The following is a 70930-nucleotide window of genomic DNA, read 5'->3' on the forward strand; positions in this document are numbered from 1 at the left end:
TAGAAATTATGTTAAACAACTTTTGTTAGCCGATTTTAAGCAAAAACGAGTAAAACGACATAATCCAGAAAATACCTAATGTTCATAAGTACATGTTAGAGTGGGAATTTGATGTTGCCATAGAAGGAAAAATGTTCAGAATGTTATAAAACATAATAATAAGAGATGAAGTTTAATTTCCGAGCCTTGGGGCAAAAATGTAATTATGTAAAAGTTTAGGGCAAAATTGTAATTTTGAAAAGTTAGAGTCGAGGGCTGTTTTGATGAATGTGATTATTAAATAAGTTAAATTTACTATTTTAGATCAAGAAGTACGAAACTCGAGGTTAGACAAAGGGAAGAATAAAGTTGAAGACTAAGTTGGTGAATTTGGCTATAATTGGTACCGAGGTAAGTTTACGGTAAATAAATGCAATATTTCAATATTTATTATCAATGCTGTTATTTTCCAGCAACTATGAATTTATTTTATGAATTTATTTGATGATGATCTAAGCATGAAATGATAGAGAATTAAAATTAAAAAGTCCCGTTGATACATAAGGATGGTACTGGATACGAATGTCATGACATTTGGGTAAAGAGGTCCCATGTAAGACCATGTCTGGGACATGGTATTGGCACCGAGACGAGCATTGGCACCGAGACGAGAGGTCCCATGTAAGACCATGTCTGGGACATGGCGTTGGCACCGAGATGAGATGTCCCCTATAAGACCGTGTCTGGGACATGGCATGGGCACCAACATGAGAACATCCCATGTAAGACCATGTCTGGGACATGGCTTTGGCATGTTATTATCAGAAGAGACCCGAGTATCCTTATTATTCCAATGTAGCTCAACGGGCTTGTAAACGAATCATGTTCATGAAAGTTCAGTTTAAAGCATAAATGGCAAGCTCAGGTAAGTTGTAAGACTTAAGAACTTATTATACTATCAATTGATGTTCAACGATGCAGCAAGAGTTGAGTAAGTTATGCACACAAGTATTCTAAGTAAACAAGCAAGAGAACTAGTATGAGATTAACTAAAGAGTAAACTAGAGATATAGACATTTGAGTTTAATTATTTAAGTTAAATATTGTTATTTATTTGCTAGTAAACTTACTAAGCTTTATGCTTACTTCTTTTATTTCTCTTTCTCTTATGGTATTGCAAAGCTACTTCAAGGATCCTAAAGAAGTCGGAGATCGTCCACACTATCAACCACAACTGCTCGGTATTTTATATCGAAACACGTTTGAGTTATGGCATGTATAGGGATTTAGTTATTTTGTATGTTTGTGATTATGATTTTGCTAAAGAATGGTGTGTAAGTATTTGATGATGTATGGTTATTAAAATGGTTAAGTATGAAGGTATTTGTTGTTATAAGAGTCTAGGTGATAAATTATGTATGGAAATCATGAAAGGATGAAATTTTGCAAAGAAACAAAATTCAGGCAGCAACAGTGACGTGACTTTGAAAAATCACCCAAGATAGTATAAAATGAATTAGAGGGTAAATGATATATGGAATTAAATCTTGTTGAGTCTATTTTCATGGAAAAATAACGGTGTAGCGAAAGGAATTTTATATTTTAAGATATATGAATGTTCGTGAGACAGGGTCAGAACAGTTTTTGGTGTCCTCTGTTTTGAGTTTAGAAAATAATTAAAAATTGTACAAAAATGGTTATGAGTTATAGTTTATATGTATAGATTTCTCATTGAGTCTATTTTCTGTAGAAACAAGTAAGAACTTCATATGAAAATCCTACAGTGAGAAAACTTATTTTTAGTGACTAGAGGTCAGGGCAGTCAGGTGGTGAAACAGGGGATACTTTAACTAATAAACTGTACTAATTGGCTGAACCAAAAATTCTAAAAATTTTATGGTGAGTAGATATATGAGTCTAGTTTCAGGGAAAATTTACAGAATTAAATTTAGAGTTCTGTAGCTCGAGTTATAATTAATTTAGTAACTGCTGCGCGATTAGACAGATTTGCTGTAAATAGTGAAATGAATTTTCAAACCTAGTTTGTATGCTCCGAATTGGTAAGATAAGCTAAGTAATGCCTCGTGCTCGATACCGGAAACGGTCTCGGGTAAGGGGTGTTACATTTTATCTCCCTGAAGTTGCAGTGGAGCAGACTGAAGTAACCAATCCAATCTCCTTGAAGTTGCAATGGAGTGGATTAAAGCCGCAGATCGCATCAGACTTATCTTTAAGTTGTAGTAGAGCAAATTGAAGCTACAAGTCTTATCTCCCTGAAGTTGCAGTGGAGCAGATTAAAGATAGCAAATTTTGTTCTTTTTGAGAAGCTACAAAGTACGAACCTTATCTCCCTGACATTGCGGTGGGGTTGATTGAAACGCTAGTTCCTGTACCTCTGAAGATGCAGTAGGAAGGAATGAAGCTATTTGAAGAAGAAAAGCACCGAAGAAGTCGAGGCTTAGCAAGGCTGGGCACAATTGGGCTGTTAGTCTTTGCTCTATTCCCGTTACACGACAATGAGCAAAGAGGGGCAGCTGTATAAACCCAAATGTGCCAGGCCCAATCTAATACCCATTTTACATTATAATACTCAGGCCCAAACCAACAAACAATACAGACCTCAGCCCAAAACTAAAAAGAAAAAAAAGAAAACCCTAGCAAGACTATGCGCCTAGCCACAAGACCTCAGCGCCTCAAAGAGACGTCCCAAGCGCCAAGACGCCTGGGCCGATCCTCCCTATAAAGACGCACACTGCAAACACGGACTCAAAAGAGTCCAAAAGAAAAGAAACAGGGAAAAACGGCACTGGTATTTGATTTTTCGGGCTATATAAGGCCGACTTTTATTCTGTAATGGGGGTGTAAAAAAAACAACAGGAAAATACACCAAAAAATTTGAAAGAAACCTTGAATACAAAGGATTTTTTTTTAGAAGGTGAATCGGATTCGTTTTTTTTATATTTATTTTCTTTTTCTTAACAAAAATAGTAGTAGAGAAAAGGGGGTCTTACCTCGTCGTCGAAACCCAAGCCTACTCCGCTTGAATCGGAGCTAGTCGGGCTGGGATTTGAATCGGCCGATTTGTTTGAACGGCAAGCGTACATGATCGGACTAAACCCTAGCAGAGGGTTTCTTTTGCTTTTTTTTTATTTTTTTCCCTCTTCTATTGCAAAAATGAGGTTTTAGAGAAAAAAATTGCTTTAAATAGCAGATCAAAAGCAGCTGCTTTTGCCTGTGCCTTGACCAGCAAAGGACCCAACCCGAGGGGAGGATCCGTGCATTCAGTTAAAGGAAATTTATGCAATTGGTCCCTCCTTTTGCAACAAGGCCGATTAAACCTGCTTTTTTTTTTTTTAAATTGGGTCGCATATTTTATTTTTATTTCAATTTGGCCCACGCTGCTGCGCAACGTTTTGAGAGAATGGGTTAATTTCTATTTTGATCCTCCTCTTATTGTGCGCGTTCTGATTTGGTCCCTTTGCGTGTTTTCTAACTTTAAATTCGGCCCTTAAACTCATTTTTATTTTCGTTTTAATCCTTCATTTGTCATTTTAGTTTTTTTTTTTAAATCTTGTTAATACTATTATTGTATCCTTATTATTATATTATTCATTATTTTTATCATCATTATTATTTTTATACACTTACACGCATTTTTTTATATAATATATATATACATATATTTTCTATAAATACATGCGCATTTTACATATATATATATACATTATTATTTTATTTTCATATTTTTTTATATACATATATATACTCATACTTTATTAATAAATTATACTTATTTTTATTTATATTTTATAAGTATATGTACATATTTTATTATTATTTTCTTTTCATAATTTTTGTATACATATATATATTAACGCTTTACGATACATATATAGGGATAATTTAAATTAAGGTATTGGTTTCATGTGGTACATTAGCATTTTACTATACTTTTTAAAGCAAATGTATTTTGGTTGCAGCAAAGTGTTAAAATCATCACATTTTATAAATTTTCAAAATATTTGGTACTCATGATTCTCGAGCAAGATCGTATCCTAACTTACTGGATTGCGGTTATTTTTCGATGAATTTAGAAAGCCAAGTATTCATTTCGCAATAAATTCACAAATTTCAAATAAAAACTTATTCTCGGGAATTCAAAAATGTTGGGTCCTAACTTACTGGTCATGACATTTTCTTCTCGAGATAAGAATTTTCAAAAGCAAAGACAATATTCGTATTTTGAAGATTTAAAATATTGTGCCCTAACTCACCGGGTGTGGTGTTTTAGTTCTTTGAAATAAGAATGTCTTATCGCTTTAATCCATTCATGAAATAAAAGATTCCTTTCAAAATCTTTTCAAATTTTCGACACCAAGGCATTTAAAAATCAATTTGGTACCAATTTTGGGCGTTTAGGGTGCTAATCCTTCCTCGTATGAATCGACTCCAACTGCTTTTCTCAAATTTCGCAGACCAAAATTATTTTTAAGGTGGGCCGATCACACCTTAATAAAGGATCGGTGGCGACTCCAGTCTTTATTTTTTTAGTCGAAACTAAAATTTTTATCTTCAAAAAAAAGCGGTTTCGACAAAACATATTCATGAACATATAATTGAACATTTTCACGAGTAATGTTCATGAATAATAACTAAATAAACAATAAATAAACATATATGTTATTTTTAAATATAAAACAGTCAAATATAAATATTAATAAGTATATTATAAATGAAAAAATAAGCACATGAAACATAATAATTTTATTTATACTAATGGAACAATAAACAAAAATAATTTTATTTATACTAATGGAACAATAAACAAACTTTAAATTATTTATTAAACATGCTTTAAACGAACATAAACGAGCCTCAAAAGCATGCTCATGTTTGTTTATTTAGCTTAATAAACAAACAAAAATCGAACAGTATGAACTGTTCATCAAACGCTTTGTCCATTTTCAGTCCTAATATTATATGTAAGTTGTTTTGTGTCTTTAATTTATTGGTTTTATTTTTAATGTAATGATAAACTATATTTAAAGTTACTAAATTATTAGAAAATTTATATTGTCATTATTCAACTTTAAAAAGTTACAAATTGATTACTAAACTATTTGAAAATTTGCTGATTAATGTATTAAGTTCCTAAGGCACATTAGATGTAGGGACGGATTTGTTAATTTCCTTCAACTATTTCTATATAATATTTAGGGCTATATTACATTAGTTAACACACTATTGAGCAGGGCTAAACTATAGGGTTGATAGGGCACCAATTTCTTAAGATGGAAAAAATTTCCATTTAGGTCCTATTAAATTTTTAAAATTTTAAATTAGTAAAAATAAAATTATACTTTACCCCCTACAAAAGATAAAAATTTGATTTAATCATTTAAAATTTATAAAGATAGAGGCTATTAAAATGGTAAAATTGTACTTATACTATTGTAAAATTACAATTTACTAAAATTTTCTCGCTTCGCCTTGCTATTGAGGATGACAATTTTTTGTTTAGTTGGATAGAATTTAAAGATAATTCTACGAGAGAATATAAAATAATTTAATAGCTTTTTTATTTAATTGTTTCAATTTAAAAAATATTAATAAATTATCCCGGAGTGATTAATTTGTAAATTTATTAATAATTGAGTGATCAAATTATAAATTTATCCACTTTTGCATCTAACATCCATTAAGAACTAAACGGGTTAGTGATAACTTTTGAATAATTTAACAATCAATTTGTAACTTTTAAAATTGAATGATAAAATATAATTTTTAATATAATTTATTAAATTTCAATAAGTAATTATCCAATCCAACAATTGCAGCTGCTTTGTATAACTATTCTTTTCAATAATGTTTTTAAAAAGCCGGACATTAGTCCAAAGGTGACGTGAAATTAAAGATGAATATGTTTTAAATTTCATAAGTAAAAGAAATCATCACATGGTAATTGATATTTAAAATTAAAATATAAAAATTATGACACATAATAAAATTTTAACTTGGGTTATTAAATTAATAATTCTTTATTCAAAAAAAAAAGCTCACTATAATTGATTGAGTCTTAATTTGATTAGTATGAGCGTTGTTGCCAATGCAGGAAGACGTGTGTTCGAGTGTGCTGAAGCGTATTATCCTCCTATTTATAGGTTAGGAAGAAGTTATGAGTAATTCTAAATATTATATAAAAAAATCAAATATAACCAGAATTATTTAAAAATAAAAACTCAGTATAATTAAGTTTGAGGAAGTATATGCAAGAGAAGAGGGAGCAAGCGTGCGGTGCTGTTGAAAGGATACATAAACAGAGACATGTTGAAATCAAAAAACAAAACGGCATATGGATATATTGTCTACAAGAGAAGGAAAGAGAGATGGAGACAGAAGAGCGGATGAAAACCACCGAAAGTGGCATTGCAGTTGCGGATTGGGGACAAATCCAAATGAAGAGTCAAAAGCAAATGGAAAGCCCACAAGATAAGATTGATAATTGAGGTCCCCTTTAATTCCTATGCTTATTGTCGCTTCTAACATCTCCATAGGTGGTGACCCAAACATAGATCCAACATTTTGGGCTTTCCTTTGGGTCCCTTGACAACATGTTTGCTTAACCTTTTAACCATTGCTTTACCCTTCGTTTTTGTCCCTTTTATCTGTGTTTCAACGACATCACTTACTGTTCTCAATTAATTATTTAGTCTCCCTTGTATTTATGTTCATACTTTCAACTTCCAGTCTTATCTGTATCTATAATTTCCTCACCTATCACCATCCCCATATACTTTCCTTTAATAAATCAACCTATATTTGAATTTCTCAATGTAATCTATGGATATTCATGCAAATAGCTTGCAATGAAATATTTCTGAGTGAAGTCTATCATTAGCCCCATGTTTGAATTGCACTAAAATAAAAAGAAATGAAAAGAAAATAAGCATTTTCCATTGTTTTGGTAGTTTTTTTTCAATGTATTTACTGGAGCAAGTCCAGTAACTAATCTTTTACATTTTGTAGGTCCATCAAAAGGATAGATACTGGCCACGAATTTTAAAGTTGCTACATACCCAAGGTGAGGATCGAATCCTCAACCACTAATTGATGTAAGAAAAAACCCTTGTCATCTCACCTAACTCTTATGATTTTAGTTTTTTTTTTAAGCGAGAAAAACTAAAGAGAGTTGAATTTCACTTACTTTCTCTTGAACTTCTTAATTTTTATTTACACTAATTTAGAGTAAATTTAGAAAAATTAAAGTAAGGTTTCTTTTAATATGCGAAATTACATTTTTATTCTATTAAAATTTTATTATAATCATTGTTTTCTTTTCTTTTTTCGCTTTTAGTATATCCAAACAAAAATCGATTTACTTTGCTTTCATTTACTAATTTTATCTATCAAAATAAAATAAACTCACATCCCCAAACACTACGTAAGATTTAATTCATTGAAAAAATGAGTTTTATGAGAATAACTCGGTTTTAATATATGTAATGTAGTCATAATCTAATCTTTTGTGTGTGTTTTTTTATATAATCTTTGTTTTTTTACTCATAATTCGTCGCTAACCTTTAAATTGAAGAAAATGTATGTATAAATGCGTTTGATCTCATATCCTCGTTATTGCTGTACTAATAACAATTTCAAATGAACAAAACCCAACTAATTAATCCTTGAATTAATATTGAAGAGTCTAAGTAACCAAGAATTGAAGTATAGGGCACATTTCTTATAAGGTATCATTTTATGTTATTTAAAACTGAATAAAATCTTTTTAACTATGAAACTAACAAGTATATCACATTGCAAATGCAGTCTGACAATCTTTACATCAACAATGATGTGGTCCATGCAAACTTTTTATGAATCGTCCCAATCTAAATGTCATGAATATATATATTTATATCATTCATATTGGTAGTTTATAATTACATCATATTCAAAGTTTTTTTTTAGCCCAAAGAATGGAGAGAGGTGAAGGAGACAGTTGGGCCATGGATGTCTCGTCCACTGCAGACGATAAGGTACACCTAAGAGTTGGGCATTGCAATCAGACGTTGGGAGGTCTTCACGTTAATGGCCGCACCCTTGTATTGGTTTCACTTTCGAAAGGACGCTCTTCTAAACCAGCCATGGTATCTTGTTGGTTGGTCAGGGTTCGCGTCCTGCCTCCCACTATTTTTGTTTCGTGTCTCCTTCATTTCACTGCCGCCCCTACCACCACCACCCACGTCTAAAGCTTCCATGGACCAACCTCTTGTAAAATTAATCAATCTCATCTAATTTTTTAATTTTTAATTAATATCTTCAAAACACTTCATTTGAATATAAGTGTTTTAACGTAATTAAAATATTTTTTCTATAATTTATTAATGTTATTAATAATAAAAACTTCAGATTAAATTGATTGTGTTTTAATTTATATGTATTTTATGATTATATAAAATATAATAATTAATTTTGTCCATTCAAAACAATCATAAGTTTATATTATATATATTTGATATAATGCCTAAAATTATCCGTATCCCTCATAACCATTAAATAAGAAGATAAATGTGCTTCTACGTGCTCTAATCCATATTCTCTTACATTAACAATAATATCGATACTAATCAAGCTAAAACTCAATTAGCCATGTTTTTGTATTTTTTTTGCTTAATAAAAAAAAATACAAACCCAGATAACTAGACCCTCAAACAATCTTAAACCTAGACTTCTGTCTTGAACCTTCTTGACTAGATTATCCGCAACAGTATTCTCTTCCCGGGGAATATGTTGAATCCTCCACTGTTTTACCTCTGTCAGGATCTGTTCAATTCTTCTAAGTAGAGTTGAGTTTGAAATTCTAGAGGCTCCCTCTTGAAAAGCAATACTATCTGTTTGAATTAAGACCATTTCGAATCTTTTATCTAAGATCAACTTTAACTTATTCAAGATACCCCAAAACTCAGCCTCTGTCACTGTACAATTACCTAAATATCTGCTAAACCTAATAATCCATCTACCATTTTGGTCACACACTAACCCTCTTGTTGCAGCAGATTCATTGTCCTGCCTCACTGAACCATCCATATTTAAGTACACCCAACTTCGATCCATGAGGGAACTATCCAACAGTCTTTAGATTTACTAAAATGCTCAAAAGTCAAGATGGTTAATAATATTGTATTATGCCATGCCATTTTAACATGGATGAATGAAAACGTTTTATATAAAATTTTAATAAAATTTATTTAAAAATGATTATAGGTAAAGTGATTAAAAAGGTGTACATAAATTTTATTAAATATGTGTTGAATTCTTGAATATATTATAATAAAATATGAATAGGAAAAAGTATTATTATAATAATATTAGTCATTATTTAAAAGAAATGGTATATTAAAATTTTACTAACTGAATTTGCATCCGATTAACCGATGACATTAATTTAATTATGAATTTTATAATAAGTATAGATATATAATTAGCAATAGAGGCCCGCTATACGGGTTTTTCTTTTAATTATACCATGTTTAATTATAAATAATTAATTTGAAACCCATTTGTTTAATAATTGAAAATATAAATTTAATATTTAGTTTTTTTCAATTGAAATATAAGTCTAATTAAAACAAAAGACTCTCCTTTTGTTTAATAGTGAAATAGTAGATGTACTTAAATGTGTATTTATCCAATATAAAAACAAATTGATGTATTTATTTAAATGTGTATGGTTAAAACAAAATTAAAGTTTCAAGTATACATTTGAACCACAATTAGAGTTTCACGTGTATAATTGCACAAAATTAAAGTTTATGTATACAATTGCAAATTAAATCAAAGTTCATGTATAATTTTGAGATTTATCCCTTTAATAAAATGTGCTTCTAGTTAATTTTATATTCCGTCAACAAAGCACCAAGATCTTACATTTGTGCTAAACGAACAAAACTGAAATGTAATGTATTATAGCTTTGAATCGAACATCCGTATATCTTGTAACCAACTGATTCAAATATGTTAATTCGAATGTGCAATCTTGATATAGGTTCGAAATTCAAATTTGGATACCTAAATATGCTATTCAAATAAGTAATATAGATTCTAATAATAGATATAAAAAATGTCTATATGTAACTATTCTTCGTCATCACAGATAACAACTCTAATATTCAAATTTAAATATTAACCGAATTTATAAGGAAGGAGTTTGATTTCTGTAAATATTCAAATTCGTAATCTAAATTTCATAGTTGGCATTTAAATATGGGATTATGCAATGATTTAACTTAAATAATTGTGAGACCAATAGGCATATTTGTATTTCTTTCTCTTTTGAAATACGAAGGAAAGCCCTTCAAAAATAAAAGGTGCAAACATAAGAGAAATGATTGATACTCTTATAAAATAAGAGTAACCTATGTTGAAAATCTAGGTATCATTTAAATAAGATATCATTGTGTTAAACAAAAACAAATATCGTATTTAAGTTTTGTAAATATAGAAATAAAGATTTTTTGTCGGTTTCAAATTATTTGATTTCAATTTAATTAAAATATGATATAATTACTTGTTATAATAAACATTGATAATGACCGTAGGAATGATCGTACAACAATAAGAAAGAAAAGTAATAATACATATATTTTACGCAGAAAACTTTTATTGGGAAAAACTAAGGGTAGAGGAGGAGAAATTCACTATGTTGAAAAACATACAATACAAGAGGTGTTCGACTACATCTATTTAAGGGTTAACAAACTTGTTATAATCAATGTCTAATAGAATAAGTATAGTCTTATACGGATTCAACTTGTACAACGGTCGTTCGCCTCCTTCGATCGCCTATTTTGCCCCTAACTAATGTTTATAGTGAACAATTAAATATATTTATTGTTGTTTATTTAAATTAAATTAAACTTTAAAACATTACTTTATTTAAATTTTAAAAATAAGTTTATAAATTAATTTTTATGTATCATTTTCATAAACATTGAACTTTTTTTCAATTTATTGATTGTTTTAATTCGATATCTCAGCTGATGTTTCAATATAGGTTGGTAACATAATTCGGATCAACAATCTTACGTCCGCGGAGTCTCATTTAAAGAATGATTTTACTCAACATTTTATCTGGTACAACATTGACGTAAGCCCAAACTATACTTACACTGACAGATATTAGCAGCCCCAAAGTCGAACCAATTTATTATAGACCACTCTCGCAAATATCTTCACATGCAAATGATAAAAATCTCTCCAACAAATGCCTAAAAAGGTAAAAAAAAAAAAAAAAACTAACTAGAATAACAAGACACCAAACAACAACCTTTTTCTAAGTTCCATCATGTTAAAAACTTATCTTGGAACGGGTGGTTTTTAATAGCACAATTGTTTTGAATAATTATCTCCTTAATAAATTAGTCTCACATCAGCTTCAAATACACTAAAAAAGATTAGATAAGAATAAAGTTGGCTTTGAATTAACCTCTCCTCTTTCTTCTTTCATTTGAAAATAAGCTGTCTAACAATATTAAATAAACAAAAATAAGAGATAATTTATTGATAGAAAGTCGATAAAAATTACCAAAATGTTTACTACACTTTATCCCAAATGCTATCGTAACTTAAAATTTTTTTGGTGAGAATTACAAAGATCATAAAGAATTAAGCTACGTTAACAATGTGGAATTATCACTATAGGAACTCTTTGCAAAACTTGTATCCCTTCCAAGACAGTAGAAACTATATTGGTAATTTAATCAACAACATGATTAGTCTCTCTGAGAATGTGTCTTATCCTTCAATACTCTTTATTATGCAATAGCTTCGAATCCGCTTAACCAAAGCTGAGTTCGAGTTTATTGAAATTTTTCTGAACTATCTTTAAGCATTCCTTTCGCACGACTTCTCGTGCAAACGCAAACCGTGTATGATTTCAAATAATGAAACAATGCAGCACAGAGGATCACTAAATACGCATTAATATTTTGAACACAAGTGTGAGAGAAAGCTGAATAATTAAGAGGTGATGCGCGGAAACATTAATGATGGGTAATGGGGATGAACAGTGTCCAATTGATATAAAAAAAGAAAGAAAGAAAGTAGTAAAGTACCTGTGCTTTTCAGCTTTAAATATTAAATCCTATATTCCAACCAAATATTAAATGCAATATTTTAAGTTCTGGACCTCTATTTTTGTTTTAAATAGAAACGACAAACAAATATTAAATTATGGCAGTCGAGACCGGAAACTATATTCATTTATAATTGAAGTGCTTGGAGGTACATTTAATATATTCAATCATTCCAACTTATTAAATATAACAGCTGTTATCACTAAATTGTTGATTCAGGTTGTACTACTCTAATTTTCATAAATTCAGATCCCCGTAACTAATATTTATTCAATGGTTATTAAAGGTTTAATTTTGCTGATTGAATTATTAGTATGGATATTGTTGTTAATGTAAGAGGAGGACGTAAGTTCAAGTGCATTTAAATACATTATACTTCTATATAGAGATAGTTTTAGGTATTGTATAAAAAACTTATATAATTAGAACTTATAATGAGATTATTAAAAAATAAATGTTTTTTTAACTCTCCAATTTTATAAAAAATCATTTTAGCCATTCATTTAATTTTTAGTCTCTTTTAGCTCTTGACCTTGTATTTTTTTATCAAACCACTCAAAATAATGTTTGTTAATTTTGCTATATGGTATACACATGAATTGCCACAAATTTTAATTTTTAAAATTTTAAAAATTAATTAAATGCTTATATGTTATAATGTATGATAATTCACGTGTATATCACAACAATAAAATTAAAAAATTAAAATTTTTCATCCATTTTAGGTTGATTTGAAAAAAATACAAATTTAAAAACTAAAAGAACAATAAATTAAATATAATTTTTTAATAAAATTAGAGAGGCAAATAAATTATTATGCCACTCTAATATGATTTGAATATGTCTTTCAAATAAAAATTATATTTTAAAAACAATTAAGTATTCATTCGGTTAAAATATATATGTAATAGTTTTGATAACGCTCAAGCTATGGCTCCCATGCAGTCCCCCCTTAGGCCTAGGGTGTTACCCAATCTACGACTATAGGCCAAAGCAGGCATAATAATACTGCCTATGGGTTTTAGAATTTACCAAGAGTTTTAAAAAAAATTATCATAGATATAGGTGTGGAAATCATAAATTCCATTAAAGAAAATATTTTATATTAAAAGTAAATTTTTTAAATAAATAAGTGGTGAGATGATATAAAATCGTATATAAAGAGAAAATATTTTCTCTTTTCACGACATGATAATTTTTATTGATTATTATTATTTTAAATAAATTTAATAGTTTAACTAATAGTTAAACAAATAGAGGTATTAATTCGAGAAAAACTAGTTTACATATCACTTTTGATAAAAATTTAGACAACAAAATAAAAATATAAATTGATATAGTTTAGGTAGCAAATTGGCTTAATTCACGATCATTTGGTTTCTAAAGTATACCCATTTTTTATTTTGGAATCTAATCGCTTTTTTGTCCCAAATTTATACTTAAAATACACTTAAATTCTCAATTTGATACCTAATGTATGCCTCTGTTATATTTTTTAGCATATGTTATTAAGAAAAATTCTTATAACCAATCATGAAGCACCATGAGACGTCTTTATGTAATTTATTTTATTTTATTAAATTTATATACACATTAAAAATCATATAAAAATCAAAATATATATAATCTAGAAAGAAAACATATAAATTATAAAAATAAAATTTGCAAAAGAATACGATAATTGAAAAATTAGTTGAAGTTAATAATATTATTACAAAGATGTAAAAAATTGTAAAAATATAAAAACATAGAAAAGGTTTAAAATATTTTTGTACAATTCTAAAATATATAATTCTAAAATTTTAAAATATTTAAATTTCTTGTTTTTGCAATTACTTGAAATTTAAATAATATTTTATTTTATTTATATATTAAATTGAATTTTTAAAATTAATAATTATAAATTTTAGAATTTTATAAAAATATTTTAAACTTTTAAAAAATATATATTATATATGATATTTTACATTTTTATTCGATATATATAATACTAAAAAAATAACAAAGGGACACGTGGCGTGTTCTAATAGTGTCATGTGACTGATCAATGTCGGTCAATGAAATTGTTTTTTAATATTTAAATATATAATATTACAATTTTCCATTTTTTAAAATTAGAATTTAATAAATAAATCTAATTATCACCAAAATTGAAACTTGAAGTATCAAAATGAAAATGAGAGGTTAAACTATGAATTAAGTCTTTTTTTAGTTTATAACTAAAAATAATTCACATGCCAAAATGAGAAAAAAGAAAAGATATGGGTGAAGGTAAATAAAAGTAATAGATTATTTTTAAAAATGAATAAAAAGGAGTAAAAAAGGTTGTAATGATAATGGATTAATATGTGGAAGTATCTATAAAATAAATAAATAAAGATAATTAAGAAAAGAAATGATGGAGAATTGAATTCTGAATTTGCCAATGATGATCAGCCGCTCACTCAGACTTCCATTCACTCCTAATTTTAATTTCACCCACACCCCTTACCTCACCCTCCAATCACAGCCATCCCTCCATGTCACAGTCAGTCACCCAATCACTCACAATTTACAAACTACTACTATATTAATTTCCAATTTCCCATAAGCCAACCCCAATAGCTGAAACTACAAACCCTCCTCTTCTCCCTCACACGCGCACACACACACACACACTGTCTGTATAATCACGTAAACAAAACCTTTCTCTTTAGTTATAATTCATTTTCATCTTAATTTCTTCATGGGGTTTCCAGTTGGTTACACCGAAGTTTTCTTACCGAAACTCTTCGTCCACATGCTTTGGTTTCTGGGTTTCATCCGATGTCTAATTGTTACTCTTTTTAGCTACCTCGGACTCTCCGATTTCCTCGAACCAGACACTGTCTGGCCGGATAATCGGACCCGAATTACACCCGAGAACCCGCCCGTATCAGCTCTTCTGATCCGTGAAATCCTTCCCGTCATAAAGTTCGAGGAGCTCGTCGTCGTGGGGGATCCACCGGAGAGCTGTGCCGTTTGCTTGTACGAGTTCGAAGGAGGTGAAGAGATCAGGTGGTTGAGGAACTGTAGGCACGTTTTCCATCGGGCGTGTTTGGACCGTTGGATGGACCATGATCAGAAAACATGTCCGCTCTGTAGGACACCGTTTGTGCCCGACGAGCTGCAGGATGAGTTCAATCAACGACTCTGGTCTGCTTCCGGTGTCGGTGATTTACACAGTGAGTACGTTTCGGTTCCGGGATTGTAGGAATTTTTTTTAAAAAAAAAGAGGGGGCACTTGATGTTTCTTATCCAATGGCATCTTTTGTAATGAGCTTGGTGAAAATTGTATATATTAAACATCAGTACATCACAATTTGGTGCATAATTAAGTCAGAAAAAGATTAAAAAGAAAAAAAAAAAAAAAAGGAAAAAGTTTTCCATATGAAGTTCTTATAGTTTGAATGTTGCATAACATGCTTTGTTTTAATTGTTTCTCAAATCGAGTAATGGGTATTATTCAATCTACAGTCAAATTTCAATTTTGTTTCAAGGAGTTGAGTTTGTGAGGCTATTTTAGTAAACATGAATGGGCTGCCTTGTTACTGAACAGTGAACACGAAACAGATGAATCCAGGTTTTAGTTTAGGGCATTTTTGAACAAGTTGTTAATTGCAGAAAGTTTTGGTGGGGGCGCAATGATTTTATTTTTTTTCTTGCTTTCTCATTGCTTCTTCAAATGGTGGTATTAATGAACTTGGATTCTGTGCTTGACCCATCTCTTTTTTCAGACGCTGTGTTAGCCCAGAGCTTTAAATCCCAAGCTAGCTCTCAAACGCTAAAAAGAAGTTTGCATTGGTAATTTAGCAATGAAATCTGAAAATTCTACCAAAGTCCCCTTGCTGCCTCACCTTTCTGTTTCAACTTTTTAAGGGGACAAAAAGAAGGAATTTAAAGGATCCTAAGTGAAATGGTGAACTTTCTTTTATCTATAACCCCAAAGCTCAGTCCCAGTGCCTAAACATCAATATTTTTTGCTTATCCTATTCCTAGTTCCTACCGCCTACCAAGTGGGTCTCTGCTTTTCTAAATGTTGAAACCAATAAAAGCAGCTGCGTATTTGCTCTTGGGCTTCCCATAAGCTGGGAAATGTTGGGCTCCCAATATTATGTCGGCTGCAAACCCGGTTAAGTTGAAGTGTTGTGATTTTGCTTACTTCTTTTGATACCGACACGCTACAGCCATACATTCTTTGACTTCCCAAGGGTTGGGTGTCACAGTGACCAACAAAAACTTCAACATAATTTAACTAATTCTATGTGAATAAAATGATATACATGAATTTAATCTTAAAATTTTTATGATATATGTCGTCGTCATCATCTGACTTGAGATTGCATGTAATTAATTACTAATGATGTGTTACTTTCAGAACCAAAGCTTTCATGGAAGAACAAGGACACGAACCCAACGTATATAGTTTTTCAGTCAACGCTTGGTAATGGTAGTTTCAACTACCTACCTCATGCCCTTATTGCTTAAACCCAGAGTCTCTTCCACGATTCTCCACATTACTTGAAAACGAAGAAACCGAGTGTGAAGTCAACTAAACATAGTCTGTTCCTCTTTCCATCTCTTGATAACTGTGGAACATAAGTTTCTATCTACCGTTCCTAGCCATCTCTTTGTTGTTTGGGTCATATTCCAACAAAAAAACGCAACACCTCAACTTTCAACTTTCATCCTACCCTTTTTCTTTTTCATTTGATTCTCTTTCCGTTTAGTTATTGTAAACAAGACCTGCCCAGTTAATGCAAGTAAAGTTTCAGGTTGCATCTCTTTATAATTGAAACATACAGGGGCATCGACATTTGACAACCTAATAATAAGGGTACAGGGGATTCAGTCTCCTGTTAATTATATGCGAGAAGATTATGATTCTATAGTTGAAAAAACAAAGTTGGTTGATAGAAGTATCTGTTTGCCAATGTGTTGTTACACTTAACAAGAAGAAGAAAAAAAAGTACAAATCATTGCAGATTGGAATACCTCATCGGGGAAGCAGTAATGTTAGTACGAATGTGACAGTGGGTTGTGGTGGGTGTGTCCATTTCGTTTTCAACCGGAGCAGTAGCAGGGGCCGGCACCCATATATGCCAATGTCCTGGTTCCAACCGGCTTTACTTCACACAAAACAACTTCCCACCACTGAAACAATGGTCCTCCAGTTGCAGATATTATATACACTTCCGTTGATCTAAAGTTTTAGATTGATTTTTCAACAACTTCGAATATGGAAGTTGCATTTCACATTTATTGAATTGCAAAAAAAAGAAAGAAAAAAGAAGCCTATAAAAATTACAAATCCCAAATTTTGGTCGGCTTAATTTAGAAGAATGTGTGGTAGTAGTGAAAACAATAGAAATGCACAAAACTCGTCGTTTAGCCACGTCAACCAGTAAGCAAGCCCGTTGAAAATAGAAAAAGATAAAGATAAAAAGAGTTGAAATTACAAAAAACGGCATTGAGTTTTGCAACATTGACTAACCTACCCTCCATTTGGTCCACGCGAGTCACACCGTACAATATCTCCTCTACTGACAAGTTGGCAGAGCAAATTCTAGTCTTACCCGCGACAAAACCCAACATCATATAAAACAACCCAAAAGTAAAATAAAATCTTTAAAATTTAAATTTACTTAATAATAAATAAAACCCTAGAAGCAAAAAAAATAAAGACAAGAAACATACCCATTAAAAAGAGAAACGCAAATGAAAAAAAGTACAACAATTTTCAACACATTTAAGCCAAAAAAAGGCCGAAACCCTCTTTTTTTTATATATATTTTTTATGTGATGGTCTTCACATTAAGGACTTTAATGATCTTGCTTTAATAGGTTTCCTCATCCGTTTCTTGCCACTATCTACGTTCTCGTCCTCCTCGTCATCATCATATTCATCATCCTCATCATCCACATAATCAAATTCTTCATTATTATCGAATTGCGAAGACGACGACGGCGTCGTATTGTTTTGAGCGGTGACAGCGCTGCTGTTGTTTTCAACTTCTTTACCCTCGATAATATTCTTCCTCATTTCGCCGCCTCTTCTCCTTCCCCACGACGGCCCGAACCCCGAATAATAGTAAAATTCGTACGGGTTCGACGCTGACGACGACCCTTTCTTGGCGGCTCGGGCTCGTCCGCGGCGGTTACCGGTTAGCTGGTAATTATTCCTGTCCGATTTCTTGCTGGGATTATTTCCGCTATCGTTGCCGCAAGATTTCAGCACACGCTCTTGCTTGGATCCCTCTTCTTCCTCTTCGCATTGGGTCTGAAACCCAAATTTCACCTCGTCGTTATCGTCGATAACCATGCCTTCCACTTTCATTATCGCTTTATCTTCACTCTCCATCATCGACGCTACGCTGCGTTTCGAGTAATAACCGCAACATTTTTCAACACCCGCGGAATAACACAAACTGGGTTTTTCATTAACTCGCCAACCCATCATCAAATTTTTGGATAATTATTCCCATTATTTAAGAGACGAATAGCAAAAAACCCTAATAGAATACCACGACAGCAATTGATAAAAAACAATCGGATCGAACAAGTAGGGAGTGTATTACCTCTCGACAGCACCAACAGAATCGCCTAAGCTCCCATTTCCATTAAAACTATCTTCTGCTTCGAACTGGGTTTTTTTTAAAGAAAGAAAGAAAACAATAAACGAAGCTAGCAAACGACTGAAAACTCGAACCAGAAAATAATACGCAGAAATGACAAACACCCATTAACCTAAATCGACTATTTCGAAGAAAATACACGATAACAAGGAGATAATTTAGGGTTTTGTCGAAACCCTAAAACGGGAAAACCCTAAAAGAAATGAGGGATGTGTAGATGAAATGTCAGACAAAGAAATACAAAATGGAGGCAAGGGTGAAGGAGGAGTAAGTAGATCTGCCTTAAGGAACGAACCAATTTATTTCGAAAGGAAGCAAAGAAGGAATAAAGAGAGAGCAAAAGAGTTGGTTACCTGGTGATGAAGATACGATGGGTATGGGTCTTGAGCGAAGGAAATCACATCCCATGGCGACTGGTTCAGCTCGCACACGTGCACACTCTCAGCCCTTGAACCCTCGGAGTGTATCAGCGACGATAGCTTCGCGTTCTTCCGAATCCTCATGTTGTTGTATCGGGTATCAATTAAAAATAAGCGAACAAATACGAGAAATAAAAAAAAAAAGAGAGAGCAAATTATAGGTGATGGAGGAGGGAACTGAAAAGATAAAATACCAAGTGAGAGAGCGAAGAAAAGAAACGAGAAATATTTAGATCCAAAAAGGGTGTGTTTATTTATCCCTTGTTTTGTTTGTCTCTTGAGAAAGAGAGGGGGGGCTTTGGTTTGGTGGTGCTATGGTGTTTTTTTGCAGATCTCACAGAACTCGATAATCAGGGTTTTCTTAACTTTCTGTTGCTTTCTCGGCCCTTCATATGTTTCGATTTTATTTTTCCTTTCTCCATTTTGTCCTTAGGTTATTTATTTATTTTCCGAACGCCTTCCGCAGGAAAAAAAGCTGCCGCTATTACACGTCATGATAGTTGTCCAAAGTTTATTTTTTATTCTAGTATATTGGGAGGACGTTAATTATCGTGTACAGTTTATTCCACATTTGTCTCCCGTGGGGTCTCTACCATTTAACTAATACTTTCACAAATTCTATTAAAATATAATTAAAACAGTGCATTTAGCACTTGCCTCATTACATGATTAGTACTTCAACCCTTGGGGCTATTTCCGTCTTTTAACATCTTTTCTCATAAAAAAAAGGTGATTAAACAGATAAAAACCATACATCTTTTTAGTTACTAAAACAGAGACCGAGATTGGGAGACAATGTTGAGCGAGCGTGAATCAAACGCGCTCCAATCGACGTGCGGGTGTGAGAAGTGGCAAACACGTGTGGCCCAGGAGAAATTTGGATTTGATGATTGTACTTTAGCGGGTCCCGCTCTAGATTGGAGGGCTGTGATTAAAGAGGCCAAAACTCTTAAAGCAGAGGATGTGATGCCCCATAAATTCTTAGTATTTAGTGGTAGGTTTTATAATTATATAAAAAACTATAAATAACAGCCACAGTTAATTGGAAAGACCTAACTCCCAGCCCTACGTGTCAGTTTGCTGCTTCTTTTCAATGGAGAAATTAATTAACTTACCTTAATTACTTGATTCATTAGGATTTACACAGATTAAACCCTTTCTTCTTCTTCTTTCAGTTTCGCCTTAATTTATCTTTAAGAAAAAGCAAAAATATTTCCCAATTGTTTACTCATGCTGAATCTTCTGTTAACAATAAATACTACTACTGAATTAAATTATCGATGATGCGATAAAATATTTCTGTTTGTATCAACAGGGGCGAAGCCAACAAATTTTGTTAGAACTGAAATTAAATTATAATTTTTACGATAGTAAACATATAATTTTAAAGGATTAAATCAAAATTTCATTATTTTTAGGAGGGGCAAAGAGTAATTTTATCTTTACTAATTAAAAATTTTAAAGGACCAAGGCCCCTGCCACCCCCTGGATTTGCCCTGAGTATTAATTTCACATTTTATCTTTAAAAATCATATTTTTTTATATTTAATATATTTTTTATTTCAAACAAAAGTAAAAAAAAAATTGAAGCAAGCAAAAAGTTTAGTATATATAAAAAAATTAATAAAAAATTATAATCGGATAAAAATTAATAATAAATTTAATTACACAGACAGTGGCTACAAAGACTCAAGTCGATATGTCCACTCCCCCCGCCCAACAGACACATGATGCGTTACAACTGGTCTACCCATTTTAAACATACTCATACCAGATTTAAACAAAGTTACAACACATTTTTTTTTCACTTATCATTAAAAATATAAAAACCACAAATAAGAAGAAGAAAAAAAACCCTATAGAAACAGGGGCTGGCTCTATTTGCATGATAAAAAACAATGTATAAAAATGACTAAACACGAATATTGATGTGGGGCAGCTTGTAATTAAAAAGAAAGCAGAAATGTTGATGAAAGCCAAAGCATCTCTTGCTTTCCCCCCTCCCTCTTTGGCAAAGCCATTTTGTAATTAAAATTTCTAACTCTCGGGTCATTTTCAATCGCCCACACTTTCCTCACTCACATCCGTATAATCCAAATTTCATGCAAACAAATACGGCGCGTTTATTTTAAGCAAGATTAGAAATAACGATGAGAGTGAAATTAGTTACTTATCCATTTTGTAGCTGTTGATAGCTGATAGGTTTCCAATAACTCAAAATCATAAAACTTGAACTTGACATAAGGTTGGGTTTGCAAATTGCAATGACATATGAAACGACAGTTGAAAAAAAAGAAGAGGTTAAGCATTTTGTGTCAAATTACTTTTTGGTGTGGGATATGGCATGCATGATGGTGTATTATTAATTTGAATGAAATGGGGAGATGTTTCTAAATAAAATAATAAAATTAAAATGTTGGGTAATGCCTTTGTCGACATATCTACCAGATGATTTTCTTTTCCACCATTATCAACCTCTCTAATCACTGCATTTAACTTTATTAATTAACTTTACCGTTTGTGTATTAAAGTTGATAAGCAGATATATGAATGGAAGTAGGCCGTGAAGGACCCATAGCTACAGGAAACCCTAAATAATATATGTATGTATATATCTTTATCATCACATAAAATCTGTGGATCATACAAACCAATATTTAAAAGATTGAAGCACTTGCTTAAGTAAATAATGACCAAATTAATTAAAAATGGAGTTCACTCTTGAATCCTAAACCTAGAAACGGTGAGATAATACTACCAACAAGTGGGAAAAAAAGGATATGGAGAAGAAGAAGATCTGAGACGAAGTTCCATTATCAGCTAAAATCCGAAACAAAAATTGAACTGAAACTGGGAAAACGGGAGAAAATGAACAGCACAATGAAATCAAGCATTATCATATGCTTCTTCAGCTGCAAAGTCTTTCTTGTTTGAGTTGATATATCGTTTCCAGCCACTCTAAGCTTGCGGCGGTGAGGAGATCGAGTACGGTCAAGAATAACCAAATACATACACCTCTACCATTATTCAGACCAAAGGATATATATATTTATGGGATGCGAGTGGTGAAAAAACAGAAGACGAGAAAAGCATTTAGCAGTGAAAGAAACAGTAAAACTTCATGTGTTTGAAACTGACCTTATCTGATTTTATGCCTCTTTTAAACTCGAGCCACCATTGCTGCACCTCTACCACTTTTTATTGCTTAACATTCTCAGCATTTTTATTGTCCTCAAAATGATTTTCAGAGTTGGAAAAAGAGGAAGGTAAAATGGAAAGAAGCATTTGTCATACATATTATATAAATATAATATTAAAATGGGATGGTTGTAGGACGATTGAACTGAACATGGAGTAGTGATCGCACAACCGACGAGGGAGCGCTAGTTTTTATGACCCTTTGTTCGTATGCCCCGAGAGACACTCTTATTCTGACACTTAATGGATCTCTCTCTCTCGTTTTATTATTATTATTATTATTATTTTTGCTCTTCTAGAGCTTTTAGGATTATATATGATTCATTGAAAATCAACGAATTATGATTTTATTTTTACTTCATTTTCATGTCCAGAGAAGGAGAATAATATTAATAATCTGATTTGTGGTGAGTTTTCTTTTAAGAATGTGAAGCGTATCACTGTGATATTTTTTATTTTTAAAAAAAGGTTATCATAACGTAAGCGTACTTATTAGGTATTCTTTTTAAGCCAAACAAGTGATTTATTAAAATAGAAATTTTGATGTGACAATTACAGCAACATCCGACTTGCTTAGCAGTTTCAATACATCTGTATGGCTTTACTGCTGCAAGTGGAGCATATATGTAGTTTTGGACTTTCTGGTATTTGACAATGACATTACATTTTAATTAAATTCAAATTTGGGGGTTGGGTTATATCATTTCCTTTATTCACATAATTTTACCGAGCAGAGATAATAAGGAAATGGAGAATCAACTTTGCTCTAGCATCTAACTATTTAATTACATTCCTTCTCATTACTAAGGATATGAGAATGGAGTAAAATAACAAAGATCCTTTTGACTTTGGCGTATTCATGACGTGATCCCCGTTATGAATGGCAGTACAGTCGACACAATAATATTTATTTTTAATTACTTGGAATAAATAGAGGTAGACATCACCATCACAGAACACTCGCAAACAACAGTTGGGTCCCTTCCGTTGTACCACTTCATGGAACTACGTTTGTTAATACTCGTATTTAACACTGGAAAGTACAATACATAGCTACAAACATTACGTGCAAATATATATATAATTACGTACAACAAATATTTGTCTCATAATCCGTACACACCCTTAAAGAGGAGAGTTTATTCAAAACCCATACAAACTCCTACCATATGCCATGATGGAAGAGCATAATCCTCGTGGTTATGTCTCATTTCAACGCACTGCACCAGAGAACAGTGAATCTCAAAATTTATAGTAAGAGTAATACTAGATGTTACACGAACTAGAATACAACTGTCGGATATGGGTATCCTCGAATTAGAAAAAAAATAATCCATAAATTTAAAGAGTTATAACCCAGTCATGTCTGAATATACAAGTAAGAATCAGAACAGAACAAGGCAGCACAAGAAAAATGAAATGGGTCGGAAAATCACAATTACAGGAGCAAAGGTGTAAATCATTTTGGTGAAGTTGAAGAATGGTAGGCATTGAGCTTCTGAATCATGTTTAGACCAAATAGAGTTCGAAAATGCAGTAAAAGACATTGTAGTCAATCCCACATAGTTTGAAAGATTTTAGTTGAGCTTAGTAGGGATATACGAGAAGTATATTAGCAAACCATATAAACGATGCTATTTTACTTCCCTACATGCTCTGAGCCGACATGCAACAATTTTCAGAACATAGAACTGCAATACTCGAATACTAAATGTTTCATACCATAGAATTGAAGAAAATTACGGAAACTTACTTGTATAAATAGGCAGCGATTCCAAGAATTATACATAAGAGGATGATATCAATGCAGAAGTTGCGACTTGACCTCAGCTAAACAATATTAAAATACACATTAATAGAAATTAAGATATAGAAAGCAGCTTTCATCCAAAAAAGTCAATATAATTACCTTGTGTACAGTATCCTTAAGTCTCACATTCGTGCTTTTCAAATCAGAGGTTGCCCTGTCTACCTGGAAGATTACCAAAAACAGTGTCGAGATTGAACTTCTAAGCTGCAGAAACTTTCAGATGGAAAAGGACGATGTTCCAAACTTACCTTTTTACCTCCCGATGACCAAACATTAATAACTAGTTCCTAAACTTCGAATATTTATAAAAAAAGAAGGGTCTTTCTGATGTAAATTGCCATGCTTTACAGTTCGTCTCAAAATATATGATTAACTATTAAACGGTTCATATCTGAATTTAATATTTCCTAGAATGCTATGAGCAGACTAATAGAATTCTCCATGTGCATGACAAGCAAAGAAGGATAACTAAAATAGAGAATCACCTTGTCATCTATTTCATCCATTAGTGGCACTTGTCTGTCCAATTCCTGTCATAAGGCAAGATGGTAATTAAAGGACTTGAATAACTAAGGCACTGTTTAATATGCTTTATACACAAGGAAAACCGCAATATTGTGCAAACTAACCTCATTCATATCATGAGCCATATCCTTCAAGGTGTCTAAACCTTCAGCTATAACCTCCAAACCTTGATCCTACACAAAAAAACCTAATGGTCTTGAATATTATTAAATTCAGGTAGAAAAGAAGATGAATTTACTATAATCCTCCAAAACATTACCACCATGAAAGTTATAAATGTTTAACATAATGGAACAAGAGACGGAGCATTGGAGTAGCAAGCAAGCAAAGTGAAGCGGAAAATCTCATAGCATTGGTAAGGCAAACAATAACGTCAACAACAAGAAAAGGAATTACGACCTGTCTCATTCTGCGCATTTCATATTCTTGCCTGAAGCGGTCAGACTCTTCAGTTTGTTGAAAGTACTCACTTGTGAATCTCTCATCTGATTCAATCCAATTCCCAAACATTCACAACGTTTGATTATATTGATATCTTGAAAATAAAATATTCCAACAAATAAGTTACTATTACCTGAAGATGAATCAAATTTAATGCCGGTGGAGGAAGTTGAAGTTGCCCAACCACCAGTACTTTGCTTAGTTGCAGTTGATGATCCATCTGGTATTGAATCAACCCTATCTTTCAGTGAATAAACCAAATCGTTTCGAGCTTCAAGCTCTTCTTTCGAAATCCCCTTCACCTATAACCCCCACAAATTGATACTACCGGTTAACAAATTCTTAGTCTAATTACTATTAAGGTAAACCAATTAGAAAATTTGACAACTAATCAAGCAAAAGAGAAAAACAAACAAAGGAAAAGACCTTTTTGAGAGCGAGTCGTTGTAATTTGGGGAGTTCTTCAAGCAATCGAGCTTTGGTTCTTCGAATTTCCGCATTCATAGCAACCGCTGTAGCCCTATTCTTTTCCGTTGCAGCAGCTTCAGATTTCTACGGGATTTTAAAAATAAAATCATAAAACAAAAGGCAAAAGAAAGTAAGAAATTTTTTGTTTGAATCAAAAAAAAAAAGAGTCAGTTAAGAAAAGCCCTAGAGAAGAGGAAAGGAAGTAGATTACACCTGGAGAGCGGCATCGATTTCGGAATCAACGACGCCGTAAAGGCGAGCGAAAGCGTCATCACCGGCGACGTTAACCGCCTTTTGCTTATCGATGTCGTACTTGTCGTACTTCTTGCAAATCGCGTCAACTCTCGTGATCAAGTCTATGACTGTCATCTCCTTTTCCTTTCCCTTTTTTAAAACTACGCAGTTTCTCGCTGTTTTCTCTGGAAATTCCTTTCCACGTTTTCAAGCGAAGAATCTGTTCCTTCAGTTTCTGTTTTCGGAGTTTTGAACTTGAAGAATAGAGAGCGACAAACGGTGGACGGAGACAGCGAGCGAGAGTCAAAAGCATAATTAAAATACAAAAAAGGAAGAGAGGGAAACGAATGCTGACGTTGGATCCTTGCCAACTGTAACTTATTAATATCTTACGGTTATGAGAGATAGATTGAAATGATCTCAGATGCAGGAGATTGTGTCTCCCCTCATCTTCTTCAAGAGTATATTACCAAAGCATGTTCGCTTAAAGACATAAATAAATTTTATTCTATTCCTTTAAAGAAAGAGGCTTTTTCACATCAACAAACGTAAAATAAATAATAAAAACACTCTAATAACATTAAAATTAGATGTTTTCTTCGGACAATCTATTTTTTTATATTTGAAATTTGGTGTTTATGTTTTTATTTACAATAATTTATTATTTTAGATTAAAAACATAATAATTTATTTCACCCTCAATTTTTTAAAATTTTTATTCATTTATTTAATATTTTATTTTAAAATTTTAATTTATATTTTCACGAATCATCGGATGAAAAATTAATGTTTTCAATTTAGTTGATATGATATACACGTGGATGATATATTAGTATTTAAATAACTTCTTAAAATATTTAATTTTTTAAATTAATTAAATCTTGACATGTCATCCATGTGATAATTCACTTGTCCTTTTATTAAATTTGTTGGCATAACATATTAATATTAAAAAACAATACTCATTTAATAGTCTTGTAACAAAAATGATATTATTAATGGATTTAAATTTAACAGCAACCTTTTAGTCTAATGGTAAGAATACTATGTTGTGAGGCATGAGAGTTTGGATTCAATTCCAAACAACCAATATTTTAAAAAATATTAAAATTCACGTTAATATTATTTAAAATATTTTTATTAACTAATAATATTATAAAAATCAAAACATTAAACATAAAAATATAAACACGAAAACTAAATTTAACTGCAGTTTTATAAGCTATAATCTCAAGAAAAAAGCGGCAAAAGGATGAGTTACTGGTAAAGGGTTGCAAGAAAATAGGATTTAACTCCGTCATTATTGAGTTGGAATTCGTATATTTTATTAAACGAGCCGAGAGTAGTAAGCTCCTGAGTTTAATTGAATTTATTCAATTTTAGATTAAAATCGTTAAATAATTCAGCAATTATTTTAAATTAAGCTTGAATGCTAAAGTCAGCATTAATTTTACTTTCAGTTAGATTAACAAATTTAATTGAGTAAATTTAACTAAAACTAAATGTGCATTAAGCTTTTAAGTTTAACCCCACAGCTCAACCTTTTTATAGTAAAAGTTAGATTCAATTTATAGATTAAATCGTCAATTGTGTCTTAATTGATTGGTATAAATATTATTGTCAATATGAGAGGACGTGGATTGAGTACATTACCCTCCTCTTTATGGATTAAAAGAGATTATAAATAATTTTAAGTATCGTATCAAAAAAATATATAAACTAAACCATGACAAAAAGTTAGATTATATTTTATCTTTTATTAAAAAGATTAGTAAAATAGTTAATTTGTATTAAATTAAAGAGTAAATTAATTTTATATTAAAATTTTATCTATTTTACGGTTAAAAATTAGTATTTATATGTCAAGATAAGATAAATATAACACATCACGTGGAACTATCTTATTATTTTATTAACTACGCTAATTTTTAACAATAAAAATAGATAAAAATTTCAATATAAAAGATGAAATTACTTTTTAATTTATTTATTTTCCAATAAAAAAATGTAATCTGAGATTTATTACGGGATTATTAAAGTAGTTTTACCTTATTCTTTCTTAAGAACGTCGGTGACGCGTTTCCTACACGTTCCTCTTGCGTGAGCGTGGCCTTGTTTTCATGTTTTCTACATCCTTTGCTTATGTTGACTCGCAGTGTAGCAGCAGTCAACAAATAGCCATTTTAAGGATATTTATAAAAAATAATCATCATCATCATAATAATAATTCAACACAGTCGACTGAATTAAGGACTTCAAAACAGTCCGCAAATTAGATCTTTAATACGTTTTTAATCGCCCACTAAACCAAAAACTTTTATGCTTTTAATTCCTTTATATATATATACATATTATCTCTTTCTTTATTACTATTAATTTTCTGTTGGCTCCCTTCTTAGAATCACCTCCCAAAATGGCAGAAAATTCGATTCTTTGCTCGGTTTCCAGTTTGACTCTCAGCATTTTCATTCTCTTTTGTTGTTTATTTGGGCATTGTAATTCGGTGGAGCAACTTGGTGGATATGATACCTTTACTATTTCAAGCTTCAAATACCCAGAAACCCAGATCAGACCTTTTGACATGCATTATATAAGAGGTACGGAGAACTAATTTAATGGTTTTCAATTTGTCATTTCAGGTTATTTTTTTATGATTATTTAATTGTGGACTGCTCTTAAGTAATGAGTGGTGGTCTAAAATTTAAACTTTACCAATTAATGCATGAAATATTTTCATGTGAATGGATCTTTTTTTTTCTATTAATTAATTTCGATTTCAAGACTAATTTTATTCTTTTTGTCTATTATAATGAGGAAAGCAATTAGAATTTTTCCGAGACAAAGATTCATCGTTAGTTAACTTTAAAAAAGAAAAAAAGAAAACCCTTAAAGAATTACATTTAACACTGTTTCAGCAGCAGAATAAGGCAAATTAGTTATGGGAGACATCAGGTTTGAAGCTGTTTCTCTCTGTCTTCATAATTATTAGATTGTTTCCTTTTATGGAAAGCTACTTCATTCCTGTTTTCCTGGAAATGAATTTCCCGGAAAACAGGAAGGTTAAAAGAAAATGGTAATTAGATTCGATGTATTTGTGTCTCACTGGGTTTACTATTTGCTTGTTCCAGTTGATTTACCCCCATGGTTCTCTTCAATGTCGATAGCATTGAAGTCGAGTGTCAATCTTGTAAGTATGCTTGTCCAAGTTAATTAGGCTTTTAGTTTATCACATTTTCTTACTATGCTGTTTCTTGAATTTCTCTTGTTTGCTCATACTATTAGTTAAACTTTTTATTGTTTGCTCACCTCTTTTGTTTATACTTGAAAATGCTTGCAGGACATTAAAAGTGCTAAAAAAGTTCCTAAAAGTGTGCTGCCGATGATATGCTTCAGAGATGGCAGCCTCCCATTGCCAGATGTCTCAAGCACTTCATTAGAAGGTATCCAGCTAGCAAATGTCAGATACTATTTCTTTCTTTCAATCGCAGAATTCATGAACCAGAATGAATGTTAGTAGTTTAAGACGTTTTCTCTTGCTGGTGCACTAGTTGCACTATCTAACAGATCTTTTGATGGAATACAAGTACTTCAAAATATGGAGCAGTGCTATCCTGTGCCAAGAAATATGACAATGAAGTTGACGAATGAGCAGGTTTGCCGTCTTTATAACATGTTTTTAGCTGGAAGACATGTCATGCTTTTGGTCTTAAAAAATTCATATTCGCATGTAGTTTGTTTAACTGAATTCTTAGGTGAGTATTACACTATATTACCCATTTGGCATTTTTTAACCCACAATCCGGGGTAAAATTTTTTAGCCCACAGCATCCTTTTTATTTTCTTTTATGTTCTATTAGAAACTCAACTATTGGCACTATAACTTGAAAATCTGTTCAGATATCTGCCAGGGTTTTGTATTTTGGTCTTTTCAATGGTGTTGGGCCTACAAGAACACAGTCAAAGATGGTAAATTACTAGCTCTACTATTTTGCACCTTGTTCTCCACTTGCATTTAGGCTTGTGGATATCTGCTGGATATCAAATCCTTGTTTAAAGAATGCTTGCTTTTGTTCCTATTCATCTCATTGTTGTTCTTCACTACTGCTATGTGTTGCAGATTGTTAGGAACCGTGCTTACTCCTTTACAGCTAATATTAGCGTGGAAGGATGTACAACCTCAACAATGCAAGGACAGTACTGCAACCAAACTATTGAACTGCTTTCTTGTGCTCGATCTGGTAATAGTTCAGGAAATGGTTCAGTATCTGGGTTCTTCAATCAAAGCATGGTTTTGTGCAGGAACAATTTTGAGACCTCCTGCCATGGGGATGGAGAAATGAAAATATACTCCTTAGAGATACTACGGATAACTGAATCCTTAACAATTTCTGTACAAAATCTAAGGTTAAGACCTCTGGACAGCATAGGGAATAGTAGCAGAATTTATTTAATGTGCTTTGCTCGTTATGGTGCAATGCCATTGGCTACTCTGCATGATTATTCTGGTGACTTAAACCAATCCCCTTTGGTCATTCGCTTCCCAAAGGTTGGCCAGTGGTATATTTCTATTCTAGCCCTTCATCTTGCAAAGGAAATTGGTGGGGCCCTGAGTAATGTTTCAAAAGTTTGCTATTCCTTGGAAGTGCAAGAACTTGAATGTCCTTTGGGAAAGGCTGGGCCAAACTGTTCGTCTGAAAGATACATGCTTCAGGTGGTCATTGTCAACATACATGTTACATTTGTTTTCTGTATCGCTTACAACTTCATAAATTTCATCAATTCATTTTTATTTTAACATTATGCTTGGTGCATGTCAGTAAGTTTTAGTTTTAAAATTTGATGCTATTAGTAAATTATTTGCCTATTTGAAATTCAATGCCTTAAATAATATTTACACGTCCACATTTGCGAGGATAAAGCAGATATTAGGTGTAGGAGAAAGCGACTACTTGCTTGTTAGTTGTGACTTAGAAACAGGCTTTTATAATTAAGGATGAGAAGATGACAGTGTGAACTTTATTTGTGGGTGACTGGACACCATGTCTTGAGAATCTTCTCCAGAGGACTGAGGGTGAAATTTCCTTAAACCTGAAGAGATTCATGTTAAAAGATGTAATCGTTTTGAAGCAAAATAGGGCCAAATTTCAGTTTGGAAGATTTGGCTTCAAAGTGTTCACTTACACTTTTTTATTTTTCTTTAGTTGTAGTTCTTTTTTAAGTAGATTTGTGAACAACTTTATTCCCGTACTCCCTTTTCTTTCTGTTGATGCTTGAAGAAACTCATTCGCAGGAGTAATTTATTGATGAGCTGAGAATGGTTGTCTGCAGACGGTTCTCAGGAAATATTCGACCCCTTTTGAATCCTATTATTTGCCAGATGGTGGGGATGTGATATCAGATGCTCTTAATTTTCATCTTGAGCCCCTTTTAAGCAACTACTCAGTTGGAGGACTGGACAGCTGGACTTATTTTCTTCTGGATGTTCCTCGAGGTGCTGCTGGTGGAAATCTCCATGTCCGGCTAATGTCAGATAGAAAGATGAATTATGAAATATATGCTAGAAATGGTGGATTGCCATCACTTATTAACTGGGACTATTATTATGTAAACAAGACAAGCAGCAGTGGTGACTCCGTGTTTTTTGTATTGTACAATTCAAGTGATGAAAAGGTCGATTTTTACATCTTATATGTTAAGGAAGGAATCTGGAATATTGCACTAAGGCATCTAAACAGCACTGGTGACATTTCCGATGGCCAGACTACTATGTCTATTTCACTTGAAAGATGCCCTAAAAGATGCTCCTATCATGGTGCTTGTAAATCTGCTCTTGATACAAGTGGATTGACTTTGTACAGGTATTATATTTTTCAGCCATTCTTTTCTTTTCTATAACATTTTTTCTTCTGATTTCCCATTTTTATAATAATTTTATTTGTTATAGCTAAGCATATAGGATTGGATGAAGGCCTAAAATGCATTTTTTGCCTTGTCATTGTACTATTTCCTGTTTCTCAGCTTTTGTGCCTGTGATCGGAACCATGGAGGTTTTGACTGTAGCATTGAGATTGTATCCCATCAAGGTAAATTCCTTTCAGGAGTTGAATGCAAAAATATGGATGCCATTCCTGCCACTTGTTTTCATCAACAATAATTGTTTATGGTTCCAAAGTAGCCATTTCTTCCTTCCTTTTAGGCTAGCCTTCAGGTTTATTAGCATTTGAAATAAATTCCAGGACTTGGTATTATTATAATGCTACAAAACAAATTTAGCCTCTCGTCTGCTTGGAAACTGATGCAGGACACATATGGCAATCGATTGCACTAATCGCATCTAATGCTGCAGCTGTGTTTCCTGCTTTTTGGGCTCTCCGGCAGAAGGTAAATCTCCATTTATTTCGTGGACTCACTTGCAAATGTTTCTGATTTCTGATGGCAAAGAGTGCCAACCTTTTGTGATGAAACATTAGAGGTTTCTTGAAATTTCCAGCCATGTCAATGACATACCTAACCATCATTCTTTGATATCTGTATTTTGTCAAAGGCTAAATTACCTGTTTATATGCAGGCATTCGCAGAATGGGTGGTCTACACAGTGAGTGGAATTTCAAGTGGATTATATCATGCATGTGATGTGGGTACCTGGTGTGTATTGTCCTTTGGTGTTTTACAGGTACTTGTTGGTACGATTTCCTAAGAATGATTCATTATTTGTCATGAAAAACTTGTAAAGATCATGGTTGAAATACATTTGGAAAACATGAATCCAACTTGCATAAAAGATCACTATCCTATTTATGGTTACTGGTTTGAACTAATATTGACTGGTAACTTCGGAAATGTTTCAGTTTATGGACTTTTGGCTGTCTTTCATGGCTGTAGTGAGCACTTTTATATACCTCACAACAATTGATGAAGTCTTTAAAAGGGCAATCCACACAGCTGTGGCTATCCTTACTGCCCTGATGGCCATAACTAAGGCAACCAGGTATATGGATCTGGTGACATTTGTGTTAATTCCAATATATGACCCAGTTCTAGCAGCAATGGAAGGTATTTGACTAAGCTAAGCTGTGCAGGTCATCCAATATTATCCTTGTGATGGGAATCGGAGCGTTTGGTCTTCTTCTTGGGTGGTTGATAGAGTTCTCTACCAATTATCGGTCACTTTCCTGTTCAATGGGTTTATGTTTGAACAGACTTGAAAGGTGGTTTCTTTTTTGTACCATCATGAAGTACTATGCATAAACTGCATGAAATTAAAGTCTAGAGAGTAAAATGCATACTCAGGGTTGTGTACGGTAGCACATAAACTGCCTTTAGTTATTAGTAAACAGTACGTAGTACTGTGAGAATAGGATCTTTTTTTCTTTTTTCATTTTAAATTGTGCTAACTATCGCTTGAGTTGGTCAAGGGACTCCATTACCATTATTGTGATTTAGCATCTAAGTTCAGGATAGTATTCTTAAATACACAGGAAGCCATGCTTTGTCATTAGAGAAACATGATCCTATAGCTGTATTAACATTATAGAAGCACTACTTGGTAGATAGACCATGTGGACTAACAAAACCCGAATATAATGCATTGCATTTACAAGATGAATTGTTAAACTGTAGATGGCCGAGCAGAGAATGGCTGCAGAATCTTGTAAACACTGTAATGAAACGATTTAGATGGGGATTTGTGCTTGCTGGTTTTATTGCACTAGCCATGGCAGCGATAAGCTGGAATCTTGAAAGCAGTCAAAGTTACTGGATTTGGCACAGGTTAGTTGTCTCCCTTCTTTTCGGTATATAAAATTGCTTAGATCTCTCTCACTCTCTCCCATGTTTGACTGTTTACATGCAGTGTTTGGCATGTTGCCATATATTCATCTTCTTTCTTCTTCCTCTGTTCAAAAGTAATAACCATAAATAGTGGGAACAGAACACCCACCGACGCAAACTATCAGTTGACTCAGCAGGATTCTCTCTCTCAAGGTGCATAGGAAGAAGGAAGATTTTTCAGAGAATTGAACTTCACATAAGGAAACAAGTTACCATCAAAACATGCAGGAAAAAAGTTTCATCTGGCAATATAGTAATTTGTAGACCCAAAATAATATTCGACCTCTTCAATATCTTTCCCTTTTTTTGGTAAATTGGCCTATTTACCACCTTTTTCCAGGATTATCTTCTCCTGTGTATATAATGTATACACCAATAGGTCGGGTAAAGAACTGAAGCAGCTTAGCAATGTGACCCAAAATCTTTTAGCCTTTGGGGAAAGCAAAGTGTGAGCAATAGATGCAGGTTTCTCTATCTTGCAACTGTAAAAAGTATTTGGATTTTTTTTTCAATATTTTTCATAATTAATTTTTATTTATCAATATGATAAAGTGCTTTAGATTTATCAATATTTTGTGTCCACGTGAGCTCAAACACGAATAAGGGATGTATATATGTTCCCAATATATAAAAAAGAATTAAAAAAATTTAAGGGTACACATTATAGTGTATATACACACTTTTACACAAAGCCGAACCTCAAGATGCAATAACGTTGCAGTTACCTTGAAGATTTAGCTTTAAAAACACTGGTACAAACAATACAGAGGACGATTTGTACTAGGTTTGCATGTAAATCATACCTTTTGTTTATTGCTCTTTAACTGAAGCACTCCTTTGAGAGTTTGATGAAAGAGAGCGAAAGTCTAAAGCTGATTGTTCTCTAAAATCCTTACGGATGCTCCATAAGACCTCCCCACACCTCCTCATACTAGGCCGACTCTGCCTACGGGGAGCCAGGCATTGCAAGGCTAGTTCAAGAATCTTTTCGAGGGCTAAGTTAATCCCAGCAGTCAGTTCTAGCCTAGGGTCCAAAGTTGATATGGCATCACCGTCTGTAAACTTTTTCATTGCCTGGAATTACAAAAAAAAAAAATGCATCAGTAACTTCATTCATGAAAAGGATGATTGAAGATATCAAGAGAGAAGGGAAAGGGTTTCAATGCACACCCATTTTGGTGTTATCCGCTCCTTGATTTCCCGTTTTGGTTCAATGGGGCGCCTGCCAGTGACTAGTTCAACTAATAATACTCCAAATGAATAAACATCACTCTTTTCTGTAAGTTGATAGGTTCTTAGGTATTCTGGGTCCAGGTAGCCAGCAGTGCCTTTTACCTGGGTTGACACATGGGTTGCACCAGAGTCCGTATCTGCGGCCAGCCTGGCGAAGCCAAAGTCGGTGACCTTGGCTCGGAGCTTTTCGGTAAGGAGAATGTTGGAAGACTTTATATCTCTGTGAATAATTGGGTGATCTACATAGAATTCAATTCATGATCTAATTATTTCATCAAAGAAGATCAAAGCTCTTGTTTTTGAAACCCCAGAAATAAAAAAAGCAAACCTGTATACATATGAAGATAGGTGATTGCATGGGCCACATCAATGGCTATATCAAGCCTCGAAGCAAAGTCAAGTTCTTTTCCATTAACACCTGCAGCAAATTTTTTCTCATAATTTGATTATTTGAAGTCTGGAAATTCCAGAATAAAGAGGAAGAAGAAACAACAAGAACTCACCATCCAAGTGTTCCCTTAGAGTTCCATTGGGGACATACTCGACAACCACAACTCTTTCATCTCCATGCTCTAAGTACCCATAAAACCTAACCAAATTCAAATGTTCCACTTGTGCCAGTGTTGTTACTTCACTTTGGAATTCCACACCCAAATGCTTATCATATACACTCTACAAAACAATCAAAATGTTGATCCATTTCTTAGTTAAACTTGAACCCATAAATTTTAATCAAAGATAAGTAACCTCATCGTTCCAAATCCAAACCTTTTTAGCTCGTTTGATAGCGACCAAAGTTCCATCATCAAGTTTTCCCTTATAAACTGTTCCGAATCCACCCTGTCCGATCTTGAAAGCAGGTGAGAAGTTCCTTGTGGCCTTAAAAATTTCCTCAATCGTGAATTTCATGCTCCCAGGCGCTCTCTCCTTCGTTGAATTGGAATAAATCCCTCGATTCTGACCCCTCATTCTTGACGTTTCCGACGCAGCTACAAGTTAAACAACTAAAACTTTATGCAATAGTTTAAACTCATCCAATTCCATTGTTGTTACTTGATTATTGGAAAGTTGACCGACAATGTGGGTTTCACTATGAATAAAATCTTGATTAACTTCTCTGAACTTAAACTTATGACTAGTTCAAAGTAACTATACATACTTTCTAAAATCGATCAAATAAAAAATTTTGGGCTCTTCTTTAAATTCTTTTAATACGAAGCTCTACCTTTAACAAGTAATTGGTAGCAGAGCCTGAGAGCAGGGAGGTTGTTTGGTTGAGGAGAAAATGTCAAAGCAGAAAAAAACATCAGTAAGGGGTTTTTTTTTTTTTTTTAACACTGGAGACTTTCAGATAACACGTAAAAATTGGATTTTTATCGTTTTCTAAGATCTGAGGATCTAACTCGGCAAAAGTTTTGTAGGGAAGTTAACAACTTGCTTAAATCCGGAAAATTAAAAAATATCTACCACGTCATCATCGTTTAAACTAAAACGAGAAACAGGCATACCAGAAGGAGCTCCAAACTCATTGGACACTTTTAAATTATTGCTGTCGTCTGTCTCGGGAGGTGTAAAACACGCGACAAAAGCTCCAGCGATGGACCGGGCAGCAACCTTTACTGGATTCCGCCCTGAACGAGAGACAGTTGATGCAGTGTAGGAAGAAAAGCTAGGAGAGTAAGCGGATCGGTCCGGTGTTGACCTTATGCCGGAACTAGGGTTCCGGCTTCTCGAACTGCTTGTGGAGCTGGTCATCACGAGAGAGAGAGAGGGAAAGGAAAATGATTTAAGATAGTATTAAAGAGACGACTTTTGAATTAATTACTTTATAAAAGCGAATGAGGCTAACATGCGCCTTTTAGGTTCAACTCATTAAAAGCGAAGTTTGTTGGCAACATTAAAACCATTACCCCGCCGTTTCGATAAAACAAAAGCAAGATCTTTCTTTCTTACTTGCTAGCTGGATGAACGCGTCTTCTCTTCACTTGTTTGTTTGCTGCTTTTTTGCTTTTTTATAACATTTGAAAAAATTAATCAAAGTTTATCACAACTCTCCTAATAATAAACTACTGTCAATCCCTGAATCCAAAATATTAAAAATAAAAATATATTACGGACAAAATCATGTTTAAATATAGTATTTTCGTTTTGTATTCAAAATGATCCAACTTATATTAAAAGATAAATAATTTAATTTACGTGATAATTTTAAAGACCATTCTCGGATTTTGTGATTGACTAATATCGTGTGTTCATATAACGGTCCCCTTTGTGGAAGAGTATTTTCTATGGTCATAGTCAAAGGCCAAATAAAACAAAGAAAGGGAACGGCCAAAAAGGGGAACTTGCCTCTAACCTAACCTACTCTTGATTTGATCAATTCAAATGTCTGAATCAAATTAACTACAAATCAAGTTTAAGGGTAGGTTTCAACAGGGATGCTTTCTTGCAAGCTACTACTACCTGGAAACAGCAACGTCTGAACAAAAATGGGGCTGGTACTTGACAAGTTAGCTCAAACTCCCCCCACTACTTAAAACCCGGATTAACATTGATGGATCCACTTCATGTCTGCAGATATAAGACAACATATAACACAAGCAACATCAAGAACAACCATTCTCATCCAACTGTGGAGTGGTTCAAACGGGTTTTGTAAATCCGGAAAGAGGATCTTGATGTCCGAGACTAGATTGTAATAGCAATGGAATCAGGCTTTTACGAAACTGGCCTCAGATCTTCCTGGTTCTTTTAAGCTCAACAGATTGATCTCACCAGATGTCCTCTAATGCTCCACCCTTACACTTCATTTTCTGGATGGAGACCGTAAAGCTCTTCAGGCACCCCTCTAGCCATTTATACGCCACACTTTTACCATGTGATTTAAATATATATATTTATTATTAAATTAAAAAACCAACAACCACAACAGTCTAGAACTGATATGATAAATTCGATAATATAGTTTCCATACCCATTTGCAAGCAGCAATGCTTCCTCATTCATCAACATACAACGTAGAAGAGGAAAGTGTTCTTCCTAGATTCCACTAGGAGTAATTGCATTTGCCCTTAGATTAGAAGTCAATCAACTATCAAGTGCAGTGAGAATAAAAATTGTGTGGGTTTAAACCAATGACTTGTGGTATAGATGGAGAGAAAATTGACAAAGTTCTATAGTTACTTCAAAGTTGCCAGACTTTCAAGCAAACCTTCCAATCAGCTTAGAGGACACTTAAATAGACTAGTATTAGACCTATTGTTATTACTAAAACATTTAAAAGAAGTTAAAGAGATGTATTCATTCAATTCCATCATCATAAAAAAGCTATTGACATCTACCAATCAGCATAAAATTGTTCATCAATTGGATAGAAAAATGCTATATAAAATGCATTTCAAGATAGATTATTCGAAATCATACCATAGTAAGAGTTTTACTCATTATCGAAAGACTTACCTCAGGGTTAATGGGGCATGCAGATTCAGTTAGAGCACGCAAATCCTTACTAAAACAACAAGAGAATTATTTAAAGAGCACAGTCATAATATTGCTGAAGCACATGTCCTCACCAGCTGATGTGTTATATTCCTGCTTCATTGGAACAGGTAATATTGGTTACATGTCCAAAGTTTCAGGTAAGATTATCACTTGAGACAAACACATTAACATGAGCAGCAAGTTACACCCAGCTACAACCAGGAATTTTGTAATCACAACAGTCTGTCATCATTTTCCTAACACGTTCCACATCTAACCATCTTCCTTTAGAGGCATATATGTTAGAGATAAGAGTATAATTTACAGGTTTGTTAGGCTCCAAGACAACAAGCTTTTCTGCGGCCCACTTGGCCAATGTTATGTTGCCATGGATGCTACATGCCCCAATGAATGCTCCCAAGGTGTCTGGTGTACATGCAACGGGATGAGATGTTATAAAACTAAAAGCCTCATTGAGAAGGCCAGCTCGACCAAGCAGATCAACGAGGCAAGTATAGTGCTTTGAATCTGGAATAATTCGATAGTCATTCATCATTATATTGAAATAATGAAGCCCCTCATTTACTAGCCCCCCATGGCTACATGCGGAAAGAATAGCAAGAAAGGCAATTTGATCTGGCTTTACACCAGCAACTAACATTTTCTCAAAAGCTATAACACTTCTTTTTGAATGACCAAGGAACGAATAAGCACCTATAATCGATGTCCAAGTAACAAGATCAGGCTCTGAAACTGAAACAAAATATTGTAATGCACCATCAATGTTACCACACTTGGAGTACGCATGTATTAAAGCATTTGTAACAGATAAAAAGGACTCAAACCCATTTTTAATCACATAAGTGTGGACTTGCAACAATTCAGCAGAGCCGGATGAAACACCACAAGATTGAAATATGCTAGCCATAGTTAATTCATCTGGACAGAAATTTTGTAACCTCATTTCTCTAAGAAGCTCCATAACCTTCTCCATATCTCCCCTCTGTGCATAACCCACGATCAGAGTGTTCCAAGACACAACATTTCTAGCAGTCATTCCATCAAAGGCTTTTTGAGCATCATACAAATTTCCATTCGTTATGTACATATCAACAAGTGCACTAGCCACAGGAACATCTAAATCAAAACAAAGTTTAATGATGAGACCATGAACCTGCCTTCCAAGTTCATAAAATCCCCAGATACAGCAAGATTTAAGCAAAGAACAAAACGTATAACCATCCCCGTTAACACCTTCCTTCTTCATCAAATCGAAAACCTCAAAAGCCTCTTTTGTTAAAGAATTCAAAGCATAACAAGAAACCATCACATTCCACAACACCAAATCTCTACAAAATACTTGATCGAAAACCCACCTCGCTTCTTCAACCAGACCACATTCCCCATATAAATGAACAAGAGCACTGCTCACAAAAGAATCATACAAAAACCCACATTTCACTATAAAGCAATGTAATTCTCTACCAAAAACAACGCCCTTTACCTCAGAGGAAGCATGGAGCAAAGTATTCAAAGTTATATGATCAAAACCTACCTTGTTTATCAACATTTTCTTGAAATAAGAAAAACCCAAACAAAGATTCGACTTACAAATCATAGTGTTCCACGTCACCAAGTTTCGAACACGCATTTGATCGAACAATTTCTCCGCGTCGGAAAATTGTTTGCATTTAACGTATAAATTAAGCATTTGAGTTTGCAGAGGCAGTACATTATTGAACCCTAGTTTTATCATGCGTGAATGGAGTTGTTTCCCTTCCTTAAGGAGACCTAATTTGGCTGAGATTTTAAGGGCGTGGGGGTAGAAGCCGGTCGAACCGGGATGCAGCGCCGACACCGTGTTTCCGAGTGTACTCAACGAGAGAGATGGATTGGGTTCCAGCTTCAGCGCGCGTAATTGGGTTGTTTCTCGAGGGAGTGTCGGTGAAGAAGATAACTGTCGTTTGAAATGGACGGTGGAGATCAAAGGAGTACGGCATTTCGAATGCATAGGATCAGAGACTGCGGGGAAGACCGTTATACGAGACCAAAGCCGACATAGAATGAAATGAACGGTAGATTTGGTGATATTTAGACGGTGTGATGGACTTGCAATTTATACAATTTCTCTTTATTTCCTTCACCATTAATAATTAATTAATAGTGGGTAATGTGATGCGTTTAATTTAATTTTTATATCACGTTACAGTAATGTTATAATATCGTTATAGCATCTAATCTCATCGTTATCACTGTTTTTATCCACCCTAAATTGATTAAATTTTATGTTTTTTATTATTTTATAAAAGATTATTCATACCCTATAACAGATTTTCTTTCTCTAAAATTACCCTTTGAGGAAAAAATTATATCTAAATATATAAAATAATACAAAGGTTGAAACCCACACCAAATAAACATAAATATCTCAATTTAATTCATCCATTTTATTTAATTAAAATTAAAATTATTTTTAAAACTGTAATTTAAACTCTTATCAAATACTTGTGTAATAAAAATTCTAATTTTATCATTTTATCAAACTTAATAAAATTATTGAAAAATATAATGCATTTATAATATTTTTTAATTGAGTTTATATTAATGTACTCATAACCTGTGTTGAAGGTTTAACATTATGTCTCAAAAATATCTTTGGGTCAAAAAGCACTCTTAAACTAAAGTTAAAATTTTTATTTTTACTTTTGCTAAAAATACTTTTTTAGAGTTAAAAGTACATTTGAAAACTTAAAAATGGTGAAGTGGTTGGAAGTTTTAAAAAGTTGTTGTTAAGTATTAAAAATATTGGATTATTTAGTTTATGTTAAAAATCTTTATTTTAACAAGTTTTTTGTTTTAAATAATAATTAATTTAGCCAAATTAGAAAGGTTGAAAATTTATACTTCATTAAATTTAGCAAAGGTTTTTTCTTTTTCCTTTGTGATCATCAAATTCATTCCAGTATAATAACCCCGGATTTGGCTCTATTTACGTTAGAAAGAAAATCTTTGCGCGGTATTGCCGCCAATGAAATCATTGCACCCAATTAATAAAAATAAATAAATCATGAAAGAGAGCTAAGTGCTGCGCTGACTGTCGAAGAAACTATATAACAACAGACAAAAATTAAAATACAAGAAAAAGTAAAAAGAAGAAGAAAAACCTTAAGTGTTTTTTTCTTTTTCTTTTTCTTTTTCTTTTTTCCCCTCAGAAAGAGATCTCTTCTTCAATTTCTTATAAACGCTTCCAAGTTGGAATTTTTGGCTGGAAATTCTTCGCCTCTTTCTCTCCGCCGCCGCTTCAGAAGGTAAAATTTTCTATTCTTTTTTTTCCCTTAATCGTTTAACTTTATTTTTGTCCATTAAAACTTGTTCCTTACACTTACATGTCACTTTTCCCCTTGTCTCTTCCATATTTCTCAAATTAGGGTTTATGAAATTGGTATGACTTCCAGTTTTTTTTCGTTATTATATGAATAGTTTCGTCGTTTGTTGGTATTCCAGTTAATTAGTGATTAGTCTCGGATTTTTTAATATGAACTGTATTGCGATGTAAGTTTAACTTTAAGGTTTCGGTGTTAGTTTCTGTAGTTATGAGTTGGATTGCCTTCATAGAAGATTTCAAAAGTTTGAAATTTGCTAATTTGAGTTCTTTAGTGTCTGCTTTTGGCGGATTTTCAAGGCTTTTTATATTCCATTTTTGGATAATCAGAGCATGTGGGGCTCTAAGCGGTTGGATCTCATTTTCCAGCTTATTTCATAAAAAGAAATTCCTTTCAAAGGCTAAACTCTTTGGATGACATGGCCACTTGAGTCATGCTCTGTATGCATGTCATCATTTCTTATATTTTGTTTTCCTTCTTTAGTCGTGCATGGTGTGCTAGTGGATACACCTATCATTTTGAGCTGTATGGTTGTAATGTATACACCAGAAGCTGTTAACTTATTATCCCCAGCTAAACGAAGAATTGGTATGTATTGAAATGATGATGTCTCAAGTATGTTACTTCTCAGCATGATCTGCGTATTATATTTGTCAGATAACTTAGTCTACGGCTTTGTTCTTTCTAGAAAGAAAGATAATCACCTTGACAACATATTAATGAGGTTTTATACTGAGCCTCATTATGATCATGGTCTTATTAATGTTTTAGTGTATTTGTATATAATTTGTCTATATATGGGGATGATTTATTTTTTTATATTCCCAATTCTGTTTAGCATGATTAGTAAGGATTTATTTACTTTGTTTGTTCATGCTTCTCAAATCTTGATTCTATTTTCTCGTATGTTACATGTTTTTTCCTGGCTTGTAAGTTGGTTTTTTCCCTCTCCTTGTGTTTGAAACTATTATATTCTACTTGTCCTTTGATGTCGAATAACAGGGGAAAATGCACCAAACTACCTTTGTATTGAGTGGATAACAAAGATAACTGTGGGATATGGGAGGCTGCTGTTGTTCTTCCCGGAAACCTCATCTGCATGGGACACCTGTATATTATTATGTTAGTAATATGCTCATCTTATGAATATGTCTAATGCCTTTATTATCATATAGGACTTTTTCTTATTTCATACTTAAGAAATGGAGCATGTTTGTTTGGAATATTGGGAGTATTCACTCACAATAATCCACAATAACAGGTTGGAAATCGAATGGAAAAGGAGGAAGCAAATGAGAATGAAAAGAATATTTTTAATACCATTAGTTCACTCTTTTTGTAATTGATTATTCCATGAAATTGACATTCTTTTTAATCCATTTTGTTCCTTCTTTCACTTGAAACAGTTGTAGAACCTGTGATCTGCAACTGATTTTTTTATCTGATTAATGTTGGAACTTTTTACTGACCCCAGGGTCTTCTTTAATCATCTGAATAGAGATGTCTGTTTGTATGCATGCTCAGATTTGTGGAAACTGTGTTTATTTTGATTTCCTGCTTCAGCTTGTCTGATTCTTCATTGTATTTTGCTATTTCTTTCTTTCTTTTTAATATTGATGAAGAGAAAAAGGGAAAACAAAACTAGAGGTTTGGTATATGAATTCATCGATTGCCCTAAGATGAGAACCTCCTCCAAATACACCATAAAAAACTTAACGGGAGATTGAGTGTTTATATGTGTGTGAAGGATGAAGCCCTTGTGTTGTTTGTTTTGGCCACTGTGCTAATATAGTAGCTTACCTGGTGATTTCTAATTTCTTTAGGTGGAGATGTCCCTTTAACTGCTACCTTGATGAAAGGGTTCTTGAGAATCCCTGTCTTTTATGTATTATTCTTTGAATTTTAAAATCCCTTTCCACAGTGTCCACCAGCTTTGGAAGAGAATGAGTCTTTAACACCTCATGGTGGATCAGCCTCTGCAATGACTGCTGTTCTGGTTAATTTGGATCTAGACGTACCTGATACATTTAGGGCACCTCCAGCACCTTTGCCATATGATGTGGTCTTTGGATGTCCACATTCAGCTGATTCAGAATCTTTCAGGGAAACTGTCAGTGGGGGAAGTTTTGAGACCCTGCCTACATTTGAAGATCTTGAGGAGTCAGACTCCAGAACACAGTCTAGTTCTTTGCTTCTTTCGCCAAGAAAACCAGAGGTCACAAACTTAATTGAATCTAAGAAATCAGCAGCAGAGGAAGAGGATGCCTGTCCTATTTGTCTTGAAGGTAGGTCTATTCTTATTGCCAGAGGCATTAATTGCTAGTGTAAGCTCTAAAAGCCATGTTTTCTGCAACCTGATCACTTATGTTGAAAACAACCCCAATTCCTTGTTAATTTAATATCTTTAGCAGCTCATAAGTGATGGCTTGTCTATGGTACTTGGGCATGCAGAGTATGACGCAGAGAATCCAAAACTCTTAACAAAATGTGAACATCATTTTCACCTATCTTGCATTTTGGAATGGATGGAAAGAAGTGACACCTGCCCTATATGCGATCAGGTTTTGCCTCTTTCAGATTCCAATCAACTTTAGACTAATAGTTGATTACCTGCATAAGATTAGCCTGGTTGTGGTCTTGTAGAGGGATTAATTTGGGACAAGGCTTACAGTCATGCTTGTTGGATGCAATTTACTTTGCCAACAAATGAATTCAAGTTTTGTCTATCTCGTGGATGGTGCAGGAAAAGAAAAGGAAATTATAGTGTAGTATTTTAATAGTAACTCGCACAGATCTGCAGTCTTCTAATTCCCTATGTCAAATCCTGCACTTTGCATAACCTTGCAGGTATATGTTTACGACTATGTCTACAAACTAGTGATATGTTGTACTATTTTAATATTACAGGAAATGATATTCGAGCAGACTTTTGATCAGTAACTCTTGATTCAAGATGGGATTTCTTTGTTGTTTGAGAGTAAAGCTTTCCACTCAGGATGCTGCAGATACATATTAGTTTTTGGTTCTGCAGCTGGTCAGACGGTGTTACCTGGAAGATCGAATTTTACCTTTGATATGTAAAAGGTTTCATTTATTTATGCTGTGAATATTTTCATCAATTCTTCAAGTTTGTGACTTATGAGAGCAAAGAATCAAGTTGACAGAGTGTCATAGCGCAACTTGGGATGTTGATGCTCCTCTTCTATATGGTTGAATATTGTGTTAGCTTTTAGATCAGCGGGGGGGAAGGATGGTGTAAGCTACGAGGTAATTGAAGTGATCAGAATCGGTTTCTATGGAGCTTTGTTTGCAGAACAGAATGATTCTACTTGTTCATATTTTCTGTCATCTCCTCTTTTTTTGTTTTATTTTGAAATTGAATGCTTTATGCTACCTCTCTTCTGCAATGATATTGTAAATATGTATATGTTTTTCCTATTTAAATGGATTTATGATGGAGGATGTTCAATATGTTTTTCCTGTACCTGTGTTTTTCCTATTGGGAGCCTGTTTTGCTTGCTACCTTTGTGCCCCCACAATCCTGTAACTCCTTGCTCAAGAAAGAGCCCTATATTATTATTGCAGACAGTGCTGGCAGAATATACCATGCAAGTTATACCTCAAATGTTCTCTCGTTTTCTCCTTGTCTTCCTCTTTTTAGATAGAATCAAATGTTGTCATTTACTATCAAGTAGACGCTGAAAAAGGTTGGAGTCTTAGGGTGAGTTTGGATGGGCGATTGGGTGCGTTGCGGTGCGTTTAGTTTACTTTTTATCTCACGCTACAGTATTTAATCTCACCGCCACCGTTGTTTTTACACTAACCGCAGGTAAACGCACCGCCCATTCAAACTCACCCTTAGCTTGAATCGGCCCAGTAGAAAAAGCTCAAATGTTCTCAGTTTTTTCTTTCTGTCGAAAAGAGAATTCATTCAAAGGCCATCAGGCCGAAGTACCAAGGACAGTAGAACAGTCTCATGGCCCAGTAAAAAATCCAGTTCCCCAAACCAGACTCCTTCAGAAACAAGCATTAATGCCCGTCTATATCCAAGAGTGGAGTGATTGTCATCATTACCAAATTGTCTACCAAATATATACAATGAAATCAAGGAACTAGCACGAGACTATTGGGGTTCAGGAAATAGAAAGTTTGCTTTTGATTAATTAGGAAAATTGTTGTATGCCGCTTGATACTAGTAGTCTTGGGCTAAAGAAAATATAATAACAAAACAAAGTTTTCCTACTCAAACTTGGGTTTAATACCTTACCAATGTGGATGCTTTTTGGGTCCGTATTTTAAGAAACAAGTATAATGTTTGTGATACTTGTCCGGAGACCATTATTGTTGGAAGTAAATGCTCTTATCTTTGGAGATCCTTACTCAATATTTGGCTTGCGGTGTGGTGACTGAACGTATTCGTTGATATATTGGAATTTTTGTCAAAGATGTGAAATTTAGGTAAAAAAAAAAAGGATAAATATAAAAATTATACATAAATTTTGATCAAAGGTGTAATATCAGACATAATTTTTGATTTTGTGTGATTTTATACATGATTTTAATTTGATCCAATTTTCATAAATCACTAACTACATTATCAAAGTAGCACCATTTTACATATACACAAACAATAATATTAATTCAATATGAAAATAAATGTATGTATTTATTTCTTTAAATATGTACAATTAAATTAAAATCAAAATTTCATATATACATATGAATTACATTTTAAGTTTCATGTGTATGATGCTCCAAATCAAAGTTAATGTATAATTTTGATATTTATCCCAAAAATAATAATGGTCAAACCGACAAAAGATATAAACATTGAACGCAAATTTTGAAATTATGCTTTTTATATCTTTATTAACAATCATTAGTTGTTTTAAAAGTAATCATTAATTGCCAATTGAGTCTTAGTTTTGATTGATATCGGCATTGTTGCCAATGTAAGAGGACATGGGTTTAAGTGCGCTGAAACATGTTATTCTCCTATTTAAAGGTTGGTGTTAGGGATGGGTTATGGATAGTTCTAGGCATTGTATAAAAAAGAACAGATATGATAATAACCTATAATATATTAATGTTAAAAATAATAATTATTAATTAAGCTTGTCTTTTTTATTTTTCTTATTTTTATATTATTTTATGTTTTTCTTACATAGCGAGTATGCATATGGTTATTTCATACTATACTTTTGTTCAGATCTAAATTGGAATCACAAGTGAATCAAATACCAACTCAATTGAAAAATGACTAAAAATTAATTTTTTTTACAAAATAACAATTATTGCCATGTCTGTTTCTTTTTCTATATTTTATAAAAATCAACTTAAATTAAAAATAATATATGGTGAAATTTAAATTTAGAACATTATAATTTTGTGTAAACTATGCTGGTAGTCACCAAACATATTAGTAAATTTCTTCTTCTTTTTTGTCACTTAACTATAAAAAGTTACAAAATAACCACTCAACAATTCAATTTTTTGTCACTAACCATTAAATGGATGATGGAAAGATGATATGAAAGTTTTAAAGTTGAAATAATAACAACTTTAACTCTCGATATTCATACACTGTGTTAATTTAATATTGATTCTAAAAGAAAATAGTGTAAATGTTGAAGGTTAATTATTTTATAATCAAAACTAAATTGACACAACATATAAATATTAAGGGCTAAAGTTACTGTCATGTCAATTTTAAAAGTTGTCACGTCATCTTTCCATTAACCAATTAGATGATCATTTTGTAACTGTTCAAAGCTTTAACCTTATTATTTCAACCAAAACTTTATTTATCTTTTACATAAATTTTGATATGAATATATTTTTGCATGATCCTTTTCACTTACATTGAATGGATCTCATGTTGGGAAATGTGCATATATTGTAGTAAACATGTAATTATTTTCTATGTATTTGAACGATAAATAAATAAAGTTAATTTCACATTTCATTGTTATATCTTTTGTAATTTTGTCTTTCAGGTTTTGCATACATAGCAAAATTGTCACAAACAAATATTACCTCATTGATTTACAAGTTAAAATTGATTATGAGTGGTATTGTAAGAACATTTATATTGCGAGAAAGATAACTTATTTCAGTAGATAATCTAAACAAGTCAGTAATCTCGTAAAAGAATCAAAGTGAGCGTTTTATTCAAATACTTAGAAGGATTATTATGTCGTCTACAATTCCAATTGGGGAGATGGCTAGTCTTGGTTATCGGAACAGTTGACTCCACAAGTAGAGACATAGATGTACTCATTGGAAGAATAATACATTGGACTGGACCCAAATTGAATTAATTCTGAATCCGTTTGTGAATTAATTCACTTGTGAAATTTATGGTGGTGACGTTCATGGTGTGATTTACCTAAATCCTGAGTTAGTTACTGACCATGCATATGTAACTCATGTGTTTTGATATAAGTAGAGGCTTATTCTTTAAAGATGATCAAGCCCATAGTCGATATGTTGGGTACACGACTTGTGATTGACATGATTTTTCCAGTAACAATGGAATTCATAACTCGATTAAAAATTTAATGATATTCTATTGTGTGGATTAATAAATATGGAACGTGGTCACGAGTTACTTATTCTCGAACAAGCAATTTATCATAGTCATTTGTTGATAGTGATTATATTAATCATTAAGAAGACACAATGGTTATAATGAGAGAGAATATGATTGTATTGAGTGAACGAATTTAACTCAAAGAAATCAAGAATATCATATGATGATAACAAACATATGACAAGGTCATTGGACAACGTAGTTGGATGAATTGTTTCATAAATAGTATAAAATAAGGAGTTAATCATGGTACTTCTTGTGGCCTGACTCCATGATTAAGTAAATTGTGAATTATCAGAACAATGCTTTTGGATATAATTGCAATTACTAGAGTTTAATTATATATGTCTAATTAGTCCCTCTGCTAGCTCAACAAAAACTCGATCGAATTGCATTTGAATCTTAAGAAAATTCTACGACTTTGGAAATAATTCAATCGAATCGATTTATTTGACGTGGAATTAAATTGGGCAGTCGTGAGAATTGTTCAACTAGAGAATTTAATTAAGTAATTTTCTTAAAAAATTAATTTTGAAAAATCTTAGTGATTTTTGGGAAAATTAATTTTGATCAAACAAAATTAAATTAATTAAATCAAACTAATAAAATTAATTAAAATAAACATGATATATTTGAAAATTAAATTTCAAGTCAGACAATTAGCCCAATAAGTAATTGAATTTGAAAATTGGACTTGAGATCAAATATTGGAAACGAGAACAAAAATCGAGACTGAGACCCAAAACTGGTCGAATAGGGACCGGTATGTGAAATCGAACCGACGGTCCAACCAGTGGTTGGATCAGACCGGTCGGGCCGTCACTGGCTCAGATCAAACCGATAGCAGCCAAATTGACTCGAGGTGTCGTGCCTACACCATCGAGCATGACAGTACTGATGACTGTGACAGCGGCAATTCGGCGGCCGATGGATGGTTGGCGGTGACAATTTTTTAGCGATTGAGCAGTGGAAGAATCACACTCCTATTGGAACTCTATTGGATAATTTGATTTCAGATTAATTAATCAAAAAAATATTATTATTTTAATAAATTTAATATTTAATTTAATTTAATACTTATATTGATAGTATTTTATTAATTTAATATTAAAATGATTATCTTAATATTAAATGCAATTTAATATTTATCTTGTAGATAATTATTCTATTAATTTAATAGATTTAATATTAAATTAAATTTAATATTAAACTGATTAAATTTAATTATAGTTGAACCGAAAAGATGCAATTTTGATTAAGTGTTTATTACTTTATATATCACAATAAAGTTATTATTTTTGGAAAAAAACCATAATTTTCTAACTTAGGGTCCGTTTGATTGTGGGATTTGATTTTCCGGAAATTGTTTTCCAACTTTTCCAGTGTTTGTTTGGCGGAAAACATTTTCCATTTGGAAAATCAACTCCAAAACACGGGAATAAAGAAAACTCTATTCTTGCTCGAAATCCCTGAGGACAGAGTTTCAAAACTGCTGTCTAGTAAAGAGTCACCAGCTCCTTGTGACATAGCTGTATTTGATTATGATAGGTAAATCGAAGCATGATTTTTTTGATGTGGGATTTTAAATTTAGAGTTATCTGCTATTTTTAGTTAATCATTTTCTGTTATGTGATCATATTTGTAAAAATGGTTGCACCCTCATGTGCTTGGAGTGAACTCTTTTTGTGCCATAAAAGATGATCATGTATATTTTGTTCCATGGTTGAATTTTGTAAAAATTCATGTAGGTGCATATGCATGTGTTATTTATTTCTTTTGTAAGTTCTATTTCGTTATAATCTGGCCTTCGCAGTTCTGATGAGTCTTCATGGAAGAGAGCAACTGAATTGCTCATGGATGTTGTTGGTCATGGTGAAGACACTAGTTATGAGGTGCCTTGCCTCATTGTTGCTGCTAAAGATGATCTGGATTCATTTCCAATGGCAATACAGAATTCTACCAAGGTATCATGCTTTATTTATTTTTTCGTAATTTAATTTTCTTGCATAGTTAAATGAATAAGTAGAATGCTTTAACAGAGTCAAAATGCTTAATTTTTGTGTCCTCGAAGAGGTAATGGTATTCATGTCAGTGTTTCAAAGTGTATTGTATTTCAAATTTCCTTTTCAGGTTAGCTAGGTTATGGGGATAGAGGCACCTATACCTATCAGTTCAAAATTGAGTGATTTCAATAACATATTTCGAAGGATAGTAAATGCAACTGAGCATCCTCGCTTGAGCATTCCTGAAATCGAGGCCGGAGAAGCCGTAGCGCATACCATCGGCTCATAAACCGATCTCTCATGGTTGTTTCAGGTATGCTGATTGTCTGGCATCTCACAACTGTTCAATTCTCAATGCACTTGAAACTTGGGGTTGTTGAAAATGTTGGTGATCGTGGTTAGATTTTCTGATGACCTCTTGTTGTGTACATATTTTACTTTTTTCTCCGTGTTGGTGTGAGGGAAATCACTATTTCTTTCCTTTTGTCCACTTGCTTACAGTGTTTGCACCTTAAACCTTTTTACAAGTTATAGTGTGATTTTGTTTAAGCATATATGTATTTGAAGTTTTTCGTAGCAAAAATTATCTTTAAACAATCTGAGATGGTACGAAGTTGCTTCAACTTGAATGGCATGCTCCTTTATTTGTATCATTCACTATAGTGAACTCATTGTTTTATCGCTTTTGAATGATGTAATTCACCATTTGCGCTTGGAGCTGCTGTAGCCATTGTTGGATTTATGACTTACAGCGTATATATGTCGCTAGGAAGAATGCTTCTAGTTGAGGGATGACCATTCTCCCATCTTCTAGACACTGTTATGGTTATCTTATCTTCTTAGAAACAATTTTGCCATGTTTATTTTCTTAATCTGATTTTAATGGCCGATTTTTTTGCGTTATATTCAGAATCCTAATCTGTATGAAAAAGAATTGCAAAACTCTACCATCCAATTTAGTAGTGTTGGAAATGTTTGGTCTGTAGAATATCAAGAGAAATGATGGAATAGAGTGATTGTGCAATAAAAAAAAATTTTCTCTACATTTCAACCATCGTTGCTTGCCTGTGTCCTATTTCATACTATTACTTTGGATTCAAATATTGCAATTTAGATGAAATGGGATTGGGATGAAGAGTTTCACCTGGATTCAGATGCTAATCTTTTGGAAATTTAATATTCAAATGGTTTTGATTAAGATGGTGATAGATACTAATTTTAGATCTTTGGTGTATCCAGATATCCGGTTGATATTAGAGTATGTTTGTACACTTGTAATTATTTACTATAACCTCTTGTAATTTTTAATTCTAAAAAGTTATTAATTATTATAAGAATTTCGAGAGTAATACTCAAGAAAAAAATTATTAAATCAAATTGCAATATATGTAAAAACAATTTAAAATATAAAAATTTATTAATATATATTATGTAAAAAAAACTTTTCCGAAAAATATTTTCAAGAAATTTGCCAAACAACAGAAAATATTTTTCACAGATTCATCCAAACACCAGGAAATATTTTCTAGTAAATCATTTTTCAAAAAAATAAATCATTTTCCAAAAAATATTTTACTGTCAAACAAACAAACCCTTATTTTTTGTTCGTTCTCCAAAACCATTTTTCCAATATGTTATAATTCAACATCTCACAAATGATTAAACTACCTTTATGATACCCCAATATTTATCAACCATGGTTAATAAATAACCTAAGTTAACCCATCATGCCAACCAGTATAAACTAAAGCCAACTAGTATAAATTAAAGGGTTTGGGGTATAGTTTGAAACCCTAGAAAAACATTTTCCTTCTCTTTTATATTTGTTCTTAGAAATCTCTTTCTCTTGCAAAGAGCCCATCAAAAAGAGAGTGGGAAACCAGGAGGGGCTTAAGAGAAACCCTAAAACAGGTATTTATTCAAGGCAAAAACAAAAGGTACGGTGGAGAAGGGAAAAGACAAGGAAATTCTCAGAGGCAAATAGAGTCTCATCAAAACCTCATTCTATTACACAGTCAAAAAATTATTAAAAGGTATGTTTTTCTTTTCTCTTTTTTTTATTCTTAGTATAAAAATTGAAAAGAAAAACCCATTGGAATTATCTATGAACGTTTAGTTGCAGAGAACAACAATTTAAAATTTTGGATTTTGATTCTATTTGCTTAACTCGCGTGAATATATAAATTAATTAAGACTCAACAAGATTTTATATTTCAAAATTATGAATTTCAAAATTATGATTATTTATTGGAATTTTGAATTGATGACTAAATAAACATTTAACAAAATTAGGAATCTTACAAATAATCGTAAAAGCTTTTACTTATATGCATTTATCATATAAATTATATTGTTTCTAAGATTTAAATTTATTTTCTGAAATAGAAGTTCGTAGATGGAAACCTTACGATTTTTTTGCAGTGTGTTTAGGACTTCTTTTATCATAAAAATTACAATTTAATTTTGACACTTAATAAGACTTTTAGATTCGAGAGAAGGCACGGACAAAATGAAAAGATTTTTTTTAAATTTTCAATGAAAAAAAAAACCCCTTGGACTATAGCCTTTCCCGCCCAAAATCCATTTTCTAAAATACAAAACTCATATATTTAATCGGTTCTCTTGTGTGTTTAGAAGGTTAAATTTGAATTTAGATTTGTAATTTTTAAATTTATGGATTCAAAATTATTTGTTTGGGAGAATTGAAAATTATAAGTTCAAGCTTATGATTTGGGTTTGATTTACATCAAATCTTTACCTTTTATTTAATTTGTGATGTATTAAGCCAATATTCAATAATCTAAACACAACAAAATAAAAAAATTAATGTCATTAATAGAAGTGAAAATCTATGTAAAAATATTAAAATTTATATAAATATATATTACTTTGAAGATAAAAATATACAAATGCGATGATAACAAATTTTTTGTATAACATAATTATACAAATACAATATAGAAAAATAATTAAACTACAACAAATTAAAAAAAACACACAATTACATGTAAAAACGATATCTTGAATTACACTAGAGCATGAAAAAATTATATAACACAACACAAAAATACAAAATAATTGAATTAAGAGATAATTCTTATAATATAAGGGATAAATTTGTGCTTTCCGACCATCATGTAGAATTAGAAAAGAATAAGAGATATTTAACTCAAATCTAAGTTTTGAAATGAAGCAATAAGTCTTTCTATTCTTATTTTAATTGTTTATCAGTTTGGTTCCCAATCTTCATTATTTGTTATGTCGAAGAATGAAAGATTATATAATTGTTTGTTTTTAAGTTTTGAATTTGAAATCAATGAGAGGATGACCGATGAGGGTTGATGGGCCTTTAGTAGATTGCAAGAATTCCCTATAAAAGCTTGACCCAATTGGTTCTTTAATTATCCTTGAACCCATTTCAATGGTTTTTTTTTTTTTTTGAAATCTGAATCTAATAACCTTAGGTTATAGTTTAATAAGTTCTTCAATGTTGTTTTTAAAGGAGAAATGTGCCCAATGTTGTTTTTGGCCTCTTCCTCCTATGCTTGGAGATGGATAACTTGTGGATTTGTTTAAGTTTTCTTGGTTGTAAGAGAAAGGGGGATGCAATTTGCTTAGGAAAGTGGTTTATGGAATTTGGTTGCTAAATAGTTTGGGTTGGGTTTAGATGTAACATCTTAGTTAAGTTGGTTTATATTAAGTACTTAGTTTCATTAGAGAGATGGTTGGAGAGAATTGTTTAAAGCAATGACTCAAATATTGAAATGAGTTTCAATGGTTTGGATTTGGAAGGTAAGCTTAAGGGGTATTGTTTTATTGGAACCAGATAACAAGGATATGGAGTATTGCCATGTAGAAAGAAATGTGTAAAAGGTGAAAAAGCTAAGCATATTGATGAAGTTGAAAAGTTGAAAATTGCATAATGATGAGGATTTAAACAATGTGATGGTTGGTTCATTTGGTGACAAAAGTGCATTGACGCTGATAAGTACAAAGATACACTTTTAGAGGAATGTCTTGAATGTAAAATATGTATCAAGAGTGATGATATTGATGATGTTATGATTATGGATCTGAATAACATAAATGAAAAAATATCATTGCATAAGAGGAAATGAGATTCGTCATGAGGAATGCTTAATTAGGTTATTGGGATGGCAAAGGATTCATGTAACCTTAGGGTTGGTTAAATATCTGGGGGGGCAAAGTGGAAGTCTTAGAAGTGAGAAACTTTGGAAATAGGTTTTATTGTTTTGAGAGATTGCTTTTTGTAGAAATATGATCTTGCAAGTTCTATCCAATCCAATTGGTAGGCATATATATTCAATTGAAACATCTTATTCTACCTTTTGTCCTTAAATTAAGGGATAAGTCTATATTAACTACTTTAAGCGTATGCAACTCCATTGTTAATATTAGGATTTGTTTGCTCAAATGAGTAATTTTCATTTTAATCAAGTTTATTGTAGCTATTGTAATGATTAAAATGCAAGTAAAATAATTTGTGCTTCACTACTTCTAACACTTCTTAGCTTAAGAAGTAATATAATCTTGAAACTTTACTTATAATTTCTTATTAGTTATGTATTGTACTATTATTTGTTCCATAAACATCCATTTACTTTTTGATACTTTTGTTATGTGTTCTAATTCCTTTTCTTTCTTATTTATATTATAATGATTACTTGATGTTCCCACTTTGTAGAAAAATCAGAAGATGCATTCGAGCATGTATAATGATCACCCTAAATTTAGGTATAATCTCAGAGAAAGGTCGAGTAGCATGAAGCAACTCCATTTAGGGAAAATGGCATCAAAGGGTCTTGATTGGTCACAGTCTTCTTCCTTTGGGAATCATAGCCACTTGAATAATTCTATATTAAGTGTTGACAAAAATTTGCGTGAATGTAGTGACTTTACAACTTCAAGTCTAATGTTCAATTATAATGTTGACATACAAGTTCCTATTGGGCCACTTTTTCAAGCTGAAGTACTAGAGTGGACTGGAGTAGCTTTAGAAAGTGATGCGAAATGGTTGGGTACTCTTATTTGGCCATTGGAAAAAAATGAATATAGTTTTTTGATTGAAGGGGATCGAATTGGAAAAGGAAGACAAGATTCATGTAGTTGTCAAATTCGAAATTCTTTACAATGTGTAAAATTTCATGTTGCTGAGAAAAGGTGGGAAGTAAAGCATGAGTTAGGACCAGCTTTCAACCAATGGAATTTTGATAAGATGGGTGAAGAAGTTGCATTTGGTTGGAATGAGAAAGAAAAAGATATGTTTTCATCAATAGTGAAGTCGAATCCTCCATTAGGAAAATGTTTTTGGGATGAAATATACAATCATTTTCATGACAAAAGTAGGGAAGAAGTTGTTTGCTATTATTTCAATGTCTTTCTTTTACAACATAGAGCGTACCAAAATCAAGTTGCTCCCAATAGCATTACCTACGATGATGAGGAAGTTGTATTAGGACCGGAATCAATTGGTAAAGGCATTGGGCCTAAATCTTACACTTCCATCTTAATTCCTTTAAGGAAGTCACAAAAGAAGTCAAAAGATGCTCTTCCTCAATTTAGTACGGAGCACTTTGACAAAAGATGGAAAAGTGGAAGTCCATTTAAAGAGATATCTGGAAACGAATCTTCCAATGGTGAATATTTTGTTTTATGCAACAACTTAAAAAGGAAGAATCAAAAAATTGATCACACCTTTAATCTCTAGTAGTTTGGATGCTTTTGAAGTTTTTTGGTCCATGCTTTTTTGTTTTCAAGCGCTCTCTCTCTATTTCATGTCCTTTATCATTACTTGTAAACTTCATATGTATTTTTGTCATCTTTTTTTTCATTAATCTTTTAAACGAAAAGTTATGCCTTTTAGTGTGTTTAACATTGCTTTTAGTTGCTCAAAAGTACTTTTTGACAGTAAAAGCAATGCTTATCAAAAGGTTTTTCTTTTCCATCAAGTGCATTTTAGAGCCAAACAAAGGAGCTAGGTGCTTATCAAAACAAATTTTCAATCTATTCCTAAATAGTCCTAAAGGTGTGGTTAGCATTGTTATTGGTTGTTAATAAGTAATTTTTAATAGCAACAACAATGCTAAATAGAGGGTTTTTGTTGTTCAATAGGTGCTTGGAACCAAACCAGGAAGTTGCCTATTGATGCCCTATTCTTTATTGTGTTTGGGATTCCAAAAATGTTTTTTCACCATAGAAGCAATGAAGAACACTTGGCTTTTAGGGTTAAAATTGTAGTCGAAAAGTATTTTTTCACCCAAAAGTAAAATATTAAAATTAGATGTTTTTAACTTCTGTATTTGGAAGTGAAAGTTATCAAGATACTTTTATTTATATTAACTATTTAAAAGATGTATAAAAATTAATTTTATAAATAATTCAAATATTTTAATACTTTGATGGGATCCGATTGTTAACTAGAGAAACAAACCTTATTTATGCGCTTCCATATCTATCGGATTGTGATAACTTTTTTCTTCACAAGACCTAGTTCATTTTGTTGGCAATCTAGTTTAGTAACCCACTGTATGACCCATTCCATGAATTGTGGAATGATAATTCTATCAACTCGTATTCCATGATTCAACCCAAATTAGGTTGCAAGTGCAAATGTACATGTGCGAAATAGATGGTCTATAGTTTCCTGCTCAACATGGCATAACGAGCATGTGTTGTCAATGTTCGGTATCTTTTGTATTATTTTTATTTAATTGGAAGGAAATCAATAATATCTTCATTCCATATTTGAATATCCAAGCCTCGAACGCATGTCTCGTCCTTACAAGATACTCTTCCAAGTCCAAAAATCAATTGATTTGGCTATTACTTGCAAAATGTTTTGCTTTGTGCAGTCTTTTGCCATAAGGATTAAATTGTATATTTTTAGGATAGTAAAAATGTAATTTTATCATTTTAATAGTTTATATCTTTATGTTTTTTGATAGATTAAATCAAATTTTTATCATTTTTGGGGGGACAAAATGTAATTTTATCATTACTAATTTAAAATTTTATAAATTATAAAGGGTTTAAATGTAATTTTTTTATTTTAGGGGGATGGGGCCCTTGTTAGCCCCTTGGCTCCGCCATTGGTCCTTTACATAAAACCTCGTGGGTTAGTAAATCTTCACCATGCTTGCTTGCTCGGCTGAAAGGGTTTCTTTCATTGTCTGAGAATGGTGAATTTTGAGACCATTGAGTTACATAGGTTTACAAATTTTCTCCCACCTATAGAGGTGTAATCCTCGTTTAAGAGAATCATGGCCCTACCAAAAGGATCGTACCATTGTGTTATGGATTAAGTGTTGATTTTGGTGTCTAAACACATGATAAATAGTGGAGGGGAAGTGATGTTAGTGATGATTTTACTAGAGTTGGACCAGGCTTTTGTTCAAAAGTAATTTGGAAAATTTTATTATTTACGAAAATGATTTGAAATCTACAAAGCACCTTGGTGCTCATCATGCCCTAACAATTGCCCCCTTTAATAAAAAATAATTTTTGGTGCCGACATTGTATTCCTCGGCATTTGTATGTATTTTTTTGAAATGCCTTTAAAAAATATGGTATTCCATTATTTAAGAAAAAATAATATTTTAATAGGTGTTAGTGTTTAAGTGGTTGGCACTGGTTCAAAATTAAAAAAAAAATATTTTTTTGGTGCCAACATTCCCTTTGCTAGCATTGATGTGATTTCTGCTTTTTTTTTTTGCCAATATGCTCTAGTTATCGAGATTGATGAAAAAAGGAGAGGAATGCGAAAGCAAATGAAGCCATGGAAGTATATAAGAAACAAATGTAAGAATACAACAAATCAACAAAGGAGGAGCAACAACAGTAAAAAACCTTTTTTAATGTTGATGTTTAAGTGTTTTGTTTGAACATAAATCCTTTTGATGATGATCTAATTAACATTTTCTCACCTTAATTTAAGATTTTCTTTAAGTTCTAATTCAATGTTTCTCTCTCCTCAAGTAAATCTAATTTGATTTCTCTCTCGTATTTAATTCACAATAATAAAGATTAAAGTAAATTGCATTAAAAAAGGGAAAATAAAATTTCAAAAAAATGTTTCCTATATTAAGAACTTGAAGTTAGATAGGGTAAGAGAATAAAGCATATTCAATAGGGGCAGAAAGCGTGTTTTTTTCTCTCTTTTTTAATGCAATTTTCCTTTGACGTTTCTGTTATAAGATGAAAAATAGAGGATAAAGAACAAAAAGAATGAGAGAGGAAATAGAGAGCGTATTTTATTGATCGATTGAAATAATTTACAGTGCTTTTTTAAAGTTTATATTTATAAATAGAAGAAGTATAAATCAAAACTTATCTAAATCTTGATAAACATCTACTTAAAATATTCATAACACTCCTCATTAGATGTCCATTTGTAGATAATGTATCTACTTAAAATCTTACTAAGATAATAATCATGTGGGAAAAAAATCCTAGTGAAGGAAAAAGAGTACGCATATCTATAATATATATAATATGTTGCTTCATTAAAAATCTTATCAAGAAAACTTAATGGAAAAAACATCGGTTAAGGGAAAAGAGCATAGCGCATATTTACTCCCCTTATGAAAACATCACATACTTTCTCATATTCTACGTATTCAATCTTGAATACTAGATTTTCAAATGACTATTTGAATGTATTTGTTAAGGAAAAAATCCTAGTGAAGGAAAAAGATTACACATAATATATATAATATATATAATATGTTACCTCATTAAAAATCTTACCAAGAAAATTTAATAGAACAAAACATCGCTTAAGGGAAAAAGAATACAACACATATTTACTCCCCTCATAAAAACATCACATACTTTCTCATATTCTACGATTCAATGTTGAATATCATATTTTCAAATGACTATTTGAATGTATTTGTTAAGCATTTATATCAACATTCTTTTGAAAGTCACGAGTGCAAAAAATTTGGGAGAAATATTTTGATCTTTTCAGAGTTTCAATAATAATCATAGCAAACTTTAATCATGATTCTTTTATAAAAACATAAATGAGTATTTTGGATCATTTTATAATTCTCCTTCAACTACTATTCACTAAGTCATAATTATCACATGTTCAAATTATTTCAATTCATATAAATGAAAATTTTTCGAGAAATTCAATATGCTTCTAACATTTTAAATCTTTCAAGGATTTTAATTTAAACTTTACTATATAGTGATTCATAAAAGGGTTGTAACAACAATCATTAGATGCAAGTCAAATATTTTATAAACTGTCGGTTTAATAATATATCTAAAGGTTATTGCATCAAACATAGAAGAATATTATATCTTTTTATAATTAATACCAAGACTTAGCGAAAAATTTTATATTTTTGTTTCACTTTTGCAAAACTATTTCATTTGCATCCTCACCGACTTTATACCTTTAAATATTTGGACTACTAGTCCAAAAATCCACAAATATAATTGTACTTAAATTGCATCTTTCTATTTTGACCAATCTATTTTATATTTATATTTCTCAATAGATTTATTTAAGACTCACCTTTTATTTCACTATTTCAACAATAATATTGCATGCAAAATCATTGTCTATCACTTTTATTATCGGTTCGATATTTTTTCGAATTGACATAACGTATTGAGATTTATTTATTTTCACTATTTTAATATTCAGTTTTAGGTACCTGAATCTGTAATAGCCCGTTTTCAGTGAAATTGGAATAGTGGTTTCGGGACCACAAATTTGAGTTAATAAGAAAAATAATTTTAATATTATTTTATGATCTGCATTATGATAAAAATATTGTATGAAAAATTAGTAAAGAAATTTTACCGATTAAATGTTTAATTTAATAGAGAGGACCAAATTGCATAAAATGCAAAAGTTGAGTTCTAATAGCTATAGGTATTAAATAGCTATGAAATTCAAAATTTGAGGTCATTATATGGCAAATAGACCATTAAGAGGAGTTAGTAGATAAGTATGATTAATGGAAAATTAAATAAAGAAAATGACTAAATTGGAAAGATGAAATAATTAAAGATGATATTTTAATTAATTAAGAAGTATCATCATATATCATCATCTTTCCCAAATAAAAAGATGGAAACCCTAGCCATGGAATTTGGGTTTTGAGCAAACTTATTTGGCTCAATTAGGTATTTTTCTTGTCCCGTTTTTAATAATTTTCATATTTTCGAGATCGTAATAGCTTAATCTAGCTATCTCGAAGATTAATTTGTAAAGTTATCAAATTTTTAGGACTTTGCCATGTATGAATATAGTTGAATTATGAAATTTTATGGTAGAAAATGAAAGGTTGTTGATAGATAAACAACTTTTGTAATGGGAATTTTGATGAAATTATGATTTAGAGACTAAATTAAAAAGTTGTAAAATTCATGAAAAATTATAAATTTTATGAAATACATGAGTCGTTATTATGATATGTAAAAATCAGTTAGGCTTAAAATAAGGATTAAATTGCATGAATTTTATTTTTCGAGCTTAGGGATAAAATTATAATTAAATAAAAGTATAGGGGCAAAGTGGTAATTTTACCTAAGATGTGTATTGGATTGAATTGAGTATGAATTGTATTAAATTAAGCTAAATTTACTTGTATAGATCCGGATAGACCAAATACGGAATTGGATCGAGGAAAAGAAAAAGTATCGAATTAGTAGATCACAATTCACGAACACTTGTCAAGGTAAGTTCGTGTAATTAAATCGTGTATATTTATATGTTTGAATTGAATGCCATATATGTTAATTGTATAAATGTCTTATGTATGAAATTGATCACATATCAGATAATACCCGATAAATAATAAGTCTCGTTTGGATAAATGAGATTCGATGGATATAGGGTCTCGGATTGGTTGTGGTCCTGCATATGTTGCGGACACACTATAGTTCGAAAGAGCGTCCAGTTATTAGCTCTCATGAGCATCCCGATATTTGGCCCTCTCAAGCTTCCCGTTATATAGTTCTTGTGAGCTTCCCGTTAATAGCTCTTCGGAGCATCCTGATTGGTTGTGATTCTGCATGTATTGAAGACATGCCACAACTCTTATGAACATCGCGTTATATGGCTCTCCGAAGCTTCCGGATATGGCTCGCTTGAACTTCTCGATATATGGCTATCCGGAGCTTCTTGATTAATGGCTCTTCAAAGCTACCTGTTATTGGCTCACATGAGCTTCCTGAATATGGCTCTTATGAGCTTGCCGTTATACAACTCGGATAAGCTTCTCGTTACATGACTCATATGAGCTTCCCGTTATATGGCTCGAGAGAGAGCTTTCCGTTTATGTGCTCACATGAGCATTCCCGAATATGAATTGATGGAGTACAGATTTGTACACTTCGAGTGTACTACCCGGGTATCCATCGATATATTAAATGATTCAACGAAAAAATCTGATATGAGAAAATAAATGAATTCAAAGTGAATCATTACCCGTATATGTAACGACCTAAAATTCGTGAGCACCCAAAAAGTGTGTTATCGGGCCTCCATCTTAGTAAACTTAGTAAATAATTATTAGAAGTAATTAAAATTATGAGTCTGATAGTGTGTTTAATTAGATTTTTTTATTTAGTGAATTTAGTTTAATTTAAAGTAATTAGGAAAAATGATCAAATTGAATAAAGAGTGAAAGTCTAATTATAGATTAAAAGAAAGTAAAAAGGGCTAAAATGACAATTAAGCCATTTAGCATAGTTGAGGCGGCATAAAGGGAATAAAATCTAAGATTTTATTTGATTTATTTAATAATTTAATATCATTATAATTTAATTATCATAAATTCATATAATATAAATTACATTTAAATATAATTATTTATATAATTAAAACGGATCCGATCGATACTTTTGTAACATGGAAACATGAAAAACATCATGAATTTTTTGTAATTCCGGAGGTAAAGCCAATCGGTAAGCAACTGGTCCAACTCTCTCCACAATTTCATACGGCCTAATAAAACGTGGACTTAATTTGCCCTTTCGGCCAAATCTTAAAACTTTCTTCCAAGGTAATACTTTCAGGAATACTTTATCACCAACAGAATATTCAATGTCTCGTTGTTTCAAGTCTGCATATGATTTCTGCCTATCAAAGGCTGCTTTCAATCTTTCTTTAATATTCTTAATTGTTTCTTCTATTTCTTGAATCAGTTTTGGCCCTATCACTTTTCTTTCATTCAATTCTGTCTAACATACTAGTGATCGACACCTTTGACTATATAATGCTTCATACGGACCCATCTGAATACTAGATTGGAAATTATTGTTATAAACAAATTCTGCTAGTGGCAAATATCGTTCATAACTTGATTCAAAATCGATGATACAAGCCCGAAGCATATCTTTCAGAATTTGAATTACCCATTCTGATTGTCCATTCGTTTGTGGATGAAAAGCCGTACTAAAATTGAGCCGAGTTCCCAGAAGATTATGTAGTTGCCTCCAAAATATCGAACTAAATCGTGGATTTCGATCTGAGATTATCGATGTAGGAATCCCATGTAATTTTACAATTTCCCGGATATAAACCTCGGCAAGCCTCTGTAATGACCAATCAATTTTGATTGCTATGAAATGAGCTGACTTTGTAAGCTGATCAACAATTACCCAGATAGCATTCTTTTTGCTTGCTGATAACGGTAGTCCTGTAACGAAATCCATAGTGATACAATCCCATTTCCACTCAGGAATACTAATAGGCTGAAGTAGATCTGTCGGTACCTGATGCTCTGCTTTTACTCGCTGACATGTCAGAAATTTACCAACATATTCGACTATATCTCTTTTCATTCCTGGCCACCAGTATAGTTCTCGTAAATTCTGATACATTTTCGTTCCACCAGGGTGCAATGCGAAAGGGCTATCGTGTGCTTCTCGAAGAATCAACTTTTTACATTTTCTCAAAGTGAATCATTACCCGTATATACATGAAGTATATGGAATTGATATATGAATACAAGAAGTGAGAAGTTATGAACATGGAAACTTGATATTGTTGACCTCATACATGTTCCTTGACATTAACATGAAATATGTGTTTAACACGGTTGATGAGGATATGTGCTAGGGCTTTTGGCTATCTTGCTTGAGTATGTTTTATATGCATTCCTTAATTATGATTAAATGGTAAGTTAAATTTCATGTTATACGAACTTACTAAGCATTAAATGCTTACGAACTTACTAAGCATTAAATGCTTACTCTGTTTTATTTCTTCTGTTTTATAGTAACTCGGAAGCTCATAAAGGTTGGAAGCTGGTGTAATGGCCTAAATTTAAGGTTATCGGAACAGTGGTTTCGGGACCACAAATTTGATGAGGAAAATTTTATTTTTCTTATATTTTTATGGTCTACGATTTCACAAAATGATTTCGTGAAGATTTCGTTCGAAAATTTCGACGTTTGGGCACTCAATTTAGTCAAAAGGACTAAATTATAAAAAGTACAAAAGTTGAGTTCTACATGTTAGAAGCGTCCAATTGTTATGAAATTTTAAATTGGAGGTCTTTATATGGTAATTAGACCATTGGTAACTTGGTAGACAAAAATGGATATGAGATAAGTGAAATAGAAAATTTTTAAGTTAGGAACAATTTGGTAATCTAATAATAAAAAAATTAAAAAGGAAAAAGATGGCAAAAATCATCATCTTCTTCATTAGGACGAAATCAGCAAGGGGGGAAGCCATAGTTAGAGTTTTCAAGCTTCCAAGCCTCATAGTAAGTGATCCCAAGCCCCGTTTTTAATGTTCTTTACGTTTTTGAGATCCCGGAGCTTAATCTAGGGTTTTTATTTAGAAAAATACACATAGGTGAAAAGTGTTTATTTTGATGTTTTACGATAGAATATGAAGCTAGAAATTATGCTAAACTACTTTTGCTAAGTGATTTTAAGTGAAAACGAGTAAAACGACATAATCGGTAAAAATACCTAATGTACATAAGTAAGTGTTAGAGTGGGAATTTGATGTTGCCATAGAAGGGAAAAATGTTCAGCATGTTATAAAACATAAGAATAAAAGATGAAGTTTAATTTCCGAGCCTTGGGGCAAAAATGTAATTATGTAAAAGTTTAGGGGTAAAATCATAATTTTGATAAAATTAGAGTCGAGGGCTGTTTTGATGAGTGTGAGTATTAAATAAGTTAAATTTTCTATTTTAGATCAAGAAGAACGAAACTCGATGTTAGACAAAGGGAAGAATAAAGTTGAAGACTAAGTTGGTGAATTGGGTTATATTCGGTACTGAGGTAAGTTTACGGTAAATAAATGAAATATTTCAATAATTATTATTAATGCTGCTACTTTCCAGCAATTAGGAATTTATTTCATGAATTTATTTGATGATTATCCAAGCATGAAATGATAGAGAATTAAAATTAAAAAGTCTTGTTGATACATAAGGATGGTACTGGATACGAATGTCATGACATTTGGATAAAGAGGTCCCATGTAAGACCATGTCTGGGACATGGCATTGGCACCGAGATGAGAGGTCCCATGTAAGACCATGTCTGGGACATGGCATTGGCACCAAGATGAGAGGTCCCATGTAAGACCATGTTTAGGACATGGCATTGACATCCTTGAGATCATGAGAGGTCCTCTGTAAGACCATGTCTGGGACATGGCATTGGCACCGAGATGAGAGGTCCCATGTAAGACTATGTCTGGGACATGGCGTTATAATCGAGATGAGAGGTCCCATGTAAGACCATGTCAGGACATGGCGTTATACCGAGATGAGAGGTCCCCCGTAAGACCATGTTTGGGACATGGCATGGGCACCGACATGAGAACATCCCATGTAAGACCATGTCTGGGACATGGCTTTGGCATGTTATTATCAGAAAAACCCGAGCATCCTTATTATTCCAATGTAGCTCAACAGGCTAGTAAACGAATCATGTTTATGAAAGTTCAGTTAAGAGCATAAATGACAAGCCCAGTATTGCAAGGCTACTTCAAGGATCCTAAAGAAGTCGGAGATCGTCCACACTATCAACCACAACAACTCGGTATTTTTATGTTGAACCATGTTGAGTATGGCATGTATAGGGATTTAGTTATTTTAAATGTTTGTATTTATGATCTTGCTAAAGAATGATGTGTAAGTATTTGATGATGAATGGTTGCTAAAATGGTTAAGTATGGAAGTGTTTGTTGTTATAAGAGTCTAAGTGATAAACTATGCATGGAAATCATAAAAGGGTAAAATTTTGCAAAGAAATAGAATTGAGAAGAATAAAGGCGTGACTTTGAAAAATCACTTAGGATAGTATAAAATGAATTAAAGAGTGACTGATATATGGATTGAAAGCTTGTTGAGTCTATTTTCACATAAAAATAACGGTGTAGCAAAAGGAATTTTATATTTTAAGATATGTGAATTTTGGTGAGACAGGGTCAGAACAGTTTTTGGTGTCCCCTGTTTTGAGTTTAGAAAATCATTAAAAATTGTAAAAAAAAAGTTATGAGTTTTAGTTTATATGTATAGATTCCTTATTGAGTCTATTTTCTGTAGAGGCAAGCGGTAGCACTATATGAAAATCACACAATGAGAAATTTTATTTTTAGAAGAGGTCAGGGCAGTCGATTGGTGAAATAGGGGAGAATTTAACTAATAAACTGTACTAATTGGCTAAACCAAAATCCTAAAAATTTTATGGTAGGAAGATATATGAGTCTAGTTTTAAGGAAAATTTACGGAGTTAAATTTCGAGTTCTGTAGCTCGAGTTATAATTAATTTAGTAACTGCTGCGCGATTGGACAGATTGCTGTAAATAGTGATATTAATTTTTAAAACAATTTTTTATGCTTCGAGTAAGTAAGATAAGATAAGTAATGCCTCGTGCTCGACTCTGGCAACGGTCTCGGGTAAGGGGTGTTACAGCTGGTCCGAGACACATCACACTATCCATCGTCCTAATTCGGTATAAATAGTATATTACTTTTGGTTATAATGACATTTATAGATTAACTAGCCAATATTAATATGAAAATAATTTTGGTTGTAAATAGCCATTAGATTGGCTTGTGATGATCATATTTTGATATGTATGTAAATGGTCTTATCATGTTTAATGTGTGATAGTATGGTTGAATGATGGATAATTTGTAAACATGTTGATGTTTAATGTGTGATAGTATGGTTGAATGATGGATAATTTGTAAACATGTTGATGATTGGTTTGAAAATTGTAAATTAGGTACATATGAGTTTATATACGTATATAGTCAAGTTGGTAAGTAAATATTCTTGAATGGATGTGGTTAGGGGTGAACATTCGATCGAATCGAATCGAATCGAAAATTTTTGAGTTAATCGAGTTTTTGAATCTCATTTTATCATCCTAACTTTATTTGAAGTTTTCTCGAATTGAGTCGAGTGAGATGGAATTCGAATCGAATCGAATCAAATATATTTGTTCGAGTTAAATTTTAAAAAATAATTTTGTATCCTTGTAACCACTGTTACTCATTGTAATAAAATTTGTCCACCTTAATCAAATTTTTTATTAACTTTCATCACTCATAATTTATTTATTAATTTTTATATCTTGTTAGTTTCTTTGCTTGCTTAGTTGTTTCAATTATCTTGATTCTTGTTAGCTTCTTTATTAATTTATTAGTTTATTTATTAATTTTTATATACGGGTTAGCTTCTTTGCTTGCTTAGTTGTTTCAATTATATTTAGATTCTTGTCACTATGTATTTTGAAATTAAAATATATTAAATGTAAAAATATGATTTTTAATAAAAGTTATTTTAATACTAATATAAAATTTTAACAACATTTTATGGCATAATTAATAATTCAATTTTAATATAAATATTTAAAATGACTAAACAATTCAATAATATAAATAATATAAAATGTGAAATTTAATTTAATAATATAAATAGTAGATATAAATAAAATTATTACTATTTATGTTTAGTAATTTTTTTGGATAATTTTAATTTTTTATTTGAGAGTAGAGGGTGAAAAGTAAAAGTTTAGGGGGAAAATAAAAAGTTTTGGGGAATAAAAGTTTGAGGGAAAGTAAATAGGGGGAATAAAATTTTGGAGGGAAAAAATTTAAAAAAAATTGGTGGAGGGAGGGTTTGGGGTAGATGAGAGGTGGGATGGGAAAGGAATAAAAGTTTTAGGGGAAAAGTGGGAGAGAGTAAAAATTTTGGAGGAAAATAAAAGGTTTTAAGGGTTTTTAGGAGTAAAATTTTGAGAAAAAGTAAATAGAAGAGTAAAATTTTGGTGGGAAATGGATTTTGGGTAGATTGGGGGGTTGGGAGGGGAGGGGAGTAAAAGTTTTGGGGGAAAGTGGGAAGGAGTAAAAGTTTTGAGGGAAAAATAAAAATATTTGGGAGTTTGGGGTAAAAATATAAAATATTATAGTTTGATATTCAAATTATTCGAATTATTCGAGTTATTCGAATTCGAAAACTCAACTCAATTCGAACTCGAAATTTGAAAAAAAAAATCGAGTTGATTCGAATAACTCGAATAACTCGATTCGTTTAACTCGAAATTTGAATTTTTTTCGATTTTTTCGAGTCGAATCGAGTTTTGCTCACCCCTAGATGTGGTAAGACGTTAAGTATAAAACTTGATTTTGGTTGGATTTGAATGTCTTGTATTGGCTTAAGAAAATATTTAAGTGTTTATGTAGGTGGAAGGAAAATTTGGGTGAGAAATATGGTTTGAGAATGGCCTTATTTCGTCAACACGGGCAGAGACACGGGTGTGTGTCTTAGCCGTGTGTGACACTCGGCCTAGCACATGGGCTTGTATTTTGGTCGTGTGTCCTCTACATCTTTAAAATTAAAAATAGAATGCTCAGGATTTTTCACATGGCTTGGCACACGGGCGTGTGGCTTGGCCGTGTGACCCTTACACCTATTTAATGCAAATTTTTATGTTCAAGTTAGAGAGTAACACGGGTACTAACACGGGCTGGGACACGATTGTGTGCCCTATTTCGAATGCCCACATGGCCTGGCCACACGGGCGTGTATCCCCTGCAACTAGGAAAATTTTTGAAGTTTCGCGAAAAATTCTCTAGTATCCGATTTAGTCTTGACTTATTTCCAATGCATATTGTGGGCGTCGAGGGCTCTTATAAGAGATATTATGATTGATTATGATTAGTTTCTGATATAAATTACATTTGATATGAAATATCTGTATTTAATCTGTAAATTTTGGTAATACTCTATAACCCTGTTCCGGCGACAAATATGGGTTAAAGGTGTTACAGAATCTCTTCTGGAGTTTTAGTTTTGTCTTTGGTCTCTTATGGAGCACCCGCCTCCATTATCTAACCATCTAGAAGAATTTTCATTTTTGGAACCAGTCAATCTATCATTTATTCTGATTATCAAAATATTAAATGGTATATAATAATTGGTTATTCTCATTAAGTTTATGAATACATCTAACAATAAACTAGTAATAAAATGAGTTGTCCTTTTGAACTTCGTTCAAATTACTTTCTATAAGGATTCAAATAATGATAACTTATTATAAGCAATAATTTCATTCAATTATTATTTTCTCCCCTAATATCGCTAAAACTATCAAATCAAAATAGTAAACACAAATCATGTCATAATTTAATCGCAATACATTCAATACATCTAATAATATAAGGAGACTTATAATTAATATATATTCGAACTTTCTTTGAGGATTCACTCATCTTTATGCGTTGTGGTGGAATAATTGGAACATATACGTACATACAAAAATTTAAAGATGAGAAATATTTAACTCTTAACTAAAACCAATTGTAATGGGTAGTATTTATAACTTATTGACTTGATGCATATAACACGTAAATCAATATAATCTCATGTTGAAATTGAAACTTTAGTTATCATAAGTAATGATTTAAATATTAATCGATGCATTCAATCAATAATTTATCTAACCCATTATGTGCATAAATAATAAGGTTTTATTAAAGTTTTTCAAACTCAATCAATAAAAGATGGGATAGAAACTCATCGACTTTAGCAATATAAATTGTTTTAATTGTATAATCTGAAATTAATTATTTAAACAATCTTACAAATGATGATGCAAGTTGATAACACATATGTGATTGTTTTGTAGATGTATCTACCAAGAATAATATAATATTAAAATTATACACATGGTGGATGGATGAGCCCATATTCATTTAAAAAATGCAAGACATGAAATTTCAACTTTAGCTAGTGAGTTTCTAATAAGCAATTTTTATTGAGAACAAGCAACAAATGAGAATTCTTTAAATTAAAGAACTTTCTAGTTGTTTAATGAATGTCCATATGAATTCGCAATTAATTTTCACATCATATATGATATAGGACGGTCTAACTGGTCACGCCTAGTAGTAAATGCATTTATATCAACAAACTTCTGGTTTATTTTAACATGAATTTCAATTGTACTACTAATGTCAATATAAATTGTGATAAATTGATAACTTTACTATCATTCCTTTTACTTTGTATCCACGTATAAGCATTATTGTGACATTACTACTGAAAATGTCTAAATCAATATGTAGTTTGTCACTAAGTCAACAAAATAAATATAATTTTAAATAATTATATGCAATATTCGCTTTAAGGAATATGCCAAAATATTCAAATATACCAAAAAATGATTATAACTCGTTATTTTGTTTAATCATAATGAGATATGAGATCAATTCAAAATATTTCTAAAGCCTTTTAAAAAGAGTTATGCATAATTAATTAACTACCGTAATAACTGGCTAGGTCATGTATAGAAACAAGCATAAATTAAACATATTAATAGAAGTCACATCTCAAACATAAAATGACATAATGAAGAACTAATTTTTCTTTCTTTCACAACCATCTTCATAAATATGCATGAAATTTAATTTAAAATTCAACTATTCATGCTAATAAAATTTTTCATTTACAATCGTGCATGTCGTTTCTTTAAATAATTAACACATGGAATAATATAAAATGCATGAATTACTATCTTTAACAATTTTTGAACTAAATCAAATCCGAATGACCATAATATTCATTGGTTTATTAACACAAATTTACCTACTAGATATGTTTTAATTAAACTGATATATTTAATTATAAAATCTATTATAGTAGCATAAATAAATAAGGTAATAATCATTTTCATGAATAAATGAGATGCTTAAAATAATATGTAACTCATGTAATAAAACTTAAAAGAAGACCGTTTCAAATATTTAAACCATATATTAAATCAATCTTTTTTTTATGCGTTGAGTCTTGACGATTTTAAGCAAATTAAATTCCAGAGTATATTTTGAATCAATTACAATCCTTTTTCAAAATTTAATTTATAGACATAAGAAGTATAAATGGAATAGAACTCTACTTCTAATGGTTATTAGAAATTAAAGTATATCAAAACTTATTTAAATTTTGATGGATATCAACTTAATAAAATATTTATAATAATTTTCTATTTTTTTAATGCAAATTACTTCTGAAATTTGATTTTTTT

At 32.0% G+C, this 70930-nt stretch overlaps 8 protein-coding genes and 1 pseudogene across 17 annotated transcripts; 5 read left to right on the top strand and 4 right to left on the bottom strand.

Annotated features, from left to right (window-relative positions):
- Positions 1–14697: 14697 nt before the first annotated feature.
- LOC105802723 (brassinosteroid-responsive RING protein 1) lies at positions 14698–15627 on the top strand. The gene has a single exon (XM_012634539.2). The coding sequence runs from the start codon at positions 14836–14838 to the stop codon at positions 15340–15342; it is 507 nt and encodes a 168-aa protein (XP_012489993.1). The 5' UTR covers positions 14698–14835; the 3' UTR covers positions 15343–15627.
- A 2116-nt stretch (positions 15628–17743) lies between these two features.
- Positions 17744–19537, bottom strand: LOC105802722 (uncharacterized). Its single transcript, XM_012634538.2, has 3 exons — positions 19117–19537; positions 18707–18771; positions 17744–18502 (listed from the first exon to the last, which is right to left on the bottom strand). The coding sequence occupies exons 1-3, from the start codon at positions 19264–19266 to the stop codon at positions 17938–17940; spliced, it is 780 nt and encodes a 259-aa protein (XP_012489992.1). The 5' UTR covers positions 19267–19537; the 3' UTR covers positions 17744–17937.
- A 3839-nt stretch (positions 19538–23376) lies between these two features.
- On the bottom strand, positions 23377–26163 carry LOC105802721 (syntaxin-71). Its single transcript, XM_012634537.2, has 9 exons — positions 25838–26163; positions 25583–25708; positions 25290–25458; positions 25115–25200; positions 24820–24888; positions 24676–24720; positions 24290–24352; positions 24134–24210; positions 23377–23600 (listed from the first exon to the last, which is right to left on the bottom strand). Exons 1-9 carry the CDS (start codon positions 25991–25993, stop codon positions 23588–23590), a joined length of 804 nt encoding a protein of 267 aa, XP_012489991.1. The 5' UTR covers positions 25994–26163; the 3' UTR covers positions 23377–23587.
- Positions 26164–28095: 1932 nt separating this feature from the next.
- LOC105802719 (uncharacterized) lies at positions 28096–34257 on the top strand. Of its 3 annotated transcripts, none has more exons than XM_052624176.1 (14): positions 28096–28455; positions 28987–29045; positions 29196–29298; positions 29407–29510; positions 29756–29824; positions 29976–30569; positions 31187–31716; positions 31877–31941; positions 32160–32239; positions 32427–32531; positions 32707–32846; positions 32938–33066; positions 33479–33628; positions 33789–34257. In XM_052624176.1, exons 1-14 carry the CDS (start codon positions 28272–28274, stop codon positions 33847–33849), a joined length of 2373 nt encoding a protein of 790 aa, XP_052480136.1. In that variant the 5' UTR covers positions 28096–28271; the 3' UTR covers positions 33850–34257. The 3 variants fall into 3 exon arrangements, with proteins under 3 accessions (XP_052480136.1, XP_012489986.1, XP_052480137.1); XM_012634532.2 differs by having other exon boundaries at positions 28098–28455; positions 33711–34257; XM_052624177.1 differs by having other exon boundaries at positions 28365–28455; positions 29423–29510; positions 33711–34257.
- LOC105802720 (calmodulin-binding receptor-like cytoplasmic kinase 2) lies at positions 33265–36806 on the bottom strand. 2 transcript variants are annotated; one of them, XM_052624178.1, is made up of 7 exons: positions 36430–36806; positions 35690–35910; positions 35425–35593; positions 35250–35339; positions 34859–35160; positions 34492–34762; positions 33265–34170 (listed from the first exon to the last, which is right to left on the bottom strand). In XM_052624178.1, the coding sequence occupies exons 1-6, from the start codon at positions 36674–36676 to the stop codon at positions 34499–34501; spliced, it is 1293 nt and encodes a 430-aa protein (XP_052480138.1). In that variant the 5' UTR covers positions 36677–36806; the 3' UTR covers positions 33265–34170; positions 34492–34498. The 2 variants fall into 2 exon arrangements, with proteins under 2 accessions (XP_052480138.1, XP_012489989.1); XM_012634535.2 differs by lacking the exon at positions 33265–34170 and having other exon boundaries at positions 34296–34762; positions 36430–36805.
- Positions 36807–38287: 1481 nt separating this feature from the next.
- On the bottom strand, positions 38288–40508 carry LOC105802718 (pentatricopeptide repeat-containing protein At2g46050, mitochondrial). The gene is given in 2 exon segments (XM_012634527.2): positions 38288–38561; positions 38563–40508. Coding segments are annotated over 2 exon segments (1872 nt in total). The 5' UTR covers positions 40413–40508; the 3' UTR covers positions 38288–38539.
- Positions 40509–41523: 1015 nt separating this feature from the next.
- LOC105802716 (probable E3 ubiquitin-protein ligase RHB1A) lies at positions 41524–45255 on the top strand. The gene is made up of 5 exons (XM_012634526.2): positions 41524–41709; positions 42787–42906; positions 43706–44069; positions 44236–44345; positions 44692–45255. The coding sequence occupies exons 2-5, from the start codon at positions 42844–42846 to the stop codon at positions 44722–44724; spliced, it is 570 nt and encodes a 189-aa protein (XP_012489980.1). The 5' UTR covers positions 41524–41709; positions 42787–42843; the 3' UTR covers positions 44725–45255.
- A 6906-nt stretch (positions 45256–52161) lies between these two features.
- LOC105802714 (AT-rich interactive domain-containing protein 2-like) lies at positions 52162–65566 on the top strand. 7 transcript variants are annotated; one of them, XR_008191105.1, is made up of 5 exons: positions 52162–52412; positions 61013–61097; positions 63645–63696; positions 64579–64960; positions 65165–65566. XR_008191105.1 is itself a non-coding variant. In XM_052624180.1 (2 exons), the coding sequence occupies exon 2, from the start codon at positions 55097–55099 to the stop codon at positions 56105–56107; it is 1011 nt and encodes a 336-aa protein (XP_052480140.1). In that variant the 5' UTR covers positions 52162–52412; positions 55085–55096; the 3' UTR covers positions 56108–58119. The 7 variants fall into 7 exon arrangements, 1 of the variants encoding a protein (XP_052480140.1); XR_008191103.1 differs by lacking the exon at positions 65165–65566 and having other exon boundaries at positions 64579–65133; XR_008191106.1 differs by lacking the exons at positions 63645–63696; positions 65165–65566 and having other exon boundaries at positions 64579–65133.
- LOC105802715 (AT-rich interactive domain-containing protein 1-like) lies at positions 53696–55071 on the top strand (annotated as a pseudogene).
- Positions 65567–70930: the final 5364 nt, after the last annotated feature.

The sequence above is a fragment of the Gossypium raimondii genome, chromosome 11, assembly GCF_025698545.1.
Source record: "Gossypium raimondii isolate GPD5lz chromosome 11, ASM2569854v1, whole genome shotgun sequence".
NCBI lineage: Eukaryota > Viridiplantae > Streptophyta > Magnoliopsida > Malvales > Malvaceae > Gossypium > Gossypium raimondii.

Excerpts from the sequence above, each read along its gene's own strand:
- LOC105802723 (XM_012634539.2), top strand. The coding sequence starts at position 14,836 with ATGGGGTTTCCAGTTGGTTACACCGAAGTTTTCTTACCGAAACTCTTC.
- LOC105802722 (XM_012634538.2), bottom strand. The coding sequence starts at position 19,266 with ATGAGGATTCGGAAGAACGCGAAGCTATCGTCGCTGATACACTCCGAG. Across the intron at positions 18,772-19,116 it reads CATCGTATCTTCATCACCAG|TTCGAAGCAGAAGATAGTTT; the intron begins GTAACCAACTCT and ends AAAAAAACCCAG. Across the intron at positions 18,503-18,706 it reads TCTGTTGGTGCTGTCGAGAG|CGTAGCGTCGATGATGGAGA; the intron begins GTAATACACTCC and ends CTCGAAACGCAG.
- LOC105802721 (XM_012634537.2), bottom strand. The coding sequence starts at position 25,993 with ATGACAGTCATAGACTTGATCACGAGAGTTGACGCGATTTGCAAGAAG. Across the intron at positions 25,709-25,837 it reads AAATCGATGCCGCTCTCCAG|AAATCTGAAGCTGCTGCAAC; the intron begins GTGTAATCTACT and ends AAAATCCCGTAG. Across the intron at positions 25,459-25,582 it reads AACGACTCGCTCTCAAAAAG|GTGAAGGGGATTTCGAAAGA; the intron begins GTCTTTTCCTTT and ends TGGGGGTTATAG.
- LOC105802719 (XM_012634532.2), top strand. The coding sequence starts at position 28,272 with ATGGCAGAAAATTCGATTCTTTGCTCGGTTTCCAGTTTGACTCTCAGC. Across the intron at positions 29,046-29,195 it reads TGAAGTCGAGTGTCAATCTT|GACATTAAAAGTGCTAAAAA; the intron begins GTAAGTATGCTT and ends AAATGCTTGCAG. Across the intron at positions 31,717-31,876 it reads AGTGGATTGACTTTGTACAG|CTTTTGTGCCTGTGATCGGA; the intron begins GTATTATATTTT and ends CCTGTTTCTCAG.
- LOC105802720 (XM_052624178.1), bottom strand. The coding sequence starts at position 36,676 with ATGACCAGCTCCACAAGCAGTTCGAGAAGCCGGAACCCTAGTTCCGGC. Across the intron at positions 35,911-36,429 it reads TGAGTTTGGAGCTCCTTCTG|CTGCGTCGGAAACGTCAAGA; the intron begins GTATGCCTGTTT and ends TTTAACTTGTAG. Across the intron at positions 34,763-34,858 it reads AGCGGATAACACCAAAATGG|GCAATGAAAAAGTTTACAGA; the intron begins GTGTGCATTGAA and ends TTGTAATTCCAG.
- LOC105802716 (XM_012634526.2), top strand. The coding sequence starts at position 42,844 with ATGGGAGGCTGCTGTTGTTCTTCCCGGAAACCTCATCTGCATGGGACA. Across the intron at positions 42,907-43,705 it reads GGACACCTGTATATTATTAT|TGTCCACCAGCTTTGGAAGA; the intron begins GTTAGTAATATG and ends CCCTTTCCACAG. Across the intron at positions 44,346-44,691 it reads CCTGCCCTATATGCGATCAG|GAAATGATATTCGAGCAGAC; the intron begins GTTTTGCCTCTT and ends TTAATATTACAG.
- LOC105802714 (XM_052624180.1), top strand. The coding sequence starts at position 55,097 with ATGCATTCGAGCATGTATAATGATCACCCTAAATTTAGGTATAATCTC.